Below are 72089 nucleotides of genomic sequence, written 5' to 3' on the forward strand. Positions count from 1 at the left end.
ATGTTTCTTTCCAGTATTCTTGGTTTGGCTTCTCGAGAACTTATTTCATCATTTATTGAACTGATCCATATATCCTCATAATGAATAGTGAATGCTGAGATATTGAATGTCTTAAGGCTCTGAAGCTCTGTTTCAGCTATTATGAGATTTGCCCTTTTCATGTTTAGAGAGCTCTCTTGAAAACACACAGAGAAAAGTTCAAAGGTACTGCAGGCACCTTTTTTATCCCAGGTTTTTTGCTTCCTGTTGACTTGGACACATTTAGTTTGCCTTTGCAGAAGGCCTCTGTGGGGGCACTAGAAGACATCAGATAATATTGAAACTGAAGAAGGGACCTCCTACACCTCAAGGATGAAAGGCTCACTTGGTTAATAGGCTTTATGGAAAGGTAAACTTTCCTGCCTACTGAAATAGATATTTTTGATATAACTAAGATAAAAGAAACAAGTGGGGAGGAGGGGAAGACTAGAGGAAACCTTAGAAAACCTCACAGCTTTAGGATTTCTTTCTTTTAGAAAGGTGCAATATTGAAAAGAATGTTGGTATTGTTATTTATTTATTTATTTCCCTAACTATCAGGGAATTCATTATTAATTTTTGGTTTTTATTTTCTGTAGACAAAAGAAGTCTTGGATACTTCCCAAAAGGTCTGGGTGTTCTCACACCCAATATTAGCAAAATAAGGAAAACAAAAGCTGGCTTCAAGATTTTACTTTATTTCTACAAGTCTGTTATATAAGTGAAAAAAATCTAGGCTCTGTTAATAACTTTCAGAATTACAGAATCACAGAATATTCTGAGTTGGAAGGGACACACAAGGATCATCAAAGCCCAACTCTGGCCCTGCATGAGACAGCCCCAAGAGCCACACCATGTGATGTCACATTTAAACCAACTCATGTTTTGATCTGGAGAGGAATTTGTATTATTTGCAGTGCCATGTATTCTACACAGGGTGAATCCTGGGTTACCTTTTCATGAAGTTTCACCACTGCCATGGTTTGAGTAGAATACCTGAAAATGAGCAAACCTTATTAAGTTTAGAAATTTCATTTGGGAACCAGTAAGAGTTCCCAAAAGCTGAATCTGATTTTAATCTTCATCTGAATTTAGTGAGAACAGAGTTGCATTCTAAGCTTTGGTTTCCAAGTATTTTTGGTGTGGCTAGAAATAGTGCAGCTTATTTTGTATGTATTTCAGCACTACTTATTTCAGCCAATTCTAGCAATAAGCAGCAGTGGAGCAAACAGCTATGGCAAGAAAAAATTTAAAAGTAACCAGTTTCATTTTGCTGTCTCCTTGCTTTGCATTTTGGATTAGTGGATCAAGGTCCCTTGGAGGGTAGCCATTGTCATCAGTTGCAATACTAAATAATTGAGAATGACTTAAAAGCCAGTTTCAAACCATTCTGGATAACCTTATCTGTGTCCTTGACCTTATTCTGGTCCTTATCTGTGAGTCACACCTAGGATCTTTGGGATACATCGTGAAAGACTGAAATGGAAAGAGACAGAGATTTTGATGATGAAAACAGTCTTCTTTAGGGCTCCAATAATTCTTCTTCTTCTCCTGCCCCACGTTGTATGGTCCTACTCCCTTTTTTGGAGCTTGTATGGCAAATTGAGAAGAAGACTGTAAAGCTGCTGAGCATCTGAGCCCGTGAACACGTCGGACTTTCTGAGGATGATGCCAAGCAACACTGCTGGCTCCTGATGGCCAGCACCAGGGTTGTTGCAAAGGAGTGGGTTGGACCATGTGACTCTGGGTGACACCTGCAAAGCACATCCTGTGAAACCTCTGTGCAGGTGCACAATGAATTATTCACATGCTGTTATCAAAGTGGTGGCAGGCTAAGTATGGGTTAGAAACAGTACTTGGATTCATCAAACGGGCATCACATTTGGATACTCAATCAGAGGCCCTAAACACAGCGTTAAGGAACATTGTAAACTCATTCAAAAATTAGGAAAGAGAAGGTGCAACTTGGATTAAGCTTCCTATTGCATTAATATGAAGTGTTACTTAAAATTCTGCATCTGGAGCACTGGAAAAAATAACAGTTCTCTAACACGGAGTTCTATACTAGGTCATACAACCACAGACACATGATCTAGTTCAGGGTTGGGGTTTTTTGCCCCCTTTTTTTTTTTTTTACTCATTTTATTTTGCAACAAACTCTTATTTGCAAAGAAGAAAGGCCTTGTCTTAGGAAAGGCCTTCCCTTGGGCAGTATTTTGAGTAGCACCATTTATTTCTCTTTTAGGGGAAGTTTCAGGTGAATGAAGCACTTTTCAAAGATGGACCCTCAGGCAGCAGCTCCTTATGGTCAGGCACCAGTGTCACACTTTCCTTGGCTCTGTGGCTGACAGGAGGTGGGATGTCTCGGGGGAATATGTGATGATAAGGGACAGCAAGAGGGTGCTTTGCCGTGCACTTTGTGTTTGATGTTTGGAAGGTCCATGGCCAGGGCTATTACACTGCCTGCTGGAGAGCTCAAGTCACTTCATCGTGACTCAGAGGCCAGGGAAGTGAATCTCATTATAGACCTAACCTGCAGATGAATACAAATCTTATCTTTCATTATAAATGACATCCATGAAATGCAGCTTGGCTTCCTAAGAGAAGGAACACTCCAGCTCAATACTAATACAGCAGCTTCATCCTGTCCTGTGACACAGTGATCAATTGCTTGTTCTTCTTCTGCTGTGGATGTAACACATCTTCCTTGAGCAGGGAAGCACTTTAGTCTAATGTGTGGATTTAATTTTCCCATCATTCTTCCTGCTCGGTAGAATATGTGTCTGAGCTATGGGAAAGAAATGTAAATTTTTCCAGGAGGCTGTGGCTGGGAGGAGTGATTGAGAAGCAGAGAGCTGTGAAGAGCTCGTAGCAGTAATTGCTTTGTGTCCTGTTCAAGCTATTCTTTATGATCTTCCGTGACACGTAGGAATTACTTCCATGCTATGAAGTCAGGGGCTGGGTACAACATGTAAACCCCTCTTTCTCCTGATTCAGAATCTACCTCTGGTGGTGCTGGAAGATTTTATGCACTGTCTGGCATTAGTGGGGATTAGATCCACCTGTGACTGCCCCTTTTCCTGCAGAATAGGTGTTTTCTCCCTAACATAGGTTTGGAAGATTATGAGTCACATTCGCTTGTTCCTTTTTCTGCAGAAAATTTTGATTTTTTTTTTTTTTTTTTAAGAGAATGTCAGGCAACAATTTCTTTTCCATGTAAATAAAAAACTGTGATCTTGCTAGATATGACTATTTAAAGGAAAGAGGAAAAATGTAGGTCAGTTAAAAAGCATAGAAAAGCACAGTTCTACAGGTTCTTTTATAAAGACCAGGGAGAGCTGCCTCTAAACTTGTTTCAGTATTACTCACAAGAGTTTGCACAGGCTTGCAGAGGGCAGCTTGACTTTCTGAAAGCCTGTCAAAATTGCCTTACATAGGGTGGTGGTGCCCTTTAAGAGGAAAAAAAGTGTCCTCAGACTTAGCCTCGAAGCGTGCAGGTGGGGTTTCCTTTGTGGCCACATATCTCGTTTTCTTGCTCTAAAAATAACAAGTGACAGCGGATATTTTGTTGTAGTTGCCAGTTTATTCTCGAGTCCAGGTAATTTGCTTCTGCTTCAGAAGTGATGGGACACCTTGAACTGGATCACCTGGCAGCTGTCTTGCAAACACATTCTCCCTCAGGGCTGCAAAGCTAGGCAGAAACTGAAAACAAGGGTTAATTAGGAAAGAAAGGATAATTATCTGGTTTTCCTTTTTTTTTTTCTTATTTTATGCTGCAACCTTCACTGACCTATAGCTGCTGTTAGTTCATTTCCCATTCCGTACTGGTACCTCTGTGCATTTCAAATGGCTTTGCCCACTGCTTCTCAGCTTAAATAAAACCCTGGGGATTCTTCCACCTTTAATGAAAATTACACAAGCCTTTGCATATTGTGCAATTACCTCTCCCTTTGTTTTCCTACAAAATAGATTCAGCAGCTACCGGTGGGACACCAGAATGAGCATGTCAATATCACAACACCTCTCTGCGGAGTCATGTTGGGTTTGTAGCATTCTGATTCAAGGTTATATGTTTTTAGGTGCAAACCACTTTGAAATGAGCTGTTTGCACCGGCACCTTCAGGGGATGTGGAACAATGAGTAGGTTGTTCATTCCTGTCCTGGTTGCAGGGTCTGTCACAGGCATTAACACAATTGCAGTTTAGGATAAGAGTTTTTAGAAGAGTTTGCCTCTCCAACACCCTGCCCACTGCTGCTGCTTCCCAGAGTCCTTTCACATAAGACTCCCTCTACTGTGCCAGTAGCTTTACATGGAAACAAATTTTATTTCTCTTCCAGCTTGGCTTTAAGCAGTGGAGCCCTAGCAGTGACATTCTTATTTTCAACTAATTTTCAGCATATGTATCTTCACTATGCTTTTCCTGACATATATACGGTGTGTAGATAGTGAACATCTTCTAAGAAAAGAAAAAGTACACATATACAGATATGTATGTATGTGTATATATATATAGCTTCAAAAACACAAGCCATTCTGAAAAATTTCCTAGGGCTATGATATGACACTGATATAATGGTGTTTTGAAGGTTAAATGTTCTAATTAAAGTCTGTCTCCGATTCTGAATCATCTGACTTGCACAAGAAGTCAGATATGTGTATTTTTCAGCTTGCATACAAGAAAAAAAAAATCAAAAATACTATTTTTGAAAGCTCTGATCCTGTTTATGCAATCTGCCAAAGTAGATTGTGGTCTTCTGATGAGAGGCAGGTGAAACCAAACAACCCAGAGAACAGCAACACCCAGAATCTGGTGAAAACACAGTTTGCACAAAGCAGTGCTTCATCTCTCAAATCCCCATTGCCAAGCCACAGCTCAGCAGGGAGATCAGGACAAGTTTGGGAATTGCCACGTCCATAGCATTGCTGCAGAATAAAACCACAGACTAAGTGAAAACACCTTACCTCCCATTTCTCCTTGAAATTGTTAGACTAAATATCATAACAAGACTTTCTGTTAGCAGGGTTGTACTCCACCCTGTTCTTAGCAGGTTGTGCTCCACCCCTTTCTCAGCTCATAGAGAAACATTAGCTCTGTGTCTGACCTGACATTTGTATGTAGCAGATCTTATATTTTTTTTTCCTTTCTTAGTGCACTCTGTTGGTTTTGGAAAGCATTTTACCCGTCCCTTCAAACCATAACTTTCAGAAAAGATTAGCAGTATCTGATCACATTGCAGAGTTCGTTGCTGATGAGCCAAGTAAATGAAGTTTGGGTGGTGTGTACTCCTGGACAGCATGAAGCTCTCTTTTTCTGCATGAGAGAATAAAAGCAGCTTGAAAGTGCTTGTAGCTGAATCAGGCTGCATATTTGGCTCGTTCACCTCTCCTCCTTCTGCCTCAGTTTCCTCACTGTAGACTGGGAGTTATGATGCTGACCTCCTCATTACAGTGCCTTAAAGAAAAGAATTCCAGAGAGCTGCTGAGCTCACCAAGGCCTGTCCAAGAAGTGTGGGCACCTACTTCAGAAGTCTGATATGGGAGCAGCAAAAAGTTGACTTTTTGTACTCCAGTTTTCTGGGCCTAGATCTGCATGTCCTCAGAAGATCATTGTACCTTGTTCACTTCAGTTGCTGTTGATCTGCTTGTCTGTTCTTACTCCCTTCCCTGCTAAGAACTTGTGAAGATGAAAGTTCACTTATTCCTAAACATGTTTTCTCTTCTGCTTTGATATTAACAGCTTCAGAGGATCCTCAGCCTCAGCAACCTCCCACTGGATGCTGCTGGACTTGCTGCAGCTAAAGTGCACCAGAACATTCAATGCAACACGTGCACTGACGTGTTACAGCAGCTCCTGGGGGTCACCTGGAGGCAGAGGGATCACAACTTTTGCCAGAAATGGTGCATGAGCAAAATGACAGCCTGGGTGTCCCTGCACCTCAAAGTGTACAGAAAATCAGGCAAACAAAGGCCCATGATGAAAGAACAGCCAGCAGACATCTCCAGCTAGCAGACAATACACAGCAAAATAAAGCGATTTGCCAAGGACGGGGCTGGGCCTTATCTTGCTGTACCTCTTGGGTGAGAGCTGGGTATGTACAGACAGAGGGCGATGTTCTGGATGAACAGACACTTTGGATTTTAAAGTGGTTTTATTCCTTCCCCACCCCTCCCTTTTGGTGTTTTTGCCTCCTTCATTTTTTCTCTTTATTTTTTTCAGGCCTGCTCCACACCATCCCTGGCGTGGGTCTCCATCTCTGTCCATTTCTCCAGCCAGGTGGCCAGGTGAAGTCTGTCATCAGCCAGTTCCCTCATAGAAGTGCTTGCAGGCAGCTGGTGCCAATTCCTCTTTTCTCCAGTAATAATGGATTCCCTGGAACACACTCTGCCTTAGATTATCTTTGGTCTTGAACAGAATAACTTGACCATGCTAGGAGCTGGAAACAACAGATACTTGCTCAGGTCTTTCTGCCTTCTCCCTGTGCCTGTTTACAATTCCACCTGCTCTCCCTGGCCTCCCAGTAATCTGATTGTTCCCTCAGCTTCCTGCCCTGTGTCCCAGGGGCTGCACAATTATGGAGAGCCGTAGACTGGGGAGATAGAGTGTAGGGGTTTGGACAGTGGTATTGAGTAATTCATCAACAGCAGCATCTCTGTGGAAAACAAGTTATCAGCAATATGAAAGGTGTGTAACCTTCCCCTCTGAACACCAGAGCAGCAGTAGGGCCCAGCTTGGAATGCTAATGGCTTCATGTAGGGCTCCTTGTCCTCCATTTGTGCTCTGAAGTACAAAAAGAAATCTGCTTCGATGGGAAAACACTTCCAGCAAGGTCCATGGGGGTATTTGTGCAGCCCCACAAAGTGTCTGTAACTCGTTCAGCAGTTTAGAGCTCCTGAAGGTTTCCACCAGAAGGACTCCTTTTGTGTGCACAGGGCAGCAGTCTCGTGTGCAGTGTGCAGCACTGGGGCAGTCTCGTGGTGCTGTGCAGTGTTATTGCCTGCTCTTGCTGTGGCCAGATGCTCTGTGCTGCTGCAGCACTGGGGACCACAACACTCATGGTTGTGAACCACATGTCCGAGCCAGCATCTGAATCACAGCTGTCCAGGTTTCCATTTTAGTCACAAGAGAAAAAAGAATTTTGTCAAAACTTTGCTCCTGCAAAGGGTGTGGGGGGAAGAGCTTGGTCCTGTGCTTTTTCTAGAAGTGCATTTCTGCAGGATATTGCTGCTGATAAAGTCCCACAACTGTTCTCTTACCCCATGCTCTCCTCTCCCGTAAATCCCATACTTTTGTGTCAGTCCCCCAGTCCAATGAAGCACAGGGTATGTGTGGCACAGATGTCCAGTGACCTTTCCTGTAACATCTGAGTCCTGTGCTTTAAAGGATACATTGGCTTTCCATTCCATGCCACTTGATATTAAAAGTATCTCAATTGATTAAGTCAACTTAACTAGATTTGTGCTGTCTCATAGATTTGCACAGCTTCAATGACCCAAAACAGCCTTGTTAACTAGAAGAAAGGACTTTTTTTTTTTTTGTCCTTCAAAGAGAGAGTTGTCTGGGCTAGAAAGTCTTCAAAGCCTATGGTCTGTGGTCCAAGAGCTAAAAACAGTCACAAACTTCACCACCAGATGGATGAAAACTTAAGGCTCATCTTGCTCTTCTTTCTCCCTCAGCAGTAAAAAAAAAGTCACTTTTAAAAGGGTTTATTGGTTGGAATTTTTCTCTGCCTGTAACTGGGAAGAAGCTAAGAAACCATGGCAAGATCACAGATTTAGACAAGCTATAGGGTTTACAGTCCTGAGAAATGTTCGCAAAACCGAGTGATGTCTCACTCAAATATGTAAATAAGTTTCCCATGGGGAGCTCTCAGACTCTGCCTCAGAGGAAGTGTTTTGCTTAAATAAGCACAGAACAGCTTTGTTGTTGCAACTTTGTGCAGCCAGTCCCTTCAGGCTGCTAGTCCCAAAAGCTGTGCAAGTCCTGGCCAGGCTCACTGAAGAGCAAGCAAATGTGTTCTGCTACTGGCACTGCCTCTCCAGTCCTGCCAGTGCTCCTCTCCCAGCTCTGGTGCAGGCTGCTGCTGCTGCCCTTTACTAATAATAGACCTTTTGTGTTTTTTTCAGGGAAGGAACATAGTACATGTGGGCTGTGCACAGTGAGGGTGATTCTGAAGTGCATTTTTTGTGGGACTAAATTAAAATGATTCAGGTTTTGGCTTGCTTTGCAATTAGTGCAGTAGTGCTATGACAGTTGTGGATCCTTTTCTTACCAAAAATACAGTGCGAGTTGTCCCTTAAAAGGATGGCAATTCCTGCTTATCTGCAGCAGCCTCCTTCCTGACACAGAACACTAGAACTGTTTTGCCATTATTTTTGACAACTCTTCCACACCTATCTCCATGTCTTTAAACCAGGGATTTGGAGATCTTCTGTGCCACCATGAAGAACTAATTTAAAGCATAGAACATAAAGTTTTAGATAAATTATTCTCAGAATAAATTATTTTCAGAATATTTTAGAAGAAGACATAGTTCAAGAGATCCAGAGAAAATAGTCACGAAATGGAATGAAAAGGAGGAGGAGGTGTAGGCATAAGAACAGCAGAAAAGACAGAACCAGGAGAGAGGGAACAGAAACTGGATGAAATCAGGATATAAAAACTTATAAATCTCTTTATTTTAAGGTACAAAAAATACCAAGTCCTAAAATATGATCTTTTCCTGGCAATGACCACACTGTTAAGAAGTTTGCCTTTTGGAATAAAAAGGGTGGGTGTGCTCAGGGGCATCATTCCAGCCTTGTGCTTGAGGCCTCTTTTCTTCTGTGCCCGTTTCAAGCAAATGCTATTACAAGCCCCACATGGGCACACACACAAAAAAACACTTAAGAAAATAGAAGTAGGCTTTATTTGAGACAACAAAAACAGAGCAAGTTTTGTATGCAGATGGCCTTCTCTGGAATCTGACTAGCTTTCAACACGTCAGTGTGGTTGTGTATCTCTCTGAGTTACTGTGACAAGAGCTGAGAATGGATGGCTGGCTGTTTTACTGCAGGTTTTGAAAGCAGTTTTCAGAGATTAGGACTATTTTGGAAAGCCAGGTTTTAGAGTCTGCTTTCAGAAGGTGCTTGAGATTAGCAAGGGACTTCCGCTACTCCGATGTCTTCTTCAAAGATGACAAAGGTTAAAGGAAAATCAGTCATAAAGGAGAACTGAATTTGATTTCTTGTCACACTGTGCTTGTCTAGGGAAGTGTTTTTCAGAGGTTTGTCAGACCCAGCTTCATAGCATGCATTCCAACAGTGAGAAAGGGCTGTGATCAAGGGAATAAACATACTCCGGGGTACAATACATCTACACTGGTTTGGCATGTGGCCTCTTGCATTGGTTGGAAAGAAGTGGGATCAGCAGGCAATAAAACAGGCAAATTGATTTTGCTTGTGTTTTTACTAATTATTTACTTTTTCACTTTTTATTTTCCCTCAAATTTTTTGTCCCCCTTGTTGGCTTTCTAGTGTCCCAGGTTTACTTCCTAGTCTCAGACATTAGACATTTCCCCAGTGGGAAATCATTCAGCCAGCATGGTAAATGTTGTGTGGCTGCTTTCAGAGAAGAATTAAAATGACTGCTGCTAGTATTAATCAGTATTCCTGAATCAGTTTTATAAGGTAATGTTGGGAGAAATGAGATTCAGAATCCTATTTGCGTGACAAACTGCCATAACTCCACTGACACCCAAAAAGAGAAGTTACTTTGCTTAGCACTGACTAGGGTCTCTCCTTTCATTTAAGAGTGCCTTTCCTTCTGACATTTGTGTCTGCTTTCTACTAAGCAAAACTATTCTCTCTGTCTAACATGGGTCACGTCCACTGAATCCAGCGATAGATGAGGGACGAAAACTCTAAAAGATGTGTCCCTTAAACACTGCTAAGAAGCAAAAAGTTAATGTGTTCATCAGCAGTTATTCTCTTTCCCTTGTTCTATTCAGTAGTGGTACAGGAACTTTCCCAGACTTCACTTTTTGTACAATTTAATTGTGTTGTAACTTGTTATAGTAGAAAACTATAGAACAGTATTTCCAGAAATGCAAGATCAGTAGGGAGAGACAACATCTTTTACTAGCCTTGCTGATATATTTGGAAAAATCAGATATTTTGTCAGGTTCTGAGACTCTGCAGGTGACTCTGTGCTTTGAAAATGTTTTATATCTGCTCTGATGAACGAAATGTTTTATATCTGCTCCAAGCTTCACTTTCTGTGGCCACCAAAGCTACAGCAATGCTGCTATCAAAAACCACATGGAGGACCATTCTTTCACCCCAGTCTTCCATAGGCCATTAAAAAATGTTATTATTGTATGTCCCTTAAGATGCTGGGAATGAAGAAGAAATGTTTTTTATATCAATGGGCAACAATTTCTCTCCAGCTCTTGTCTGGTGTTGGCCTTTGATCACTCCTGCTTCACATCAGTTTTGATTATCTCAGTGCTGAAGCCAGGCTGAATCCTCCTACTCACTTCTGGATATTCCCCCTGCTCCCCACTCAACCTGCCATCAAGCCAACAGCTTGTACTCTGTTTAGAAACATATTTCATAACTGTCAGCTTCTGGTATCAGCTTTTAGAGACATGCAAAATAGCTTTCCTTCCCCCCGCATCCATATGCTGAACTACCAGTTTACAAAGATGCCCTTTTTTAAAGTTCTAATTTGTGAAGTCTCATTAAATTGGGAATTAACTGCAAAGTGATATGTAAAAGAGTTGCCTCTCTTAAGTAGTGCTACACGGCTATGAAAACTGTTTTCTTTGACTACCCTAGGTAGTGCCTGGTTGTGAATCTTAGACCTAAAATTTACTTTTTAGTTGCATTTAGTTAAATTCCTAAATGGACTTCCAGGGAAATCTTTCAGCCTAACTTCTGCACCTTGGATCATATGCCTGACATCCTGAAGGGAAACAGAAATGAGGAGAGGAAACAGACGCTGGAGAAAGGCAGCATTTTGGCCAATGTCAAAGGGAAGGTGGAAGCCAAGGCTGAGCTGCACCATGTCATCTCCAGGATGTGCACCAGGTGCTGTTCCTGAGCTCCCTCCCTCACTCATATTTTCTAGCAGCAATTTGTCATGGCTTCACAAGCAGGCTTCCTGGGCTCCTGCAGGCTGATATTTGAACAGCAGAATACAAGATCATGTGTTTTTCTCACTATAAACTGGATGAATAAAATTTGTGCTTGGGTTTGTATTTATGCATGGTCATTTTTCCAGGATGATGTAATATATTAAATGCAAATGTTTACATTAATGCACCTCCATAGTTCCACTTAGGCCAGGAAGGTGAAGCATGTTTAATCAATCTGTTAGCTGCCTATGGCTATTTTCTTGAGGGTTACCACAGTGGACTGTAATGCCCATGTAAATTCCAGCATCTTTCCATCTGAGACAGGCTGGCATTCCAGCTTCACTGGTCTCCTGTTCACACAAAAATCAAGCAGTAGATATAGGCCTGGCTATATTTGCACTTAACCTGGATACAGACCTGCTGCTGGAAGAGAGGTGTGGCACAATTTAGGATGCTTTGGGCCAGTTCTATGCCAGGCTATACCAGCAAGAATACACATAAAGCTTCTAGGTGTTTTGATCAGTATGGTTATAGTGATTGCAGAGCAAAAAAAAAGAGGTACCAAAAAAATCCCATACAAGCACAAAGTTACCAAAGCCAATATCTGTATTGTGGGCCAAACTTGATTGTCTTTCAAATGTGTTGATTAGGAACTGATGAGCTAACACATCTGCTAAATGTTTCGTTTTTATTTAGAGAGCAAGCTCTCAAAAGTCTCCGTGTTGGATATGGTCACATTTCTTGTGCTTCATTAGCCTCATGCATGGACCCCCTGAGATTTACTGTCTGTCACAGTAACAGTAGTGCAAGATGTCTTATTCTTAGAAAAATGAACAGACACTCTTTATTTCTTGGGCTTTCTTCAGTTTAAACATTTAAGTTTGTGCAGGTTTTTGCTGCATTCGTATGTTCTGAAGAAAGAGCAGGTAACATCTGTTAATGACATATTCTTTTGCTGACCTTGTCTTCGTCCCAAGCTGTGGATCCTTTTGACCAATTGACCCCCATACTGTCACATTTGGATTTGGTACATCAGCTTAGGGCAGAGACATGGCCCACATGAAGGCTGTCTCCAGGTAGAGTCATTTGTTTTCAGGCTCTAAGATTTCAAAACTTAAAATGGTTTTATCCTGGAGTGCTCCTTGGATGCCATTTTGTAATAGCCTTACAAAAGTGTGACTCAGAGCCTGTAATTAATCCCTAAAGCATTACATTCTTTGACAAGTTTTGCAACACATGGGACTTCACAATAATGGTGAAATCATTTCCAAAATGCCTGTATGAGTTCAGCTATAACATTTCTGCAGGGAATATAGCAACGTGTTTATTTCTGTGCTCAGAAGAAGAAAAATCCAATAAAGATGGATGTATTCCCCCTTAAAGCATGGAAAAAGATTTTGAGATTCAAAAATACCTGTGCATATATATAAACTTTATAACAGACTTCTGTAGTTAAATTTCCTCATGATTTGTTAAACAGGGAGAAGAGCTGGGAGAACTAAATGATGACTTAATGGGATAAGGCTATCAAATTTTTGGGACATTGTTCACAGAATTATCTATGCTGTTTGAAGGTAACTATCCATATTGCTTTCCAAGACTGATTCATTGAGTGTAATTATTTTGGTGTAGGATTAGAATAAAGATTCATTTAGGTAATTTGCTGTCCAGGGCCAGTAGCATATGCTAAGAAGTGAGCACCAACTTATGATTTCATAATACAGCTTAAGCCAAGATAAAATCTTGCTGCTGCCAAGAGGGAAAGGTCCTGCCCTTCTTTTCAGCTTCTGCAGCCCCAGCTCCTGGCTTCATAAACCCCAGATTGCCTGTGCATTGCTGGTGCTCCTCCAGACACACAGTAAGCCAATTTACTGCAATGGCAGAAAGGTCACTTAAATAATAACAAAAAGAAGTGCTTTTGTCTTTGGTGAGTTGAGCTGGCTTGCCTCATGATCCGTCAGGTCGCAGTGCCAGACGGAGGGGTCACGCACTTGGGATCAGTGGATGTGGGAGGAAAGAGCAGGGAAGGCTGGATAGGAATGAAGGAAAGAACTAAGAAGGGGGGAGTAAGGGGGAATAAGGCTTCCAAGCTGTGTCAGCAACGAGACATTTATTTGGCTAAACCATCTATTTTTGCCTGTTTGACACCTACTGGAAAATCCAGCTGGTCTTCCCAGAGCAGCACATACAGTGGGTGGAAGAGCTCTGTCCTGAATGGAAATATCTCATTTACAATTTATGGAAAAGTCTGTATGGGGGCTCTGGGGGGTGGTTTTAGTCTTTTGCACATGTGCATTACTTTACAGTCGTTGTTGAGTTTTATTGTCCATTTTATTGCTTGGTCAGTCAACATCATGCAATCCTTCTGCAGATGTTCACAGTAGCTAGAGCTGAAGGCCACACATGATCCCAGTATCCAGAAATCAATGCATCACCTGAAGACTCCACTATGTCACTTTTAACCTTTTTCATGTCATTTATTGGTATGCTAAAGAATAAAGATCCCAACACTGAACCTGAGAGGATGGTGATAACTGCCACTGGGAAAACTGTGTTTAGTTCAGTGTTCTCTTTCCTGCTTCTTAAACCATCATCAGTCCTTGAGGGAATCTTTCCTTCCAATCTGAGAGGGCTGAAGATCTTTCAGTAAGGAGCGCTGTTGCCACCATTTTTGGAAGATGGCAAACTTATCACTTGAGCATTGATTGTGTCCATGTGATGGATGACATGGACGTCTTCCCTGGACAAAATGAATGGGGATACATAGATCAAACAGATCATATTTACTATTTGCTCTCTTCTTCGGTGGGGAATTTCTTCTGTGATTTCCACCAGTGGCAGGGAGGTCTTGTTTAAGGTTGGTGCCACACTATCACCTTTCATTCCTCTAGAATTTTGTCGGTGCTAAACTATAGATCACAAGTCATGGCAGCTCCACAGCTGAAGTGCTTTAAGCTCTTGAATAAATATCATCTGATCTGGGTAGTTTTTCACTAGTGCAGTTTCTCAAGTTGCTCCAAGTCATCCACTATTGATTTATTAGGCTGAGGCAGATCTTCCTGGTGAAGAATGCCCCCATTGTAGGAAATTCATGGACACTTCTAGCGCCATTAGATGCTTCTGAAAATCTCTGAGGTTCTTTTGTAGCTTAGCAATATGTCCAATCACAAATATTAAATACATAGTCATTGTCGTAAGCAAAAATAAAAAAAGTCCCTGTGAATTTTTTTTGTGTGTGTGTGTGTGTGTGTGAAGTAAGAACTTGGAAATAGTGGAGATCAACAGGGGCATGTGCTAGGCATGCCCAGAAACCTGGGCTGGTTACACTGCAGCCTGACATCTGCAAGCAGCTGAGCAGCAGGAAGCAGCCTGACTTGCAGCCTGACCTTCCCAAGCCAGGGGGGATCTCCCATCTGGGGAGGGAAGTCAAGAAGACAGTACAAGGAGGGACAGTGGTGGGACAGCACAAGGGCATGAAATAATAAGTTGGTTCTTCAATAGAAGCCACTCTGCAGACCCACTCTGGGGTGTTGTTTGCTCTGTCCCACCCCTGACACTTGACTCAGGTCACTGTGTCTTTTTTCTTTTTTATCATGCATTCTAGAACAAGAAGTTGAGGCTTCATTTTGTCCTCTAATGTGGGGATCTGTTAATCCACTGCTTTTCCTATTTCACATGTTCTCCCTGTTGGGTGCCCTAGCCTTGGCCACTCCCTCGGTTTCTCTCTATTTGTTCTGTACCCCAACCCCACCCAGGGACCGCCCCTGGGCCCCTGACAAAAGCACCCCGCACCCAGATGACTCTGTCTCTCTACTTCTGAACATCGCAGGGACAAGATGTGATTAAAGCCATCTCACACCCTCATGAGAGACCCTTCTCTGCCTCCTTTACCACCACTGCACTGTAACGCTGCTGGCTGCTGGAGCCAGATCGCGGGGCTGTCCCAAATGGGCTCCGGGATGCGCCTGGTTGCACGGCCCTAGGAAACCCTCACTGAGCTCTCAGGGAGCTGCGGCCTGCTAGGCAGAGTCCAGCAGTTACAACACTCTAATGTTCTGAGTCTTGATATACACTTTGATCGTGTTTTCAACTGGTGTTTTTCATGGAACCATCATAGAATCACAGAATGGTGTAGGTTGGAAGGCATCTTCAAGATCATCTGGTTCCAACCTCTCACGTTTTTTTTTTTTTCCTGAACTGCAATATAGACACAATATAGACAGAAGTTTGATATAATGGCCTGGTTTTTTTATTAAAATTTCCCTTTATGGAATGGTTATGAGACAGTTCACAATACGACCATTAGATTACCTACCTAGTAATTTATTTTTTTAAACTAATCTGAAATTTGGACCCTAAATGCCTATTTGGATTTACAGCAAGTCTACATGACATGAAAAGTGATGCACATATACCAGCTTCTGTTGCCTTTCAGCCTTTTTACTGTTACTCAAAGCCCTTTTCTTGTACTCTAACAGACAGATGCTCTTTTGTTTTACCTGTTTCTGAAAGAAGAACAGGAACTATTTCATTACTCCCCCTAGCCTAGGTCAGGTGCTGTGAGTGGTCAGCTATCCAGACATTCAGCATGCCAAGGAAGGTAGGACACATTCCCCAGACAGATAATTTCAGGGCCAGGAGACTTGTACCCCTTGGCTTTGAGCTGCTGTTCCTGAGGCTGGCAGGAACCTTTCTTCTTAGATTGATGGTGGGTACCCAGAATCACAGGCAGCCTCTCAGCATCAGTTATTTTGTTCTGATAAAGCTAAACAGGAATGTCACTTTGATTTGTTAGTTAATCGTCAGCATTTCACTTTTTTTCCTTGGAACTTTTTTGAGCCTTGGCTCCTACTGACTTACAGAAACTGCTTACTCACTCGTTTCTCTCCTAGATGTCTTCCAATCAGGAACATAATGAATATCAGCCAACGTCATTGTGACAGTATTGCAGATAGCTCCAAATATTGCCAAACTGCCACACCATATATTAAGGTTTCATTGTGGAAAGCAGAATTTGATGAGAATAGCACTTTAACAGTGGGAATGATTTATCTGTTGATTTGAGTGGATACCCTGTAAACCAGAAATATTAAAATCAAGGGCACAGAGATTTTTGTAAGGATGTACATGCTTCAGCCTCAACAAAAACTGTTACAGAAGAGAGTGATGGTAGGAATCCGATGATATTATGACATTTTTCTCTTTTTTTTCCTCTTAAAACTATATAAATTCTGTCTCTTGGACTAGAAATCTTCTCTTTCTGAATTATTTACCAGTTTATATTTTTATCATCTTTCTTCACCTCTTCACTACAATAGTAATAGAATAAGTAAACAAAAGTTTTGGGCTTCTATTGCTGGAGGGAGGAAAAAACCCCAGACTTCAAGTCACAGTCAGCATCTCCTCTTTTTTCACCTCCTTGTGGTCACCACTGAGAGCAGATATATTCCTCTGCCTCTTCCTAGGTATGTGCTGAGCTCAGAAATTCCACATCTCATTGCTGTCTCTCGAGAGAATTGTCATATGCCAAAGTCCACAGTGGAAAGGACTGGATTTTCACTGTGTTGGGTATTTTTAGTGTCTGGCAGGATTGGTAGAAAGGGTAGCAAAGTAAACAAAATTAGTATGAACCTCAAGGTGGAAATAGCTCATCCAGCAGACTGAACACCTTTGCTATTAGGGTTTTCTTCCTCTTCAAGTCTGTTTCAGTTGTAGCCAAAGATGCTCAAATTCAAATGCTCAGACAATTTTACAAATTAATCTGTGGCCCGTTCTGTGATGCACTGAAGGAAATGCTAGTTCCAGTTCAATTCCTAGGAAAAAGTACACACTGCCTCACACTGCCTGCTCTCACAGCTGGTTGTCACCCTTATCTCTGATTCCTTCCAACCCACTCAACTCCTGCTGTTCCATGGAAAGCTTTGCTTTCATACTTTGCTTTCATTTCGTGAAGATGATCTTTATAAGTGTTTACTTAAATGAACAAGATACTGCTTTTTCACTTGTTCTGTGTTTCTCATACCGTTAAATAAGTCCTTTTCCGTTAATTCTGTGATTCCAGTGATCAGCTCTTTGCCTCCCAGAGTAACACAGCTCCTGGAAGGCTGCACACAGCATGGCAAATACCAGCTTCATGTATTAGCTTGATCCTAGCTCAAGCAAAGTTCTTACCAGGCTTTTGTACAGAATTGTGGTTTTCACCGTTTGCCATCACTTGATTGCTCTAATTGAGATTATATCCCTAAAACTTTACTGTTTCCACCCAGTTTTCCTGCTCAGAATGCAAGATTTAATCACCATGTTCAGTGTTAAAGAACATGTTGACTCCCTTACCCTTTTAGTCCAGGAAACTAATCATAGGATGCATCAGCCTAAAGTTCCAGCGGCAATGAATGTTTTCTCACATGAATAAAAAATGAGGAAGTGTGTGCTTGCACGTTTTCAACAGCACATTTTCAGGTGGTTTCCAACAGCCTCTGTCTCTAACCAGCTGTTTTCTCTGTTCCCTTCTCATGGCTTCTGCAGCAAACATGTTATTCAGAAGATTAACATTTTGATGAGGGAAAATGGAAAGTCCCCAAACCACTTTTTTCCTGCAGCCTGCATGACTGGCTGGGGAACATAAGATGTGCCTACTCGACAGCTTAGTGGAAAGGGGTAGAGCCAGCCAATTTATTTTCCTCTGACAGCTGAAAACCTCTAGTTTCTCTCCTTTTCCTGCCTTCCTTTCCTCTACTTCTGATTGCAGTGGTCACTGCAGACTAGTTCCACCTGGTTGCAAGCAGCTGTGCTGTTAATTACTTTATTGGCCATCGAAGACCCCAGCAGGTAATATTTTTGCTTGATTTCCCATCTCTTCTTTATGTTCCTCCTTATCTCTGCAGTGGGAACAACTTTCCCAATGCAAGAGGTGGATGCTTAAAATAATAATGTATTTAATTGCAAAGGAATGTTTGAAGGGAAACAAAGTGCACTGTTCTCAGACATGCTTTGGTACTTCCATTTAATTACAGCCTGCAGGAAGGCATTGCTTCATCTACTGCCACTACAAAGCACCATAGTCACAGGATGGGATCACTCTGTCCCCTGGAAATGTCTGTTTTGTGTTGTCTTCCATCTCCTTTTATAGAGCCACATTTTATAGGGTTATACTGTTATAAAGTCAAATATTATAGGCTTGTTATAGGGAGAGGTTCATGAATTATAGAAGATGTATGATATAAAAGCAGATATAAACGAAGATTATTACTTTGAGGCATTCATTCATTTGAATGGTTCTCATAAAGCACGGTAATGTCAGAGATTGCAGTAAACGCACCTTCATTGTGTGGGTAATCCAAGCACCACCTTAATTTTCTCCCCAGTTCTACTATTTAGGTAGAAAAATCTTGTACCAATGAACAAATACATCCTCTCCAGTAAAGCAGGGGGTGGCTACCCTTGGCCTCCTGGTGGAAGATAACCAGAAACCAGTTAGGAGGCAATAAGGACTTAATTCTCCAGTATTGTTCCTGTGGATCCCCTGCATTTATCAGTAAGTAACTGAGACTATTAACTGAGAGTGGCAGCCTACTTCTTCTGGTACTTTTTAAGGCAAATATCTTTTCAAACAAGAAACAAAAGGACCACTGAGGAACCTATTAGAACCTCCTGGTATCCCCATGCCCTGCTGAAATAGAGTTAACATTTTCCAGAAGTGATAAAAGGGAAATGAAATTATGTTTGCTGACAATGAATTGGATTTCTTAACAAGACTGTTTAAATGTAACTTTGATTGCACTGAGAAAGATGGTGATAAAGCTTCTTGCAAAATGCATTGGTAATAAATGTTGCTAAAAGTACAGCAAAACATAGAAATAAATTGTCTGGTTGGTGTGGTGTGCCTGTTACCAATAGCTTTTAATAAGATATTAGAGCTAGATAAACATCTGTCATTTTTGGGGCAGGCCAGTAGATCTTGCCTTGGGGCAGATGAATAAACTGGTTATTAGACTGAGGTCCCTCACAGCCCCAATTTTCTGTAATTGCTCACCATCCCAAGGAAAAGGCTTCTGCTCTTGTCACCCAGGTTATGAATGATCAGGGTACTTGGTGCTGTCTTAGATGCCTGGAGCCTTGTTATGTGCCCACATAATGAGTGAAGCAGTGGGGAGGTGAATGTTCTTTCTGCCTTGCTGGTTATTCTGGCTGACACTATTTTACCCTGACAAAACCATTGCAATCCTGCCCACAGCAGTGGTCTGAGCCTGGCCTGTGGTGTGGAGTGTTTTCAACGAGCAAGGGAGCTGGGAAGGCAGGAATTCTGTGGGACACCTGTAGAAGCAATTTCACAGTGTTTGTTCTGTGGAAGAAAGCCACAAACTCGGGAGAATACATCTGCAGGTGTTGCATCCTGCTGCAATGCTTATTTATCTGGCTGGCAACACAGAAGTGTTCAGAGATTTAAGTTGTGTTTTGAATTCACTTTGAGGGAGATGCCAGAAAGTCAAAGAAAATCTGTTCCTTTCCTGTTTAAAAAAATTCCATAGTCTGTGGAATGTAAAACCACTGGAAATGAAAAAAAAAAATCTTTTAAACAGTTAAAATGTTAAGCAAGTTACATTTTCATAGGATGTTATTTTTTCTTCTATTCTAAAATTACTGATTTTTTTTTTTATTCCCTATACATGCTTGACAGGCCTACTATAAGCTTCTTAAACACATGAAATGTTTTACCTACATATTTCCTGAGGTGAAAAATGGATAGATGCTGTTAGCGGCTGATAAAGAACATCTCACTTAAGGTTCATTTCTATTGTTTGTGTCATCCCAATAAATTGCTTGGCACTTGCTTTAAAGCTTGTACTGGAAGTCAAACTAAGTATAAGTGCAGCAGTAATGGGAAATTATGTTTACTGTTACCTAAAACTTTGCATGACAAGGAATCTACAGCTGGATGGGCTCAAACTAGAAACTTCTTCATTAGATTCTTTTAAATGGAACTTATTTGTGCAAGAAGTGGAATCAAACGAAAATTAATCTTTAAAGTGGTGGGTTTCTTTAGTCTTTAAAATAAAATTGTAGGGTCCAGGATGATTTACCACATAAATAAACTGGATTAGAAAGTATTTTATATTAATTTCTTACATTTACATAGGGCTATTCATCTGGGAAAACAGCATCCTGTGTTGATTTACATCCTACTCTTTTTGCATATGTACCAAACTCCTAAAATAAGTAGCAGACCAAATGCTTTTTACCACTACAGAAAAGGATTAGAAAGGCAAAGAACTGCCAGGAAAAAATTCCTAGTTACATGGAATTATCAATGGAAATGTTTTCTTAGGACTAACTGAGACCAGTAGGTTTTGGAGAGCTGAAAGTTATTTAAAATGACCTCTATCCTGACCGGCTCGCAGGTAAATAAGATTTGTCTATTTCTATACTTTTATTCACAGCTGAGCAGGCTTTGTCATAGTGGGGTAAATCATGAGTGTGAAGAGTTTGTGGAAGTATCTCCTAGGAGCAAATTCCAGGAGAGAACACCTAAGGGTTACTAAAACCGCAGGTACAGCTTCCAGTCCCAGTGGGCCTATTTTTGAGAACAGGAAGACTTTAGAGACAAAACATTCCTCAGCATTGGTTTTGGGTTTACAGTAGAGGAATGTTATCAGACTGTCAGAGAGAGGAGAGTAAGGTATGTTGGCTGATGTGTATTTCCTGCTGCTGTGGGTGAACCAAGTACAACCACAACCTTCTACGCCAGCTTCTTTTCTGCCTTACAGAAACTGCCTCCGAAACCAGCCATTTCTAGACTAGAAAAACAAGGAAATAGTTGAGGTCTGAAGTTTCTCTGTGCTCTGCTTCCCTTTCACTTTGCCATTCTGGTAACTGCACACGTTGAAGAGACCATACAACCCGCCAAAGAAAGCAGGGAATTATCTTGATGGCAGTGCTGAGATAGTATCTCTAGGGGCACCAGTAGAGGAGCAGAATCAACAAAAAATCATGACAGACTGGATAGGCTTTCTCTCTTTAAACCTCATTTTACTAGCAAACATTGAACTTAAATATGAAATATCTCCTTGAAACCAATGTGGAATCCCAAAATGGGACCTTTGTCAACAGAGCTATCCAGGTAAGAAAGCTTTCCAGAGGGTGCAAGTGAGATACCTCATGCAGTGAAACACAGGAGCTGGTAGCTTCTGGCCCTCAGAGGGGAATAACTTTCAACCCGTGCATGAGTCACGGAGACAGGCAGATACAAATACTCTGGTTAGCTCCCTGAGAGATCAGCATTCCCATCAGGCCACCACCCTGCTACATCTTGTACGCATTCTTAGCTCAAAGCAGATAAAGAGGTCATTTGGGAAAAATGGACTCCAAAGAATTACAAAACTTCACTGAAGGAAATGCAGTGTCACACTGTTAATTTTCTGATTGTTTTCAAAGATACTGCTCAAAAGTTTGGGTTTACCTTTAAATATGCTGTGTCTATTTCAAAGTAGAAATTCTAAGGTAATGTAATTGCAATCTTGAGAAGGGTTGTACATCCTTTCACAGACAGCTGAGTGTAGAGAGCCATTCAGGACAAGAACTGCCTGCTCTTTTTCTGTTGTTCTCTGGAAGAAAATCTTTTTGACTTCTCAGAGTGAAGACCGATGTTCCTGCCAAGGTAGACAGCAGAGAGAAGGAACGGGGAAAGACTGATGGAGTATTCTTCTGTGAATTTCTCATTGTTTCTGTAATCTGCATGTACCTTTGACCTTGTGAGCTTCCAAAGATAGAGATTTCTGCAATGCAGTATGAAGCTCTTCTTTTTTTGTGTTACCAAGAGAAAGAAATTCCTTTAAGGCCTAATGGTAATATTCATGCAGCTCTCCTGTTCATGGCTGTTGTTTAATGACAGATGGAATCAGACATTGGGACACGGCCAGTGGTGAACAGTGACTCATTCTACCTGGTTACCTGAGTTATGTGTCTGAACAACTGAATTATAATACACACAGGGAAGAGAAACTGATGTAAAAGTGGAACAGTACAGTCCCAGGCAGGGGAAAAGAGCAAAGAAATTGCTAAAACAAAAGGAATTGTTTCTCCAGAGTTTTAGCTCCTAGAATCTTTTGTCTGAGTCTGGTTTCCAAATTCTCAGAGGTTGTTCTGTTATTCCTGCTTGAGTCCCATCACTTGTGCCTAGAGCTGGTCAAACAGGCTTTGACTGTCAGCAGAAGCAGCTGGATGTTCCCACCTCTGCTCTGTTTGCAGGTTACAAGGAACACAGGGAAATGCTCCAAGCTAAAATCATGACAACACTAACAATAGTCCCAGCACATACCTTCCAGATGATTTTATGGGAACCAGCACTTCATGAATGTGAGTAGCACTCAATATCTTTCCTTCCCTCACCACTGCTGCTTCTGCCTTAGGAGACATGACTACTTTTTCCTGTCTCATGTGAGGGAATCACATCAGCAGCTCTTCTAAGATATGGTGGCTAAATTAGAGCGACCACCATGGTGTCACCAGAGCTGTAGACTTGCTTGGAAGAGGGGTCTATTGCAGGTCATTGAAATATCTATCTCCCATTTAACATCATATGCATAATATTCACTCGCACATGTGAGATATTGCAGCACTTCTAAGATTAAGAATTCCATGAGGAATACTTTGGAGTTTTTCCTGTGGGATTTGTTCTCAGCACTTTACAACTGCGGTAAGTAAAACTGTACAAATAACTAACAAGTTACACATGGAAATTGAGCTAAGATGTTGTCTTGCTCTTTTCAGTTTTCTCTTTTTCTTTTTATGTTCATATTTCTAGAACCTACAGACAGAAAATGAGATCTCTTTCAAGAAAAGCAGAATGCTGCCTCTATTTTCCAATTTCTCTGTTCTTTGGGGGCAATGAACTGACACTGCAATCAGTCAATACCAAACAAAAGTAAGGTACAGTAACGTGACAGCAACAGTCTCTTGTGCTGTGCAATTTGCTATTAAATCCCTTGGGTGTCAGGCAGATTATCTTAGGCTGGCTTCCATTCCCACTCTTCCTGTATGTCATATTTGCCCTAAAAATATTGTTCTGAAATTTACTCTTGTACAACTGATCATGAGAAATGAGCTTGTCTTTTGCAGGCTTAATACTGCTGATATTTCCCCCTCTTCCTCCTTTATAAACTTTATTTCATTAAGGGATCTAGTTGACTTTTCACACTCCTCAAAAAATGTGTGGCTATTTCCTGAATGAAATAACCATGGCTTACCTCCCTGGTAATGGCAAAATCAAACTAAATTTAAGAAAGCCCGCACTTCTAGCTATCCTTAAAGAAGGCTTTCTCTGTACCACGTTCATATGCTATTCATGGAGGGTAGTAGAGAAGCGGCGGTCAAAACCCACAGCATCCTTAAGAATCCTTGACTGCAGTTAAACTCCAGGAAAAGTTTTTCATTTACTTTCTCTGAACCAATAATCTTGCAGTCTCATCAATGTTCATTTGTCTTTGCTGAACTGTCTGTAAAGAGAGGTGATTTTCCAGACTTACCTCAGCCTGAGCCATGTAGAAGTTACTGTCTCTTTGAAATATGTTCTGACAGACATGAATTCTAATCAGGCACAGATGATTTTTCATTCACTGAAGACTTGAACCAAAAAGCAAGAGGTGACAAAGCTCAATCCTGCTAATTTTCTTTCCTCACTTTGCTAAACTTAATCAGCAGTTGCTGGCACTGACCTTTCTTCCCTTGACATCAAGAAAAGGATGGTCCTACTGAATTAATCACTTCCAGCTTGATGAGGAGTCAAGCAGTGCTAGTCAAGTGTGGGATGCAGATAAGGACATGCATTCCCACTAATGATCAAACACAGGTGACCCCATTGACACCACTTGTTTGGTGGACAGAACCCAACAACTGAAATGCTGAAGTAGAAATAAAGGGATTGTTAACACTTGTGCAGATCTTTCCCTTCACCTCAGGGAAAGGGGAAAAAACTTTGCAGATGGATACAGAATGAAATTACTTTCTGGACATTATGGGACTTCATTTCGTCAGGCACTTTTTCAAGCCTAAATGGAATGTGTGGTTTTTTTACAAATTTACAGAACTTGGCTCTATCATGTGTGATGTGATGGATCCAGGAGAGCAGTGTACACTAACATGTCACACATTGGCCACATAAAGCCCTTCTGATCTGCAACCAGGAACTGCTGGTGATAGAAAAAAACACTTGTGCTACACAGTTTGGAGATGTTTTAATGTAACCTTATAATCAGAGTTAGTCTTACTTTCTGAAAAAGATATTTAGAACAACATATAAAACCTGGAATTCTGACATCGTCCTTTATTCATAAGAGATTCATTCTGAAGTTAGCATGAAGATATCTCATTACTCTTGCCCTGGATGTCTGGCAGCTGCCTAAAAGACCACAAGACCTTGTGATTAGGGAAGTAACAAGGGCAGAAAGAGAGCTGAAACACCTTTGAAATACATTTGCAATCAAAAGGGAGCAAAATGTCCCTCAAAGATGGACATGAAGACACCAGGATAATATTTCTTTAAAGTGGTAAACTGGAGAAACAACATTCTTTCATGAAGTTGTATGTGAGTCTTGCACAGATGCTCTCTCCAAATTTGCCCTCCACAAAAGATATAAAACCAAGTTGAATCAGGAGATTTAACTATATTCTGAGTGTTAGTGGGTTTGTTTTTCACCTTAAAATGCGTCTTCAGCTCTGTAAACAAAATGTTGACATTCTGACCTCATAGTGACAGAAGATCTAAATAAAGACTTCTAGCAGGAAGAAAAACGAAGATAGCAAGCCAAGGCACATTAGTATTAGTATTAGTATTAGTATTATTTTAGCAATTAGAAAGCATTGCCCATTAAACTCCTATTTTTTTTTTTTGGTAGGTATTGCTGCCATGATCCAGGAGGAGTCTTTCTGAGAAGTACTCCTTGTAACCATTCCACCTAGAAGCGAGGGAGACAAAGCTACCACTGACTGCAGGAGTGATCCTTATGGATGTGTCATGGTTCTGTCGGGTCCAGACATCTTTTGTGGGATCTCATTTAAGCTGTTTACAGCATAGACACTTATGTCTGGGCTCTTTATCTAACTACCCTGAGAGGTCAAGGGAGACAAAAAGGCACTGACTAATTCACTTAAACTCAAGGAGACACTTAAGGTGATCAAGACTATCTGCTCACTAAAAACATCAAATTCTGTCCAGCAAGCATGAAAAGAGTTCGGGGGGAATACCTGGCAGGCATTTAGATCTAAGCAAAATTAATCTCACCCTTTTCTTCAGCAGGTGTTGCATAAATTAATAGATCACAGACACAGGAATAAGCAGATCATGTCCCCCATATGCCTCCAAATATGCTTGTGTGACAAAACAGTGAAATACTATTCCATCACTCCAGTAGCTCTCTACATTTACACCAAAAGCCCCTATCTGCTGATGCAGCCATAAAACAGCTTACTGCTGCTGCAGAGGGGAGGTCAACATTGCTGGGTGTTTGTTGGCTGCTGTACTCTTTGTTTGTGGCAACAAACCAAATGGAGCACAGAAACCCAACAGGCTTTTTTGGCTTGCAGTCAAACTGTGAAACAGTCCCATCAGCTGGGCTGTAGCCAACGCTGCTTCTCATGTCAGGTATCCAGGGAAGAAATCAGTCAAGCCTGCAATTTCTGTCTGTCCCATTCTCACCTTCTCAGACTAAGCCAGGCATTTTAAATTCATCACTCTCCTTCAGACACCTTTCCTCCCCTGCTTGTGTTTTTTCCCCCTCATATAAATATATATGCATATGTCCTTTGTCAAACATAGCAATCTGAGTATTATTACCCTAGAAATTATATCAAGAACTATATAAAAAATCCATTTCCTTTACCCTCTCCTTGCAATTATGGTCCAACTGCTTTAATAAACAGAAAAATCATTCCTTCCACACATCATTACTATTGAAAAGATTAAAACAGTCTGGCTATCGTAAAGAAAGAAAAATAGCAGCCCACACACAGAGGAGCGACTTCTACGTGTAACCATCCAACCCAAATTCCAGGACATGGCCCCTCCTTGGTAAGAAATGTCTCAGGATGCTGCTTCCTTCCCTCTGCCCAAGCAGCTCTGGAGGTGCTGAAGAAAGAGGAAGGAAAGGCAAAAATATGTAACTAAAAACCAGCCTGCAACCTGTCTGTAGCCCAGGAAAATCAATCAGTCTCTAAACTGATTTCCAAAACAAGAGAAGAGGCTGGGAAGGGCCAGTACTTCAACATCTGAACCATTCTTTGTTCAGCTTTGCCTGTGTTATTGCACATAAGAATGTGTTATGATTTGCACTGAGGAGTGCTAGTTTATTATCCCAAAAAATGTGCTGGACAGCTTCATCACACAGACAAGAGATTAATTTCACTGGTGCCTACTTTGTGTGAGGCAAGTTCTAAGAGAAGCATATTGCTTCCTGTACTTTTGATGAAAGTACATTTAGGCTGTTTTCTCTTAACTTGGGTCTTATTTGATAAGTTCTGTGTCCTTATTGTAGCATTTAACTGCCCATAAAATTGTACTCAGGGAAGAGCTGTTGCAAACATTGCATCGTAACCACCCCTGGATTGTTCAGTGCTTGGTACAGTGTGGTCACTTTCCTGATTGAGGCCTCAGTGCTCTATTGCCATGCAAATTATGTTAGAATGAAAATAGGAAATGGGAGAAGTGTTTCTCATTGATTATGAAGTTGAAGCTGTTTTATAAACAATACAGGATAGTTTACCTTGTGACTCACGCAGCTGTACAATTCAATAACACCTATCTTATCCATAATGCTATAATCAAGTCCCGCTGTTTTTCTTGAGGCTGCTGCATCTTTGTGTGCATCCACATTGCAGTGGAAACACTCATTTGCTAAAATAACCCTAGGTGTGTCATCCAGAGCTATGTCCTTGGCAATCTCATGTTACTGTTGAAAGCTCTGAGTCTCTTCTGGCTGTCTTTGATTTCGCTCTGTGTGTCCCTTAGGACAACTTCCAGGGAGGTTGCTGGCAAACCAGCTCCAGCTGCACTATCCAGACACCCCAGGCTGCACACAGAGGGCTCTTCACGTCTGCACATTGGACCTTTGCTGGCCCAAGTGAAAGCCACACAAGCCCCACTTGTCAGGAACTCTGCGTTGTCCCTTTTTCTCTTCTTCACTTCTTAAAAGCAGCAAGATAGTGTAAAGAGATGGAATTTTTCTTCTGACCTCTTTTGGATATCAAGGCCAGCCCTCATATCCTCAGGGAATAGACAAGCATGTGGGCTGAACATGCTGCTTGACACAATTTGTCTTAACAAAAACACTTGACTTATAAAAGTAAACACTTGCAAGAAACTGTGCCAGCTATAATTCCATCACTCCACTGGCCCTATTAAGCACTTTAATAAAAAAAATTAAGTTGTCTCCCATTACTGCACAGAGCTTTGTTTTTATAGCTTATGCTACTGTCCCAGTGTAGTCACAAAACCTGCCGTGTTAGGAAATCCAGCTCTCACTGCCTTGGGATAGGCGAGGCCAAGTTAGGCTAGGCCAAGTTAGGCTAGGCTGGAAGGGAAGTCGCAAGGCCACTTCATTGAGTTTGTAGCTTCTTTTGACTTGGAGCTTTGAGGGCTTCTCTTTTCAGCATGTTGGTAACTTGACACCTTTTTCTGTATTTAGAATGGTTTTGGGAAATGAAGATGTGCCACAAAGCTTAAGCTGGAGGCTTGGGTCCTCTGATTAAGCATCAGATTTGTTTACTCCCTTTTAATGGCAAAGTCTCTTATTGTGGGTGAGGTTGCCTATGTCAGAAAGGATTTGGTTTAAATTTTATATCCCAGGGTAAATAGCAGTTACTTCAGAGACAATAACTACACAAAGCTGTGTTTTCATCACTCTGCAAGTGTAATTATGCCAGACTGATATGAGAAACAGGCACAAGAATTGGATCATTCAGAATTTAAGCTGGTTGTTCGTCACTGAAATGGTGAAAAGCACCACTGATTATGATAAAAGATGTTCAATATTCATACTTCCAGAGGAGGGAAAAATATTTTCCACTGAGCTATTTCTGGGACAATGGTAATTTTTCCATCAATAATGCTTTGAATAATACTTCTATACAGTTCTTTGTGTTAAAGTTGTTTAAATATCTTACCTTATATTTCTATATGAAAATTTGTTAACTTTTAAAATAGAGCTTACACGCTGAATTTCCTGGGTCTAAGGAGAATGACAACAATAATACAATGATTTATTTCTCAGCTCTTGGGTACCAGCCTACACATTCAGCTCTAAATTAAATGTTCTTCCTTTATTTTTTAAATATAAAATGTTCATATTTTAGCAACCAGAAAAACTCCATTAGGTAAGACTACACGGCATAAAGGAGGTCAAAAGAGTCCATATTCCAGAGAATTCTGTGCTTTAAAAACTTCACTGCTCCTACTGTAGTTCTACCTTATGCAACCAAATACCAGTTACATGAAAAATTGTGATAACGTTGCAAAAGCTGCCAGAGCTCTGAGATGAGCTTTTGTACCAATAACAATGAACAACACTGACAATGAGCAACACTATTTTTTTTTTCTGTTAGAGAAAAAAGAGCAACTCAGCACAGCTAACTTTGGAAAGAACAAGCTGCCACTGTGCTCATCTTGGAGCAATTTAAAGGTGTGTATGAGTTAGATGCCTGAAGTGGCCACCTAAAAACACAGACTAGACAAGAATAAGGGAATAAAGGTAGGTATTTATTTGAAAGGTCCTCAAAGGTACCCCCTGGGGGCCAGAGGCTATTGATAAGATGGACACCAAGATGGACGACAGGTCACGAGTTCTTCACACTTGTATAGGCTTGGTTCATTTGCATATCAGGGTTAATTCTCCAATTAAAGCTTCAGTTAATGATGTAATTTCCCCAAGCTTGCCCCCGCTTTAGAAGCTTTTGGTTTATACTTTTTGGGCCTGGGATGGTCTGGGTGTTCTTGGAGAGCAGGCCCAGAGAGGCTTTGTTATGTCTACCTAGCACGAGAGAGCAGAAATTAACAGGCTACAAGGAACTTCAGAGTTACACACTAGGCAGTACAGGATTTGAAAAATATAAAAGGTAAAACCTAAGGCATCAAGTTCACTCTGCCCTGGTCTAGGAGAAACAGGAAAGAAGTTTATGAGCCTTGTTTCTTAGGGTCTGCCTGAAGTTGTTCCACCTAGAAGACAGAGGGGAGATGTGGTCTGAAAGGTCACCAATAGCAGAGGAATGACCTGTAGAGGGATGGTGAAGTTTTGTTATGGAGAAATCTCGGCATATCAGCGAATGATTCACTACTAAACTGATGCTGTCTTACCTTCAGCCTCTGCAAGAGCTGAGAACAGGGCAGAATGCCTCTGGAAATGGTAACTCATCAGCATGCCTAACACCTGGAATGGTTGCCTGTCACCTGGAAATTTTTCTGTTTAAATCTATGGACTTTGAGTGAAAACTTCCAAGATACTTCCAAGACTCTCCCTCCGAATTTCCCTCCATCAATGTCCATAGGACAGGTTTTCCCTGCCTTTCTGATGTTCCATTGGTCTGACATGCACTTTGTGGGACCCTGAGCCCTGCTAGAAACTTGAGGTGATAAGAAAAAAAAACCAAAACAATAAAAGAAGCATTAAAACAACAGAGTATTGAACTCCTTTTTAAAACTCTTTGACATGCAGAGGCCTCCCATTTTATATCTAACTCACAGGATAACTTCTGCAGAAATCCAGAGGCTTCATCCCAGAGTAGTCCAGAGTAGTCCAGCACAGACTTAGCACAGAACATCACTGCATGCACACAGCTGTATGGATTTTTCTGCAGCTGCTCACTCCAGCAGACTGGGTTTGTTGACTGCAGAGCAGGATGGGCAAATTGCTGGGCTGAAATGTGTGCCTGAGATATGAATTAGCATCTCCTGACTACTCGTCTGCAAGGAGCAGGTATTGTCACTAACAGTGAGATATCACTTCGGTCTTCATGGACTTCACCCTTTGTACTAGAGGGAGTTTGCTCAGGCAGGCTTGGAAATGGCAAGTGCAATAAGGCAGTACTCTTTCACCTCCCAAAAGTAAGAAAGAGAGAAAGAAAGGGTTATGGTTGTGCATTCTTCCCTTCTAATTTAAGCCCATTTTGCGAAATTACCATAACGCCTTGGATATGCTGGGCTGCATCTGCTAATTGTTCTCAATTCTACTGCCTTTAAGCAACTGTGCCTTGGTCTGTGGCTCATCTGTTGTACCTTTGTTAGCAGTCTTTCTGGTTCTGTGGCACAATTCATACCTACATCAGCCTATTCACAATTTTCTCTGTGTTTCTCAGTGCTGCTACTTTCATCTTTTGTTATACTGATACAGTAATGATTGCTGCATTTCAAAGTCCTGTGCACTCTTTCTTTTCTGTCAGTCAGACTATCATTCAATTTTTAGGTAGGACAGTAGCAGAGATTAAAATCCAATTATTTTTAAAGATCACTGACAGAGCCAAGCTGTATCCTATCTCCTTTTGGAAGCAGAAGCATGAAGATTATACAACTAAATACTCCAGAAACACACAGAAGAAAAATCTTTCTTTGCTTTTGTGCTCCTTTTGTATGACTTCTCTCTTTCCCGCAGATTAATAACCTAAGTAGACACCCAAAAAATCTCAGCTCCATGACATAGGAAGATCCTCATCAGCACCAACTGAGACCTCATTGAGGCTATTCATTCTCACTTGGGGCTTTGTAGAGAGACATCGCTCTCAGAGCCAGAATCCTTGTCTTTGTGAACAGCAACATGTCAGGTAACTCACATTTGATTTTCCCACTGTTACTTTGCTGCAGGCCCTAGCCCAGCTTCCTCCTCTGCTGGTGCTTTCCTGGCAGTTCACAGGTTTGTCTCCATCAGCACAGAGCTGTACATTACAGTCAGGCCAAGATGGACAGCTCTGAGTAATTGTTTCACAGCACTCTTAAATAATTTCAAATCATGTGAAATGATGAAAAGTAATTTCAAACCATGACAGACTTTTTTGGTTTTCTGCAAGTAGACTACCTAGCAAATTTTCCTGTAGGAGTGTTTCTAGTCTCAACAGAGGATGTCTCCAGCACCCGAGAGCATCGAGAGCACCTGTCTGTTCTCAATGTCTGGATTTGCAAAAGACTTTCTGGGAAGCAGGTCAGAAACTGCCAAAATAATCTGTGCTTTCCAAAATCATGCACCAAGCTGTTTATGCTAGAGAGCAATCAAGCCATCAGCTGGTGGTAGATGGCCTCCCAAATTCCTGAACTGCTGTTTTAGACAGTGCTCCCAGGCACTGTGTTTGCTTCCCACTCTCTTCCCCTTGTTTTTGCTTCCCTGGAGGCTTCTGCTGACTCCAAAAGAGCAAATGTCTTGTGTGCAGAAACAACATGCTTGTTTCATGGAAACTATGTCCATGCTGAAGATAATACTCAATGATTTTGCCAGATCAAGACCAAAATACTGAACACCTTCAAGATCGTCATTGTCCTTGTATAATCCATATGATTGCTGATTAAATCAAGGGTATATTGCAATTATAACAAAGGTTAAAATCCCTGATTTTTGCACAAGGAAACGTGGGAGCTGAACAAGTATACAATAAGCAATGAGGAGTCAGGAATTTCCCTTGGGACTAAGTGCTCAGTTCTAAGAATATCCTTGAAAATTCTGACTTTCAGTTCCAGATTATACATCTCCAAGAAGTGTAAGTGCTGCCTGTCAACACCACAGAGCCAGCAGAAATCCTGTTTTCCCTCCTATCCTATTACTCAGCACAGGGTTAGTCATAACTGCCCAAAATAAATGTAACTTTATAAGACTTTCACTATGCCTTGCTATCCATCTCTCTGGATTATTTAATTATTTCCTTTTCTACCTTACTTGTTCTTCTTTCTGTTTACTGATTTTAAGGGAGTGTCTAGAGCTACAAGTTCATGTAAATTTAAAAAAAAATAAAACACTTCAGGCTCTTCTCTTATGTTTTTAAGTGAATCAGGAAATGCACAATTATCAAATCTAAAACAATTATCGGAAGCAAAAATCCTTACCAAGACAAAAACCCCCACCCAATTCAAACACTGCATATTATCTCTTGCTAACATCACCATTAATAATCTTTGACCATATTGGCAGAGGAAAGTAAATGGTAAAAACTCTCATCAAAGGACCAGAAGATGAAAAATAAAATCCTGGAGGTTAAACCTTGACTTTTCAGGAAGGATGTCAAAGGCAAACTGCAGTAGCTGGTCTCTTTGCTCTACTGTGTGCTCTGCAAGAGAGCACAATGCCTGACTTCAACTCCATTTCAAAACAAAAAAGACATTGTTATTTCTGTGGAATTTAAAAGACATTTCTTTTACCGTAAGAAATATAAGAATGTATTTCTTTTTATATGCAGTTTTGTATGCTCAAAATTACCATGAAAGAGAAATATGTGGGTTTTTTACCATTGTTAGTAATGAAACTTAAAGGTGTTCATTGGACACAGAACTGACATGAGTTTCACAAATGAGAAATTTGCAGGCAGGACATTGACAGATTTTCATATCCCACCTTACAGCAGCAGAGAGAGATAAATTGCTTCATTATCCTGGATATTTCTAATATTAAAAAGCAGAAAAAGCAATAATTTCAAAGCCTGGAGCAACTTTGCCTTTTTCAGCACCCTTCCATAAGACTTTCACCGTGGTTTCTGTAATATTGCTAAAGTTTCCCCACTGGGACAGCACAAGTCTGGATTAGCATTTGGGCTGAGCTCTAGATTACTACATTAAGGATGTTTCAGTGCAAAGGATTTGTTGCTACACCAACCCCTTTTTTTTTCTTTCTTTTTGACTGGCTTGGTTGTAGAAAGTTAACTTGAAAAAAACCCAACCAGACAAAAACCAACAGCTGGAATATATTCTTGAATATGTAAATTTAATTTAGTTTCACTCCAATCCTAGTCAGAGCAGCTCTCAGAGTGAGGATCTGATGGGAACAATAAGAAGCTGTATGGGAATGCATATTCCTCAGTCTACAGAGGGACAGAGAAATCGGAAATGTGTACTCTTTAAAGGTAAAACCCACAGAGAGGAGCATTACATTTACATTACTGAGGTGCCCTTTAGTTGAGATCCAAATTTATCTTACTGAATTACCACCTTTAGGCAATGTATTCTCTCTGCAGGTTGGAAAGTGCTGTTTTGTATGCCCAATATAATGTTGTTCATTTATTAATATTCATGACAATGTCAAAAAGGGATGGCACTGTTATTTTTTGACACAATTTTAGTCTTCTTCCTGTCATAGTTGGAGTCATACTGGAAAAATTGAGGTGGCACCTGGGTGTGGTTTGTTTTACTCAGTATCCAAATGCCAAATAATAAACTTTGTGTGATATCAACTTTAGGCAGCTCAACTCAGCACAACTGGCTTTTGCAAAAGGTTCTTGAAGCTTCATATCAATGCATTTTCCTTCCAGATAAACATAACATTAATGATATCTAGCAACTATCAGTGATGCAGCGTAGTGCTCTAAACATGGATCAGTATTTCAGTGCTGCAGTGACTTTGGATTTGCCTCTGAGGTGATATTGTGACAGTGTGGAACCAGAGCTCTTCCCAGAGCTCCTGTGCTGTCAAGTGGCTACCCATCCACTGCATCCATTCATCTTTTGCTACAGCATTGCCCAAGTGTGCCTACAAATAATTTGTCTGAGTGAATGGTGCCTGCTCTGGAAAAATCAGATAAAATGAGGTTATCCAGCAAGGTCTTCCCAGTTGTAAAATGAAGTCATTAATTTAGTCACCACATTAGATGATATTTTGCACTCTCTGAAATCAAGTTTCTTACCATTTTCTGTCTCAAATGTATCTAATTTAGTACTCTGGATGCTCTACCAAGTTGACAATGCCAATGCATCATTCATGCTTCATGAGCTTCACTTGGGACTGCTTTATTTCCCCAGCTTAGTTGTTTCACTAAGTGCCTTTCTAGTTGCTTCATTAAGTGACTTTCAGATCTCAGCATGGACCTAATTCTCCACCCTGCAAACTGGCCTGAGGTCAAGAAGCTGATCACTCTTTCATGTTTAAGCATTTTGTCTCTAAAGTTCTATCACAAAGAGATTTCCTCATTCTGTTATTAAAAGCAGCAACCTGATCTGGAGGTTGGCTCCCACCAGCTGCAGGGAAATTACCAGGTCCAAAGTCACAGACTTAAGTGATGGCTGCAAGAACTGAAGCCCCTGTATCCAGCCCCACAGTGTTGGATGAAACCCCACAAACCTCTGCTTGGCATCTCTGAGTTGATATAATGAAGTTTTATTATTTGGCATTTGGATACTGAGTAAAACAAGCAAAAGTGTCTCGTTATCCTTCCCCACCCTGACAATAATAACCTTGCTCAGGAGGAAGCTTGCTTGTGCTTGAGACACAGGAGACAAAATCTTGCAATCCCATTCATTCTTTTATCTCTCCATGACTTGAATACACTAAAATGCCAAGTGATTAAAATGAGGAGTATGAGGGAAAGATTGTTTAAGGTGACTGAAAAATTATCAACCCCCAACAACTTCTCTTAAATTCTGTCTTAGAAATGGCATCTTATCCTCTCCACAGCCGCAGTTCTCCAGAGCTTGCTGGGAAAAATCGTGTAGTAGCAAAAAGGTAACTAAAGCCTTGCAACAGAAGACTGAAACAAAGAGAGACATGGAATTACTCTGATAATTTAGCCATCCAAATACTTAAGACTAAAATACCAACAGGAAAATTCTATAAACCCCTGAGAAAACACAAGTGGTGAGATAGAAGATGACAATTTAGCATGATCAAGGATTAGACTGTTCCCTGGAGCAATCAAAGAAGGCCAGAACTTCCCTGTTCTATTGGCTCCTGCCTTACTGGCAGACTTGTGAGGGTGAGAAAGGGATGTTGCATCACTCTTAGGCTGCTCAATGATTATCATTCACCTCAAAAAAATATTCAGGGGGTTGTAGAGTGGTGGCATATAGGTGCCAGAGACTGAAAACCTGAACTGCCCCCATCATCTTGTCATGTGGCATTGTGCACAATCAGTTGGTGCCTTGGGTGATGCCTTCCAAATTTGTCCTTCAGTAGTGAAGGGCTTGAACAGAAGAGCTCTTCAACATTCCTTCCCTTGGTTTGGCTCAAAAGGTCCTTTTGTATCTCATTCACACACTGCTTTCCGTTGCCTATGGACAGGCTAGACTGGGAATCACTCCTTCCATTCTGGAGGAACTGCTGGTATTTTATCATTTTTTGAAATAATGTCTTGGAAAGCTGACATATTTTGTTTTAACATTTTTTGACTGAAATGAACAATGTTGATGTTCCCAAATTAGAATGTTTGTCTTGCTGAACTCAGTTGAAGTTCCATTTGAAGTCAATTCAAAATGAGCATACCTGTGCCAGTGGTGCAGCAGGCTCCTGGCTTGCCACTCGCTTTGGGATGAAGCTGCAGTGACCTCGGGGAAGTTCAGGGTGGGATAAAGGAGCTTGGCCTGTAATGGAGCATGAGAAATAAGTCATGTGAATTTTGACATAATAAGATTTGAAGGGTTCAAGTAGAACATGTTTCTGAATAGGTGATTATGTCCTGCAGTCATTCTGTCTCACAGAAAGGATGTACTGGCATGACAGGGCACAAGAACGGGACATTCCTACCCAGAGAGGAGCAGTGCTGAGTCTCTAACACTGAAAGTGGTTGTGGCAGGTCAGCATGAGTTTTATTTCAAAAGCAATCCACAGCAAACTTTAAGGAAGAGAACACAAGTTCATGGTGTGCAAGAAAAAAAGAAAAGCACCAATCCTGAGCCTGCTTTTCAGTGTCTGTTATTAGGTGTGAGGGCAAAAAACCAGCTTGCAGACAACAGGAGAGTGGCTGACTAGATATCTGCTTCTCCCAGGTCCTTCTCCTTCAGCTTCTGGACAAATTGACTCAACATACTCAGGCTCTGGGTAGGGTACTAAAATATTAACTCCCTCTTTCTTGCTCCCCTTCCCCTTAAGGTAATTCCTTCTCACTTGATGTAATTTTATCTTTTTCCAGGGAAAATTATTCTTTATTGAGACTAAAGGAGGGGAAAGGTGGAATAAAGTGTTAATGTGACTAGAGGGGTTGGGGGATGTAACAGCTCACTTTCTTGAATACTGATGCTATTGTGGGTTCTGTATTTTCTGTGACAGGGCTGCTCAGCATGCATGACTTTGGTTAATAACTTGTCCAAATCAGTATCAAAGACTCAGTACCCTGAGTACGAAATACTCTATTTTTCTCCCATTCCAAATGCAAAAACAGTGTCTGAGATTTCTTGTAGATATTTTCATGCCACTTGCATGACATTTTGAAAGCGTAATTTTTGAGATTTTGAAAACCAGGTAGCCAGGGATTTCACACTGTGAAATTTCTTCCTTGATCCCAACCCCTAGGACATCTAAGGTGTTTAGCACCCAGTCCAAAAGTTTACCTATAATGATACGTCAAAAATTTTGCTCATGGAGTGGTTCAGAGCATTTACCCAGAGAGAAACAACTCCTATTGGATGCTTCATAAGAGAAACCAAAAGTAATATCAAATCTGTTTTTGCTTAAAGTAGAGAATACCTCAGAAAAAGATTTCCAATTCTGTCACCACACTGTTCATGGATGATTGTTAAAAACCCTGGATTCCAGCACTTTCCTGTACAGATTGTAACTACTTTGTCAGAAAGCCTGAAGTATGTCAAGTGCATCATCACAGATGGGAAATAAGGGATAACTGATGGCACAATTTGCTCCAAAAAAAAAAAATCCCACCCCACCCACCCAAGAAAAAAAACCCCAAAACAACCAAAAAACCCCCCAATAGCAACAACAAACACTAAAAAACCAAACCAACCAGAAAACAGCTTCAAATTTTCTAGACATCTTTTGCTGAGAAACACACTGCTCATTGCTCTCCCTGTGCTCAGCACAGAGCTCAAAGCATTCACCTCATTGAACACCAGAAATGGTTTGTCCTTTACCTTCAAGATGAAGTGGACATCAAGCTAAAAAAGGGCATTTCCCGAAATCAAGAATCACCTAGTGAAGTTCAAGGCTGTGGGAAGCCCACCTTGTCATGGCGTGGACATAGGTCCTCTGAGGACTTGGAAAAGAAGCAATGAGAGGAGGACAAGAAGTTGAGAGAGAAGGCAAAATTCTCCAAGATAACTAGTCAGGGTAAATCAACTAATTCTGAGCAAAATAAAGCACCTGAGCTCTACAGAGTATGTCAATTCCTTGTATTACTGTCAGAGCAGAAAGCATTCCATGTTTCAGCATGCACTGTTCATAAGAAAGTTGTGCCATCTTGTGGGAAAATGTGGAAAATATCAAACCATACCTTCACATGCATTATGCAAAATGAAGGACGGGTGCCTCCATGATCAGATATTTGAGGGAATATTCAAATATTGCCATGCAAAGGTCACTATGCAAGGGGAAGTCTCCAGCCTGAGCACTGAAGGACATAAACCTTCAAAACTTCCTGATCTAAAGACTTATGTGGGCTTTGTACTTCTAAGACTGAGAAGACAAACTCAACCAGATAATTTATTACTGAAAAGTGCCAGTCTGGGAGACTTTTCCCAGCCAGCTGTGAACGTCCACAGCAGGCTAATTCTTACCCAAAATAAATCAGCATAGCCCAGCTAACTCATACCATCCTAATATGGAACCTTTTTAAGAAAAGAATACGCAGGTTGATCAGGAGAGACAGCAATGAAAATTAAGGCAAAAGAAGAATATCAGAACTGGCAGAAGAGAAGTTGTATCATCACAGCATCGGTCTCTGCGATTCTTGGCCAAGAGCAAGCCCACGAGACTTCATATCCCAGAGAATCCTGTCATACTAGGAGTAAAAATGAAACCTAGATAATAGCAACAAATGTCTTGGTCAGAGTTCAAACACTCTACAGCTAATCCTTGGATTATTTATACAGTTTGGAACAGTGATGCTTTTCAAATAGACATTTGGACATGAATATTACTGGACTGCTGCTGCTCAGGAATCCTGCTGCAAGAGGCATCTTGGGAGAGAAAAGAGAGAAAAGGGACTTGAATCTGTGGGGCCAGGGCACAGTGGCAGAGAAGAAAGGTGGGGGAAGCTGCCCACTCTCTTAGAAAAGAACAGGTAGTACAAACCTGTGGCAGAAGAGGGCTGTGCTGTATCCTTTCCCTCTCCAGGAGAGAAAGTGCTTGGAGTGCTTTCCCACTGTTCTAGCCTGCCCCTGGCCCTGATGTTGTGGGGAGAGCTCAAAGCCTCCTCTTAGCCCCTCTGCTCACAGCTGCTTCAATAATTGTAGCACACTGCTTCTAGAGGATGAAGTTAATGAGCTCTGTACAGCCCAGGCTGCTCAAGCTGCTCAAGCTTCACAGCTGGGCTTGCCCTTTGACAGGAAAAAGTGCCAGATGTGTCTTATTAGCTGCACTGCTTTCCCACAGCCATTTCAATAAGGCAAAATAGGAAAGAAAATTCTTGAATGCAAAAGAAGAAAACAAACAAGAACACAGGTCAGGACAAGATGTGTTGCCATAAAATCATATTTGGGACACACATGCTTTAAATCTAAAAGCAACTGAGAGATGCTAGACAGTGGAAGGAGAAAGGATATTAAAAAATAAAAAAAAGACTGTCGGAAGTCTTAATAAGCAACAAAAAAGGATGTCTGAAAACTTATGGGTTTTTGCTGCTTGGAAAGCTTCCCTTTTTCTTAACAGTCCCTTGAGATATAAGTGTTCAATAGCAGGGAGAAAATTTTTAGTCTGGTCTGTTATTTTTACAGTAAGAATAAGGACAGTACAAAATAAGGTCAAACATCAAAACAAACAGAAAGTTCATGTGATATGTCCAGAATGTTGACAGAAGCTATTTTAAGTGAGTGTAGGTCCATGGAGTAGGGCAAGACTCAATGTGCTGAACTTTAAGCTTTAACCTAAGTTGGAGATTCAGTGCATTCTGTTCCCTGGAAGTCAATATAGAGAGAGGGGCTACAAAGAGAGAAGCTAAGGATCTCTCCTCAATGTTTGAATTTTGGCAGATTGAACCAGGACTGCTGTGGTCATATTCACGTTGGGGATGTTTGGTTCAGGATACCAGACTCACATGTGCTGGTTTTGGCTGGAATAAGAGTCAGTGTTCTCCAGAGTAGCTGGTTTGGGGCTGTGTTTTGGATTTGTGCTGGAAACAGTGTCAATAACTCAGGGATGTTTTGGTTATTGCTGAGCAGAATTTACACAAAGACCTTTCTGCCTCTCTCATCACCCCACCAATGAGGGGGCTGGGGGAGCACAAGGAGTTGGGAGGGGACAGAGCTGGGACAGCTGATCCCAGTTGGCCAAAGGGATACCCCAGACCAAATGGTGTCATGAAGTGAGCCTGGACAGAGCGCTGAGTAGCCACAATAATATTGTCCCTAGGCTGGCTCAGGCAGAGATAGCTCTGAAGGTTTTGGGGTTTTTTGCAGAGCATCTCCTTTGCCTGGGGTTGCTAGGAAGCACAGAGAATGACAAACATCACTCACACCATTGTCTCAACTTGACCAAAGCTGTTGTCCAGCACCCTGCCTTGTGGCACGCAGCATTACCCACTGGCACGCAGACTAAGCAGAGCCAGCCTTGGCAACAAGGCTCTTGACACCTGCAGCCTTAATACTCAGGGAAACCACAAAGGCTGCTGGTTTTGCTGGTGCAGGAGAATGTCAGCCTGTACCAGCATCAAGTCCTTCGCAGCAAAGTGCAGCAGGGATTTGTTAAACCAGACAGAAGGGAAAATGAGCCACAAAGGTGGGATCTGGCCCTGATACCAAGAAGAGAGAAAGAGAGAGAGAATTAGCAAGGAGTCAGCTCCAGCACCATGCTGCATAAGGCTTTTTTGCATGTGAAGATGGATTATGTAAAGCTATCCCAAACACATCATGCATTGGTGAGCTTCACTCAGGAAGGCTCAGGCTTTTAGCTTTATTAATTGGGGCTTCCTCTGATGACAACATCAACTCTGCTGAAGGAAGTAGGACTGTATTTGAGGAAAGACCTAATCAGGCCAGTAGCAACTACGTATTCCCACTGCTGAATGGCCTCTTTGTCAATTCAGCACAGATGTTTGATTGTATCCTGGTTGCTTGGCTTCCTTTTTATGTACAGCCTTACTAGTGTGATTTTAAAAAATTGCAATAACTGTCTTCCATATTTGCTTTAAATTCCTCCTTGTTGGTTTTGACTTTTCAAAAAATATAACTACATATGAGTTTTGACTGAGGAACCTTTTTAATTTATATAGTCTCTGACTAAAACAAGATACTGGGATCGTTCACTGTGCTTTGAGAGCCATGATGGGTGCTGGGAAACAGAATGAAAGGTCTTTGAAGGAAAAAGAATATTTACAGGTTGAGAAGCCACAGTTCATCCCACAGCATAAGCTGTCATGGGCCACTAGTTGATGTTCACTGACTACATCATGTATCTCTCATTCTTTGTTTCTCCTGGCAATAGACGTTCTACTGGCCCCTTTCCCAGTCCAAGCTATTCAACTTGAGACAGTGCCAAACCATCAGATTTGATCCAATTTTAAACTCCCAAAGCTTGGGATAAGGTTTTACTCTCATATCTTGTTATAAGGTTGCTTCTCATAACAAAATCACTCCTTTCAAATATTCAGAATATAAAAATTGTTGCTGTCAAATCCACATATTACATTATTTCAATTATTTTCCTTTAGTTTTTCAGTCTAGCTCATGAAGAATTCACACATAAGTCTACTGATACTTGCCTCTTCTGACTTTCAGCTGGATTTATTGTTTCATTTCCTTCAGAGTCTTGGAAACTTCCAGCCATATGATTTTTAACAGGCTCACTTCTAAGGCAGCCCATCTCCTCTCCCTGCCCCATCTCTCTAGGAAAACTACCCTCTACTCTTTCTAGGGATAAGTTCTGCTTGAATATCTGGTTGTTTAAAAAACCCAACCAAACAAAAGAAAACAAACCAAAAAAACTCTAACTGCAGCTATTTTACATGGGCTACACTGTTTTCCCCCTTTCACAGCCATTCACTGCGCTGAAGGAGTGAGGGTAGAGCCTCATAACCCATGGTGACAGTGTGAGGGAGCCAATGAAGGTCCCAGAAAGGTGGGTAAAGGTGTGCTACTCTCCACCTTAGGCTAGTAACACAAGAAGATGAAGGATGAAGTTATCATATGGTTTAAAACCAGTTCATTGAGATTTTAAATCCAAACTCCAAAACCCTGGCTGGCAATTTTTCATAATTTTTACTGTCTTCCAAAAAAGAAAGTATGTGACCTTATTTCAGCTCCTGGAAGTTTTCACCAGTCCCAGCACACTGTGTAAGAGAGCTTCTCCCTGTTCTGCACTGGTGATGGCATCTGTTTTCTGAAGCTGGATCTAGGTGGTGCTAGGCTGTGTTATGGATGAATTGCACAGGCACTTTTCAGTCTGTGTCCATTAAACCACATCATTTTTAAGAAGTAGACCTGTCATGGGTTAGCAGTATTTTTTTTGGCTGAAGTTTCCCAGACTGTCTTGAGAATTTAGTCTTGCCAGATATTGTTATCCTGATCAGTGAAACTTTTCACTGCACTTATTTCCCTCTGCAAAGCAAGCAAGCTCAGGCCAGTGTATTTCCAAAGACTGGATGTTATGTAGGATTTGTGCCGAAAAATCTGTGCTGGATTTATGTGTCATATGAACACTTCCATGATTCCATGTACCCACACTTAAACCTTTGTGCTATTTAGGGCCATTCTGTGCTGTTCCCCAGACATCTTGCAGACACCATAGATTACAGTATTTCCTTTATGTTCTCCTATCAAGAGATACCCTCCATACCAATTTTCTTGTTTGCTGATTAGACTTTTTAAAATCTGGATCCATGTTTCTTCCACATGCTGATTCTTTGAGCCAGATCCATCTACAGACAAGTAGAGGAAAGAAGAAAGGCTGCACAGTAGTGCTGCAGTTTTTCCCCTACAAGGCCCTAGGATGATTAAAGCTGATGGTAGAGCACTCTCCTTCTTTGTCTCAGCACTCAGAGAAAGTCAGTGCTCTCAAGTTTCACTTTTCTCTTTCTATGGCCTTTGTTCCCATTACAAGCCATGATAAAATTTATTTTGCTTATACAGAGATAACATTACATCTTCTCACCCTAAAGCTGGTCTCCTGAACTTATGTTCCTTACTGTTTTCACATGTGCAATCCCCCAATTCCAGTGCAATGCCAGTGCCCTGGGTGTTCAGTCTGTGGGATCAAAGACTAAGAGAGTCACAAGTTGTGTGATAAACAAGAGCATCAAAACTGTTTACACTACTTCAGGCTGAACTTCTTGTGTTGTGTGATATGTAAACATGCAGAGGAAGACCAAAAATAGTTTTTGAAAGGCCTTCTCTTGGTTGAGAAAAAACCACAAGATTTTAAAGGTCCAAGACTGCAAAAGGATGTAGATGTGGAAATTTAGGTAAATATCAAATTTATGGCCTGATAATCTGCTGCTGGTTTGAAGACACTCCAGCACATTTTCTCCCCACAAAGTTGTTAAGGTACGTCCTGCACAGTAGGTGTAGTCAGTTCTTTCTGATACAGGTGTGATTTTGCTTGGACTCTCTGAACCATCCCAGGACTAGAGAAAGGTGGCAAACCTTATTCCCCCTTTGATTTAAAGGGGGAAAAGTGAATCAGCTGAGGAAAAATAAAGGATTTTCTGACTGAATCCTTTGGATTACTTTGTAAAGGAATAACTATCTCATCAAATTTGCCTTAGGACCTGTGTGAAAATATAAGCCTTCAGTTAGAAAAGACAAGTCTCCAGGTCCTAACTCCAGGATTGATTCTTTTTAACAGATTAAAATCCTGATTCCCATCCTTTGGTATTTGGCTGAGAACAAGGTTTTTCTGCCTTTGAGAGGAAGGCCACATGCCATCAATCGCCTGTGTCACTGCACTGCTGTTGTGCCTGGGACAGGATGGGGCTTTTCACCCAGCCCCACAAAAATTGTCCAGCTCTTGTGCAATAAACCCGACTCTTCCCAGAAGTGTTGCTCTTTGACATGCATTCAATAATCAATCAGTCCTCACTTTGAGGGTTTATTTATAACACATTAGCAAGTGTATTTTTATTTGGTTTACAATTAATTATTTATTGGTTTTCTATTTCATTCCTGAGGGGGTGAAGTTTTTTATTTTATCATGGCTTAGTGTCACTGAGCAACTGCTATTGTTGAAAACCTTATTAAAAGTATTTTCATATCTTTCTGCCTTTATTTATAACAATACTAACTGAATACTAACAGTTAATAAGTCAATATCTACTTACTGCTAAGGGCTGCTTTTTATTGTTGCTTTTTGAACTGCAGCCAGGTTAGTAAACCACATTTAATATCCATTCCCTAGTGTCCTGATCTCAGCAGGTAGGGAGAGTGAGAAACACCTGCCTCAGAGAACTCAAATCTTTCACACTATTTGCAGACTAACACAGACTTGGCAACGAGCACTTGTAGCAGTAAGAGGAAGCTGGGGTGGTTTTGGGTGAGAAAGGAGAAAGGGCTTGTTATCAGTGAACAAGGCAAGCTGCTGAGAAATGTGTGTGGGTTGGGGATTTTTTGGTTCTTTGTTTTTAAGAGGAAGCAGATGTAAAGTTCAAATATTAATTTCCAGCCTAATCCGTGCCTGGCAGAGAGGTTTCAGGCTCCTTGCCTGGTTTATTGCCCTGCTCTATGAAACCTTACTGTTGCTGCTGTTCCTGGGAGAAAGGGGAAGAGTCACCCTATGTGCTTCCCTGGCAGGGTGGAGCTGCTGTCCTGCAATGGCGCAGTACCTGGCACCAAGTGTGACACCTTCAGAACAAGGAACTCTTGGCACAGCAATCCATGGAGATGGCACATTAAATCCTGTTAACACTGCTTCTTGAGGAGCAGAGTGAGCTCAGATCTCCTCTGCTGCTGCAGTTTAGACCAGCACTTTTATGCTGCAAGTGGGAGGGATGCTTTTGTGATCATGTGAAGTCCCAGCAGGAGGAAGGGAAAATGTGACAGAGAGTAATCCTCTGCTAAGGAGCTTGCAATTTAAATACAAGCCCATTGTTTCAGGATTTAAAGAGATTAGTTCCATGTAACCTGGACACTGGGCAGGCTAACTCTGGCCTGCCTGGTCACCGTTCCCAGCCATAACCTCACTTAAATGACCTTGTGTGGAGGGGAGGCACCACAGTTGTTTTTTGCTCTCTGACAGGTCTGTGCATTGCAGTCCTTGTACTATCAGCTAAAGTTATCTCAGCAGCTCCAGCTCAGGCTGAAAAATGCTCTTCTCTTCCCTCCAACAGCACTGAGATTTTCCGTAGGCAAATGGCTCTCCAGACTCTGTCCTTAGCTGATACTCCAGGCCCTGCAATTTGCTGCTTTTTTGGAGAGCACAGCTCCTTCAGGCTGCCTTTGGGTCACAACAGGTCACTGCATAAACTGGGCCCTCCTCATCCTCTCAACAAGATTCTCCAGCTTCAGGGCTTCTTTGAGGACTGATCTCAGTACTGGCAGAGCAGATGTCTAGCTGGAGTTTGGTACCTGAAAATAGACTATCAGCCTGCAGTTATCCACACACACTGACGCAGCCAAGTTGCTTCCAGGGAACTTTTCCATAGCACCACATTTTTCCAGCTTATTCCTTTCCTATCCCCCATTAAGGCATATTCCCACTTCTCTCTTTCAGTCTTTTATAACTTTACCAACCAAAACCAATGCACAGTATTAAAAATTGTCACACTCGGGTTATTCCATGTTTATCAAGGTAAAAGTAGATCTATTTCCTTTTATAAATAAAAAACATCACTCTCTTGACTACCACTATTATCCTGTTTAGAGGGTGGCTATGCTTAAGTAAGAGTTTCTGTCAATCATGGTATCCTAGAAACTATTCTTATATAAACCATCAAGTACCATTTCCATATGAAGCTTAGAAGTATTCTTTTCTGTATGTGAAAATTAGAATATTTTTCTGTTCCAGCATTTTTTATCCAGACACTGGGCTTTTAAGGTTTGTTCACTCCCATCTTGGGGTGACTTGATGTTGTATTCCCTATCGCTGCACTATGCCCAGAAATTAGTACATATGGCTTTCTATGCTTTTAAACTGAGCCTGAGCAGAGACAGGAAAAAAACCCTCAAGGACACAGACAGAGATAACACACTCCGGTTCTCTGCATTTTTTTTTTGGCTTCTGCGTTCTGCTGCTGGAGAGAGGAGCGGGGAAGCACCCTGCTTGCTGGTTCAGCCAATTTTTCGGGGGGTTTTTTCCCTCCAGAGAGTTGAACTTTGTTTTTTCTGGGATTTTGGATTTTTTTCCCTTTTTCTGCTGGACTGCTTCAGTATCAGAACACATCAGGAGGACTTTCCACTGAGCACAGAGGGCCTGGCCCTGGGCAAAGCCCCAGCTCCGAGGAGGAGGGAGACCTAAGGGAGGATTCTAATATTTTCCCAGGTTTTTCTCCACAGCGAGAGATTTTATTATTTAGCAGTATTATCTTTTTCCCATGTGTTTTTTAAATAAATAGTTTTTATCTCTTTCACTTTCCTTCAAGGAAAAAGTTTCTTTTTTCCCAAACCTGGTGGGGGAGAGGTAGTTTGTAACCTGCCTTCTCTCAGAGGATGTATTTCTGAATTTGGCCAAACCAGCACAACTCTGTAACAGGTGGAGGCAGTGCTCTGTAGTTACCTTCCCATTAAATTACTCATTTTGAGTTCGGGTAATCAATCAGGAAAACGCAGCAAGCGAAATAACGGCGTTTCAATTAAAAGAGTGGCGAGGTTCCCTGCTTTATGAGGTTTTGTAACATAATTACCAGCATGTATATCAGCAGCGCTTCAATGTTCTAGGTGAATCTGCTTCAACAAGAGGGTTGATGATCCCCAGATGTCTCTTCAACCCCAACCATTAATGATTCTGTGATACGGCAATACAGCAATTCATGTAACAATCAATTCAGTGAATTACTTTTATAAGTATAAAATAAATTACTAAGTACTTCAGTTCTTTCTTGCACAGAATGGAGATGTTATATTTGGTTTTGTGTAAAAGGGTCACATTGGACTTCCCAGTATAAAAGTCCAAAGATAATTGGACCAATTGCATTGTGTTTGGATAATTACTTGAAATCAAGGACCTGTAAAGAACACATTTATTTCCAGCTTTATACCACCTTCATTTTCAGTGCTGTTTGAAGAGGACAGGTACAACAACAAACATTTTGATAGCCACTTCAAGATCACAAGAGGTGGCCAATATTATTATTCCGGTGGGTCTTACAGATGCTTAACAGCACATAGACGATATTAATATCTTCTTTCATTTCATTGCTTCACTTACTGAAGCAAGAGCTTTATGAGAATTTGTTATTGTTGTCACTGACCTTTCCTCCCGAAAACATTTACTACCAGATTCACCATCGCTATTTCTTTCAATGGCATCTATGTTTAAGGAAAAACAAATCTTTTATTTATTCTCTTTATAGCTTAATCTTTTTTTTTTCCCCTCTGTTATTATTTTGACTTAAAAGGCTTTTAAAAATGATTAGTAAACCATGCCTGTGAAATGTACCATCTGGGAGCAGAAACAGACCCAGAATGCAAATGAGTCTTGCAAGAGAAATATTTTCCAAGAAAAGAGGCCCAAAAAGAAGGAGATTTTTAAAATTTTTCATTTATTTCATTCTACCACATCAAATATGGCTTCCACTAAATGACAGAGAGGAAGGAGAACTAGAGAAGGCCCTACACTAGTGAAAGACAAATAGCTTTTTATACTGTGTAATTTATGCTTGGGGTTACAATGCAGGAAATACTTAAGCCTGCTGTGATTCAAGGTTCATATGAAAACAAGCAAGTCCTCTGATTTAAAAGGAAATGAATCACTTCAATCTCAGGTTATCAAGTGTGGCAGTGATGGGACAATTCTCTCCTTGTTTCTGCATTTATGATGTTTCTTTTATATCACTATAAAGGTGTATGTTCCACTATCAACACGAGAGTATGTGGCAGGCAACAATAATAATCTTGGAACACAGATGGGTTATAGGGAAAAAATGGCCTCACATGAAACTGGCTATTACATCCCAAATTTCCATCAAATTCTTCAGCATCTGAGACACCCCTTAAGAGGGCCCACACTTAATGCATTATCATAACCTAGACATATTACAGTCTGAGAGCTCTGAAAATGCTTTTTACCCCTGTGTTCAGCAATTGCTGATATTGCTGAAAAGCAGCCACCCCTGACATGAAGCACCAAGGCCATTTTGTGCTGTAAAACAGCACATCTGTTGAGTGGTTGGAAAGGATAGTGAAGACTTGCTGTCATGGAATAGCTCCACACAGTGCAGTTAGCCTAGGAATGATTGTAATTAAAAGCACTGATTTACCCTGTCGAAAATAATTAAAGTGCTCGGTTTCGGTCTTATGACTGCTGCTGTCATGCACTGTCATGAGAAGAGTGCCTTTAAATAGCTCATGACACTTCCTTGTTAGCACTATTTCCAGAATCCATGCTTCCCATGTTTCAGAAGGATCCTTCTCAGAAACATAGATGTGAATCATTATCTCTTCGAGGTACACAATGATACAAGGGCATTTCCCATGTAGGGAGTATTTATCTAGGAAATGTATTTGTGCTTCTTTGTGCTCATGCAATTCTTCTGGAATACAACGGTGTATTTGTACAATCAAAAGCTTTACCAACTACATCAACAACTAAAAAGTCCAAAAAAAAAGGATGTGGAACCTGACAGTTTAGACAATCTAAGTTGGATCTCTTCACACCATTCTATGAGGTCACAGAATCATGGAAAAATTCAGTCCAGAAGGAACTCTGAGAGGTCATCTGGTCTGTTCTCTTCCTCAAAATAGGGATACTTTCAAAGTTAAGTCCAAGGAATGCAGGAAGCATTAAACATCTCAGATATAACTACTGGAACTAGAACCAAGAAACATCTACTGTTGAAGGTCTTATAAAAAGGAAAACCAAAAGCATCTTGGAAGGAAAGTGAAGTTATCTGGTGGTTTGAAAGGAGCCACTCAGCTACTGGGTGTGCCATTTGATTCAAACCGGGGTTCTCCCCCAGGATGCCAGTCAAGCTGTTCCATGTGGAAATGAGCCTCTGGGTCCTGACACAAATTCCCTTGCTGTTAAACCAAAAAACATAGAAAGTCCCTAGATGTCAAAATTTCTCTTCGCCCATTCTTTGGCCCATAAGTGATGTCTCTTATACTGGGAATTGTGTCAGACAGCCAGTACTCACTCAGAAGAATGAATGAACCGTGGAAAGAGTTATATGAGACTGGGTCTTCAGCCCAGCATGACAAAAGATCTTCTCATGATACAATGTGCCTTTTTCCTAGCTCAAAAGTGAACCATACACAGGTGGGTTAACTGCTTCTTACAAAGGTTTTGTGAGCCTTGAAGGCAGTAATAACACAGCTTCACCATGATTCTTATATAGATATGAAGCATCTTGAGGCATAAAAATCTAAATTACCCATCTTAGTTTGCCAGGAATACATGATCAATTATTTGTCTGCTTCAGTGGTGTTAGTAATTTCAAAGCGGTAAGTAAAAAGAAAATGCTCTTTGTGTGTGTACTGCTCAATTATAAAACGAGTTAATGAACCTGAGAGAATAAACATAAGACATTTACAAATGAAGGTAGAAATCAGAAAAGCACCAAGTGCAATCATTGCTGCCATTTCTCTGCTGAACCATTTTAAGCTTAACTTGCCTGTATTTGAGTCAGCAATCAAAGCAAACATTAAAACACCTGAGAGTTAAATTATCTAATAAATCCACACAAATTCAGCCCTTTGCTTGCCTACAGGAGCTTGTCTTTAAGACAAATCCATAACAGTTTCTTCCTGGAACAGTCCTAGGAGTCTTCATTTAGACATTTTTTTACTAGAAACACTTGGCAACCTTGGGTTAAAGATAATGGGCAAAAACTGAGAATGCTCTTTTTTTTTTTTAATGCTCTTTTTTTAAAAAGGGTGCCATTTTTTTATCATTTTATTCTTTCCTGTGTGGCTTCAGATTAAAACACTGATGTCTTGATAATGAGACACTGTTTTATGAGATACATTAATCTCAGCTGCACCTTCTGAAAGTCCAGCCATGGTGGTTAAAGCCTGGTGTGCTTTGCAACACAGGTGTGAGCTATTATACAAATGCAGTGGCAGAGCCAAAGGCACAGAGTATGAATTCCTGTGAACTCAGCAGGTTTTGTGGTACTGAGTACATTCTTTCATTGGATTACTGTGAAGGGTACCTTACCTGTGCCCATTCGCTCACATAACTGTGCTCTGAGTCTTGGTGATCTCTTTATCTTTTCATTTCAAACACCCATAGGGCTATGTAAGTTCCATTTAAGCTGTGATTTCCATAATTTTCAGAAAGGCTGAAAGCCTTTTCATGGTGACACATGTTTGGCATGTATGAGTTTAGGTATGGCCGGAGATTTTGAGGTAGATGATATGTTCCTGGTATCTTCAGAATCATAGAATCACAGAATGGTTTGATTTGGAAGGGACCTTAAATATAATCCAATTCCTGCCATGGGAATGGACACCTGCCACTAGACCAAGTTTCTCAAAGACCCATCCATCCTGGCCTTCAGCCCTTCCAGGGATGGGGCATCCATAGCTTCTCTGGGCAACTGGTTCCATTGTCTCTCACCACCCTCATTCATGAAGAAATGCTTTAATGCTGTTTCATTTTGTCAAGAACTTCAGGTTACCTGGAGGATGTGTAGAGCAGCTGTAACAATGAGGACAATGAATTTTGGAACAAATGTAGAAAAGACTTGTCAAATTCACCATAAATTTGCATCATTTACCAAGATGGGACAGCCTCCCGAAGGTATAAGTCAGCCACATCATTAAATGCTCATTGGAGCAACCTGGAATTGATTGGATCCAAACCTCTGACTGATGCTTTGCCGTAGATCAGCTTGTACAACTTACACAGCTCCTTTTGATGTTTGATAGGATGGTTAAATTCCAAGCATGAAGATGGCCCCACCCAAAAATGCCACCTCCTGCCACTCAGTAGATTGTCAGGATGTGTGGACAGTTCCTGGGAGCAGTGGGGTACAAAGCAGGGATGTGTGGCTGTGTCGGCAGTGCTCACACACTGATATTTCGTACACCTAATACCTGGTTTCATGGCAGTGTGGAGGGCATCCTAAAATATGGAATGTTCCAGCAATTAGTATGTGTGATCCAACTGCAAAGTACCATGAGCCAGTTGGAAATGTAATATTATTCAATTAAGAATGGAAGCACTTTAGTATTATTTAAAGTTCAGTCTTTTTAATTACTTGCTTTTTAGCTCTTTTTAGATGATTATTATTTCCTTTTATTTCAGAACAGATTTAGGCTTCAAAAGTCTTAACAAATTGCATCTATATCCAAATCTACATTTTTATTTCTGTATTCATCCAACCACAAGGAATGTAAAGTAATTCCCTGTTTCCTTCAAATGTTTATAAAATAAATCATATGAATCTTCTGATTAAGCAGAACAGATTTCTTGTGGTTCAATATCCAGCATATGGATCATGTTTCATGATAGAGAAAATACTTAGTATTAAGCAATTTCACATTTTAATTACGGTATTTTTTAGAAATACTCTTTAAAAAGCTTTTTCATGTTTTGAAAAAGTACATTTATGGTGGTGTTCAAAATAATAATTCAAATAGCATTTCTAATTTTCATTTTTTTCCTCGTGGATTCAAACTCATGCCTTTAAAGTTACTTGAACTTTGAAATAGGAGGAACACAACTTGCTCCTCCTATTTCAACATGAAGTTAGAAAAATCTTGGTACAAAAACTGAAACAAAGTTTAAGGAAGTCCTAAAGTCTGGAGCTATCAGAAAGTGGGAAATGCAGCTTTCAAATTAAATGTGAACCTCTAAATTTGAAGTCCAACTTATTTCTTCAATTTCATCAGAATTTGAAAAGTTAAATTTAAAAAAAAAAAAGAGAAGGATGAAATGTTCATTACTTTTTTTCTCCATTTTTGGGTGATTGTAAAGTAGATCTGGTTCTGTCAGAGCAGAGACTTGGCTCACCGGGCTCAGTTGTGCTGCGTTCCAGGGCTCCCAGCCCCACACTGGGCTGGTGGGGACAGGAGAGGCCACAGCCCCATGGCCACCGGGCAGTCCCCAGGGCCACCAAGGCCCAGTCCCACGCCCTGTGTCATTCCTTTGCCCTCTTTGGGCAGCAGCCACCCATCGTAGTGAGGCATGCAACAGATATAATCCCAGCTCAGGGTTTGCTCACTTGAGTTACAGTATTTCCTTTCCACCTCACAGCCTGAGATTTGTTTCACAAATTTTTCACCATGTACATTAATGTCTTATTTCTCGACCTCTTCCAGTGCTTCTTCAAATACTGATCTGTACTCAACAGGTATTTTCTTTCTTTTGACTATATATGTAGCCCTCACATAGTTACAGATACTGTTAGAAGGGCTTTTACCCTGCAGGCGGTATTTTAGTCTTGAAATCAGTCATATATTGAATTTTCCCCTTCAGGAGGAAAGGAATTCCATGCAATGGTGGGACAAGACATCTTAAATACAAAAATAGGTCCAATCCCAGGCTAGTGGTCATAAAGCTGTAAAGAATATGACATCAATTTTCTCATGACAATTTAAACCAAATGCAACAAGCATTCAACAAACAACAACATACCTTCCTAGCTAGCACAGACACCAAAAATGAATGGTGTCATTTTCTCACCACAAACAGCTTATTAAAAAAAAAAAAGGAAAAAAATCTATATAATGCTTCCTTGTAAAGAACAAACAGTTCATTTAAATAGGATTCATAACTTTCGTGCCAAGTTTGAGAACCTAGAAAATTAATCTCTGTGTGGGTGGAAGAAGAGCACTTTTTTCCTTGACTAAACACAACTTTCCTCATTTTAAAAAAGGTCCCTCCAAACCACAGTGGAATTTCTGCCTGTGGTGTCCCAGGTGGCAGGGGGAACACATCAAATGTGTTTCCTTTCCAGGAGTTACTGAGGCAGCAGAGCACCTGTGCACAGAGAGCTTCTGTTTCTCCTGCAGAGCCTCTTCCTGCCGCTGCAGGGCTCCACCTCTCCTCCCACCATTGTATATCCCAGTGGCACCAGCTGGGATGGGACATGGAGTACCAGGACATAGCAGGCACTGATCAGCTTGGTTTGGCTCCAGGGTGTGCAATTCCGTGTTAGCCTTCTCCAGGTGTCAGCACATCCCAGCTCTGTGTCTCTTACAGGACATGGTCTACAGAGCTTTCCCACCTCAATTCAGGAAAATTATTCTGTAATTGTGGGTATGGGAGTGGAAGAGGAACTGTTGGGAAAGGGCCTGAGGGCCTGGAGATGTCCTTCTGCACTCATATAAGTTGCTCTGTCTCCTCAGAGCAAGGAGACAGGATGCCAGCTGAATCCCAAGATCCCAGGGAACAACATCCAGGTATGGAAATCTGCTAATCCAGGTAAGAGGCTACCCCACATAGTGTCGGGGTCCCTTCTCCCCTGCCATGGGGTCCTGGGAGAGGGGCCCTGAGGGGAGACACGGGGTTTCCCTGCCCCTGGTCAGCCTCGTTCCCCATTGGTTGTTTTGTGTTCCCCTGCGCGGGCAAGGACCCTCGGGTCCCATGATTGAGGAGTTCCTCGGCAGATCCCGGCCATGCGGCTGGAGAAATAAACATCTCTGAAACATCTACCAAGAATCAGCCTATATCTATTTCTTTTCCACGACCGCCTTGTTTGATACGCGTGTTACAGTAATCCCCACTGTAGCAAATGGTAGAGAATGCGGGCAAGACACTGATCCCTAAGGACAGAAAATTCATGAGTAAAAACCACTCTAGATCTCTCTCTTCTCACCTTGGTTTGGATATTCTCTCTGGACTATGGAAGAATTGTGGGAAATGTGGCTCTCTGAACCACAGAAAGAAATGTATCTAGAAGTAAAAGGAATCCTTGAACAACAAAACAAGAAAGTATTGGAACCGGGAGATCTAGAACATTTTTTTAACTGGCTTTTCAAAAATTTCTTCTATATTTCTCGAGACTTACTTTTTGATATTGATCCTCCTGGAACTAGTCTTGAGTGTTTTTGGTACGAGATCTGGGATAAGATAAGGATAAGATAAGGGATCAAACAAAACATGGACTAGTGACAGAAGATCTCCGTGGATTAATTGTAATCACTGAAGCTCTTGAGGAGCATTTGTATGGTCCCATTACCCCTAGAGGATGGCCATAGTCCCGCAGCTGAGGCCGCACGGCCGCTATCCCAGGAGTGCTTGACTGCAGCCGTGCCGGCGGAGGTGCCTGCGCTGGATGCGCCTGGCCCCCTCGGGAGCGCGCGCCTTATCGCGGACCCCATCCCTGTCTCGGGGTCCCCGGCTGCTCGACCATGAGTGAGGGAGCGATGCCACAGGCGCCGTGGTTGCCGTGGGCCACGAGCAGCCAGGAACCGGGCATCGGCGTGGAAGCCCTCTCTGAGCACACGGCTCGGAGAGCCCTGCAGAGGGAGAAGCGGCGGTTTCCACAGCGACACGAGAAGCCACGCAGCGCCGAGCCAAAACAGGGCCGCTCTCAAAGCAGCGTGGAGTTTGCGGAGTGGAACCGCTCACAGGGCACGGAGCCAGCGGCGATGGCAACGCGGGGCTGCGCAGAGCCCAGACACGCGCCGGAGCAGCGCCGCTCGGAGAGCGCGGAGCAGCCACAACGCGGGGGCCCGGCCGAGACGTCAGAGTCGGCGAGGCGGCAGCCACGCGGGACCGGCAGCCACGACGAACACGCAAGCACGGGATAGGAGGAGTTATAGCCACGAAAATCACAGGAACTGTGAAATGGTACAATGTCAAAAACAACCATGGGTTTATAACACGAGATGATACAGGGGAAGATTTATTCATCCATAGAACTACCATTAAAAGGAATAACCCTAAAAATTTCCTGCAAAGTGTAGGAGATGGGGAAGTTGTACAATTTGATATAGTGCAAGGAAAGAAGGGTTTACAAGCAGCAAATGTTACTGGGTCTGGAGGTATTCCAGTCAAAGGCAGACATTATGCACAAAATTATAAACAATATCCATCCCAGCAATTTCCCTACCCACAGCCTACTTCCCCCTTTTACCCTATACCCAATATGAACCCCTTCCTAAGTTTGCCCCATCCCCAGTTTATTCCTAATCCGTTTTTCACCCCATGGCTTCCCTATACAATTCCATTTCCCTACAATTCCTCTCCAATGCCGAGGGGGGGATGAAAAGGGGGAGGGAAGAAATTAAACCCTCTCCTGCCTCAGTTTCCCCACAAAGCATGTCTGGAGAGTTCTGTCTCCCTTCTGTCAGCCTTAAGATGTTCCAGAGAATCTGTTTGGACGTTTAAAGGCTCAGGAGGGTGGCTTGTTTTGTTTTAAAACTGTTCATGTTATGTTTATCCAGTTGTTTTCATTCTCCTTTTATTAAAATAAAACGGGTGAAATGTTGGGTCCCTTCTCCCCTGCCATGGGGTCCTGGGAGAGGGGCCCTGGAGGGAGGCACGGTGTTTCCCTGCCCCTGCTCAGCCTCGTTCCCCATTGGTTGTTTTGTGTTCCCCTGCGCGGGCAAGGACCCTCGGGTCCCATGATTGAGGAGTTCCTTGGCAGATCCCGGCCATGCGGCTGGAGAAATAAACATCTCTGAAACATCTAGCAAGAATCAGCCTATATCTATTTCTTTTCCACGACCGCCTTGTTTGATACGCGTGTTACAGTATCCCCACTGTAGCAACATAGGATCTTGATTTAACCGTGCAGAGAAGATTCAGGCTGACACGGCCACAAGCTATATAAAACTCATTTTTCCTTTCTCTGCCACAGTGGTGACAACTAGTTCTAAAAGTATGAGCTCTTTATGAGCCTGACTAATAGCCCTTTGGGCGTCTTTCTAATTACTTCAATAGCCTTGGGTGGAGTCTTGGATGTTTTAGTTACCTTTTGTGCCAATGGGGTCAGCTGCTTCTCCTCTGCTGGTGTGTGTCCACGTGGGAGAGAGAGAAACATTGGGAAGGTTTTGGCACATATGTCTTCTCTGCTCTCCTGGAATTCAGTAATGCCTCAGCAGACTAATTAACAAGCCACAGGGAGCCACAGAGAGATGGCATTTATTATAATTAGAAGTAAACTAAGAAGAGCATTTGGGCAAAGAGGGAGGCAGAGTAAACCACCACAGGTAAACTGCAAAGCCACAAACTTGGCATGCAGCGCTTGGCTCCCAGCCCACCTGTGCTCCTGCCATTCCCCCAGAGCTGGATACCAGGAGGAAGCAAGACACTGGGTCACAACAAGAGGAGACTGTGGGGCATGGAGGCAGAGAGAGGTAAGGACAACAGGCAGCTGCTGAAAAGTGTAAATCCTCCCTAATTTGCAGCTGCTAGTGGGTCGCTGGGTTACACTGGGAGAAGCAGCCTGTGCTTCACCGTCTGCATGTCCTGTGTCCTTTCTGCCTGTCAAACACCAAAGAGAAAGCTCTGCCCCATTCAGCTATCCATGAGGACCTAACAGCTCTATTGCAAATATTTTTCTGTGATTAAAATGAGGCTCCTGAACTATGTTTGGGCCCCTTGCCTGAAAGAGTGTTTCAGGACCAAGCCCTAGTTTATTAGGGAAAAATTTGAATAATGTCAGAACTATTATCTCCCTAGGACACACGCTTGAGCCCAGTTATCTTCTCAGTTTCTTTCTGCTCTCCAGCTAAAGACATCAGGACATGCACATCCCCAGAGGGAGGGAGTGGAGGAAATAGAAGAGGTTATTGTCACAGAGGCAGTAACCTGTAAAATCTGCAAAGCTGCCTTCATCTTTTCCCTTTGCTGTCCAGTATTTCAACAACTCAGCTCAGCTGTTGGTTTTCCATTAGTGTCAAAATAAAAATAAAAAAGAAAGATAGTGGCTGAAAGAAAGAGGAAAAAGAGAAGGGATCAGCCATCTTCTTTTTAGATTTTGTAAAGGATTATGTTAAATTTCTTTTTTTTTTTCTCTGCTTCCCCAGTTTGTTAACATTTATATTTAATCTCCCTTTGATACTTCCCAGAATCTGTTTCTGCTTAATCTATCTCCTTCCCTTATTCTCCTATTTTGACTAAAATATGGCATAACCATTAGATCCAGCTCTTTAAAGTACAGGGTAAATTTTGCTTTCCCCCATTTCTGCTGTCAACAGCCAGCATCATGTGAGGACAGAGGGACCTTTTAGAAGAGCAGTGCACATCATTTTGAAACCCTCCATTCATCTGGATACATAGTTTAATGATCAAGAAATTTTACAGATCACAGAAGAAGGTTATCTAATACGGACCTTAATAGTGACATAGATCTACATTTAGAGATCACTGGGACATAGAAGTGGTCACAAGAGGACTGTTATCTGAGCAATTTTTCCTACTCTTTTTTCAAGTCTTCCTTGGTTCCTTAACAGCCTGCTAGCCCACACTATGCACAACACTGTTGTTGTCACTCTACTTGGCCCTACCCTCTTTCAGATAAAATTTGCCACACGTGTTTTCTGTACCCAACCAGCCTGGCACCCCCTGTTAACACAAGGCATGAGATCTGACCTGGATGGGCAGCTCCAGGCCAGTGAGGCCAAGCAGTTCCCAGTTGCACCAGCTTGACCAGCAAATTGGCCAAGAGGGCCTCAGAATTGTAATGAGGCCACAGCAGTGAATGAAGCCGTGCTGGCCAGGGAGCCTGTCCTCATCCTCTAACATGAAGCACAGGCTCTCCTGGTGTCCAGGAGGAATAGGGCTCATCATGATGCAGTAAGCACCTTGGTGAATGAGCTTTTGTGGAAACAGCACTTGGAAATGCCCAGTATCCTGAGGCTATAAAGCTCCAGAGTCATGTTGTGACTAAATCCTCAGAATACAGTGCTAAAATGGATTTTCTGTCTTTTTTTCTCATCTCCAGCCATGCTCTGCAGTTTGAGTCAAACCTTTGCTTCTATGCTACAATTGTACACACATTAGATAGCAGGTTTCCTCTTCCACATTTCTTCTCTGTTGTTTTCCTGCTTTTACTGCCTGCCCTGCAGCATTGCCCCAGTGGGATTATTCCTTATCTCCCATTACACCTCTGCATGCTCTCCTGACCACCGTGAGAGCTTTTCAATGTTGGCTGCTTCAGACAATCCCACCGTGCCAGTGGTGCTGCGCAGCTGTCCTCCTGTGGAGTGGGGACATTGTACAAACAGTGGGATTTGTCTGGTGCGGTTCTGCCCAGCTCCCATCACACCCTTCTCTGACTCTGTTGATGCTTTTGTCTTTCCAACACCTGAACAGTGATACTGATGCACCCCCCCTTGATGCTGAGCTCTTTGAGATCCACATTATTAGAGATATGAATTCTGCTTGAGGAAACCTAGTATCTGAAGCTTGGTTAAAAGATAGTATGTCTCAGTCATGTGAACACAGATGTATGAAGGGAGACAGACAGATAGACTTCTTGTTTTGCACTAGGCATTTTCATGTTTCTCCAAATGTCTGTAGATAAAAACCTAGCACAGCTTTCCGTGGAGCCTGGACATCATTTGGCTCCAAGTGAAAACTAACTTCTTCATTTCTTCAACTGTTTGCTTGATTCTTTTGAGCTTTGTAAGCTCAATTAAAAGTACTAAATCCAAGCCATTACTGATTTGAATTTTAGTGCCCAAACCTCACTTAATGGGGTATATGAAGCCTAGTTCTGCTTATCATATCTCCTGTTACAGAGGCATAATTAATGCTGAGTGGAAACCAGGTTTACTGCCCTGCAAAAGATCTTCCCTTGTCAAAAATGTTGAGACAAATCCAACACCTTTCAGAGAAAGAGAGGTTCAACTTCACTCCTTTTGTTAAAGTGGTTTCACTTTGTGTAAGTAAATACTCATTAAGACGAAGAGTGAGGAAGGTGCTCATTAGGTTTATAAAATGCTCATGGGATGAGGAGGGGACAGGTTGGGATCCCTGTCTCTGTTAATACTTAATTTTCCTTGAAGGAAATTAAATGCTTACAATGGAGAAGCCTGAATGATTCTCTCCACATGTAGGCAAGTGACAGGTAAGGTTCCTGTCTCAAATCTAGGAGTTACAAGGACTTGAATCCAAGTTTTCCATGTTTTGTAGCAATTCAACAAAAGATTTCATTTATTCACTGAGGATTGAATGCTCTCCTAAGTTGGACCAATGGTTCCCTCTGGAGTTTAGAAATATTTCCTGCCCCAACTCAGAAAATTTCGGTTTCATTTAATTGACATTTTCCAAGAAGAAATATATAACCATTCAATTCCCCGCCACCTCTAGGTTTAACTGAATCTCATTGATTTTACTGTTTAGAAAAGGGAGATAGTACTTTCTCTCTTGCTTCTGCAGCATGGCTACTGTATTCTGTAAGCACTCCTCTTGTTTTAGGGAAGGAAGGAAGGAAGGAAGGAAGGAAGGAAGGAAAGGAAGGAAAGGAAGGGAAGGAAGGAAAGGAAGGAAAGGAAGGAAAGGAAAGGAAGGAAAGACAAAATATTTAAGAAACAGGGTCAGTTTGGCCTCCATGACAGTTTTTGCTACTGTGTACAACAGAAGGAATCAGGAGCAAAAGTAATGGTTTAAGTCCCACTGAACTGAAGTAACTTAGCAATAGGGAATTGTTCACCTCACGGATAGGATAGAGGCCTCAGTGCTCAGTGGATCATCAGTTCACTGGAGGCTTGGTGCAAGTCAAGCTAATTAGAGTGTTCTCTGGGTGTCTTGGTACTTGATACAGCCCAGGATGCAAGGAGCAACTGATACAACCTCTCACGAGTGACAGCCATCAGACAGGGGAGGTTTCTGTGGTGCAACAGGTTCTGTACTGCTGGGCTTCACAGGCATGAAAGAACACTTTTCCCCTCGCTGAGGGAGCTGCCATCAGCAGTGTACTCTCTCCCTCTGTGTGACTACACACTGACATGTGTACACGCCTGTATGTATAGTTCTTCAAGGGAAAAAAAGGAGGTGAGAATTCCCTGGTTTTTCCATTACATTTGTCCTCAAGCTTTTGGGCCAAGCTGAAGAAGAAAGCAAGAGCACATCAGAGAGGAACCAGCCCACACCCTTCTCAGCAGCAAGGAAGGTATTTGGTTGTGTTTTCAGCCCTGCATCATGATGTACACAATCAAGAAATCTTGGCAGAAAATAAGAATGCTCTGCTATAAATTTGGGTGGTTTGTGGGTGCTAGCACAGCACGGGCAGCCTATTCTGGAAGGGATGAGAGAAACAGAGCAGGCAGCAGCAGCAAAAGCTCGATTTTCCCCCTCCTGAGGCAACATGTCTGACACAATTGGCAGCTCATTTCTCCTGCCCTCGGATGTGAGCAGCCTCTGAATGCCTCCCTTGTGCTAGGGCTGGTACTGAGCTAAATGTGGGCCTGGTGCCAATGATTACAATTCCCATTAGCTGGAATATACATTAATTTCAGAGGTTTCAGACCTCTCCAGCAAGGGAATTGCCTGCTGTATGCATCCATTATTTTTCTGGAAGAGAAAGAACTCTGTTTCATGTCTGTTATTCACTCACACAATCTGTTTGTTTTAGTTTATTCTGGGATTTTTAGGAAGTTGGCACTGTTAAAAATAGTTTTATAAAGGCCCTGAGGCAGTTTTGTCACCACAGTGTAGCATTTTATGCTGTCATGCAACGTGGCACTGGGCTGCAGCTGCTGGGGATGAGGATATGCCCCAGCCACAGACAGCTTCTGGAGCCTGGTGGGATGGCTGGAGGTTTGCATCTACCTCTGCCCCACCACCTATGTGCACACAGGGTGAGAGGGTGCCCTGTGAGCCTGAGCAGGGAGCCAGGGGTCACAACTGGGAAGAGTTCCTGAAAGCTGATTTAAAGCAGTTGTGAGAGCTCTTTTAAAACCAGGGCATTACCTGTGCTTTCCACTCACCTTTGCTTATTTATCCTTGATCAAATCTCCCATCCTGGACAGATTTTAGCTATAAACCTGAGTTGTTAAATCAATGAGCTCTCCCCTCTCCTGAAGCCTAAGATACAGACTAGGGCTTTTGGATGCTATTCACTTTACAGGTGTTTATCAAGAAAAATCCTGGTTCACAAGTCTGAAAAATGTGCTTTGAACAAAAATCCAACACTTAATGTGTTCAGGTTACTGACTGTTACTTTAGTCTGCACAGCCTAGGAGATTTAAGTGGTTCTGACCTCCTTTTCCTCTCCAACCTGTGTGTTATTTTCTGTGCTGTCAGTAGAACTGTGTCTCAACTCTTACCACTATGATATAGTTGCTGTTTCACTAAAGGGAGCCAAAGAAAGTCCTGCACGAAGTGCATAGCTAATACCTGCTGTCAGTCCTGTGTGTCCTCACACTTCCCTAGACCTGAAATAGGGGTCTTGATTTTTAATCTGAAGAATCTGGTCACTTTTTTCATCTCCTAAGCTTTCTCAATGAATCTCTGTGCTAAATATCACTGTTGGTTGTGTCAGCTGGGAATCCTTCAGGATGTGACCTGTTTGAATAAAATAAAGTGAAAATTCCTTTCTCCTTTCCTTCATCTTGGTGGCTCATTGCAATCGTAGGCATGGTATGGGGGATTGATCAGGCACCTAAAGCACCCCAGGGCCTCAGCAGAGGTGAGGGCTTTGTGTGCTTAGTGTGGCACAGACAGGCTCTGGCTGAAGGATTTTAGAGTCTAAAGAGATAAACAGATGAGGAACAAGGGCAGCATTGTCCTTCCTTTTCTGCTCACAGGTAAACAAGGCAGAAAAAAGTCAATGTTTTACTCAAAGTTTGCCTTTTACCTGAAGCAAGTGTTTGCCTGCATCACACAAAGAAACATATGGAAGTGTCCCCGAATTACTCTTGAAGGCCTTTGCCACAAAGTTGTTCTCATATTTGAAAACTTTGCTGCTTTAGGAAACAATGAATTGGTTCCCTGGAGGTGTGACAGCCACATATACTGTTAGCAAGGAAAAGTAACTCTTGCCTCTCTAAAGATCTGCACATTCTCAGTGGATCTGAAGTGTCAGACACACATCAGACCTCCCATTTTTGAGGCGGTTTTGACTTCCTGCATCCTACCTACCTGCAAACTGGTTTAAGGGGCTTATTTAGGAGACTAGAAACTACTGATTTTCGTTTTGAAGGAAAAATGCAGTTGGTTTGTGATTCCTCAGTGTAAAAAAGCTCGGTGGGGCAGGGAATGCTCTCTTTCCAGAGGGCAGTGTTTGGTATCTGAAGGTTCTGTCTTTGCTTTGCAGGCCACCTGTTGCATTTCTCATTGCTTTGTTCACGTGGCTGCACAAGAAGAAGGGAAGAGCTGGACCACCCCTCTGCTTCTGCCTGAAGGGAATAGTTTGAGCTGTCCTTTCACCTCACTCCTGTATTAAGTACCCCACCCTTCCCTGAAGAGTCCTACAGTGCTCCACTGGAGCAAACAAGTGGGAATATCAGCATGTTAGAAGGCAGAAGCAGTAGCTGGAAGTTTTCAGATCAGGAATCAAACTCCCACATGGCGTTTCCCTTTGACTCTGTTCTTATCTCAGGTCTTTTGCACAAGAGCCCAGCTCTGTTCAGCTCCTGTGTCTGTTTGCTGATGTCATAACCTCACCTGCATCTGGCACCCATTCCTAACCCTGCCCCTCTTCCATCATCCTCTTTGCATGATCCAATCTCATCCCACTCCATTCTGAGCCTTCATGCAATGCCACTGCATTACACCCCGCCTCTATCACCACATAATCCATCTTTTTTTGTGTCTCTAATCTCTTAATTTTATAATTATTAGCCAGAGTCTTTGCCTCTCTCTTTACCCCAGAACAATTTCATCTGCAATTTCAATAAACTGATGAATCTTATGCTCTGAACTGAAATGTAAAATCTCTAGAAAGCTCTGGTCTGGATGTTCCTGATAATGAGTGGAAATGCATTTATGTTCAGCATTTGGTGTTTCACTCTGCTCCTGAGATAGCACCAGTTATTCCTGGGTTTGTATTGTCAAGCTCTGGGATTTTTTTGCTTTAGATTCAACATTTCATAACATTTACTGAGGAGACTTTTTTTCTGCAGTTCTGAGGATTTAATCATGAAACTCCCCCTGTGAATATTCACTGCTGTCATTACTGGTTTTGCAGGCTGAAAAGCAGGAAATGCTCTGCATAGCTGACCTTCCCTTATGATATTAGCAGTGATTTGTGACAGATACTTCTTGTCTGCTGCATTTCAGACCCCGTTTTACAGTAGCACTGCTAACAGCATTTTCTGTTGCTTTACTGTAAGTCACGGCCCTGGTGTTTACACTGGCTTTGTGCCACTGGAGCTTACACTGGTGGCCAACAGGTTGCAACAAAGAATGACCAATGGGATCTTTGGAAAGTTAAATTATCCAAAAGGGTTATGCTGCATTACCCAGCAAGGTCTACGTGCTTATAGGCTGGTATAAATCCTCAGAGGGTCTCTCAGGGAGGTGTAGCTGTAGTGATTTACATCAGCAACTGCCCAAGCAGCCTCAAGGAATGTTAACAGTCTGCATTTTATAAGGTGCAGCAAGAGAAATTAGCCTGCCATCCGTGACTTTCTGTGCTAACTCCTGCTCGCTACTGACCCCTCCTTCTGTCTCCATGCTCCTTCCACTGAGGATTGCTGTGGGCAGCAGCACCCTGACTGATGCCTGAGGGACTGAACAAAAAAGGCCCTGGCATATGCATCGTTAGGTGGCATCATTAATTCCCACGAAGTCTAACACACATTTGACCAAAGCTGCCTTACTGACACATCGTTTTTATGAAGTCTTGGTTTAGGGAAGACCCTGGCTCACTGTTGCTGGGCTAGAACTGTGAGCATCACTCTGAGCTGTATTCACTCAGGCTATCTGTACAGTGCCTGGGGAGAAAGCCTGGTTTCTGAGAATGTTTCACATAATCCAGGCTGAAACACAGAGACTATCTAAGCTAGTCAAAAGTAAATACCGAGAAGAAAGGGACGTATTAAGTTTTGTGTCTCTTTGGAGCTTAAAGCTAGTGGGAGTTATTTGTCTCTGCTCAGGTTTTCATTGCAAACATGAGTCCTCTCCCTATTTTTTGTATCTGAAACAGGAGAGAGATCTCTTCTTAGATACTTAACACGGTCAACTAGGAACAGAGAACCTGGATTCAAATACCTCCTCCACTTGAAGCAACTTGAACTTTCATCTTTTATATGAGCCTGGTGAGTAATGCAATATCGATGGAATGTGTCCTGCTTCCAAATAAAAAAGACAGCTAGGCAGTAAGACCTGCATCTTATGTGTGAGTTCTGTGATCGTGGCAAAAAGCACCATCCTTCTTTTCCTTCTCTCCCACAGTAAATATTTAATTACCACCCAGAGATAGCAAGAGATTCTGCAACAGAGTTGAAAAGCTTCATCCCAGAAAATCCTGTTAATTCAGGTCTTAGAATATTTCTTATGGAGTATATCACATCTCCTTGGGCAGAGAATGGGCTGAGCCAGGACACCCTATAAAGCAGCCAGCTTCTCAAACACACAAGTCACAGAGTAAAATATGTTCCCCATCTGCTTCCTGAGTATGTGGAAAAAACTGAAATGTGCAGCATGGGACTTGAGAAGGAGCCTTTGCCGTCATATGTTTCTGTAAGTATTAAGACAAGTCTCAATATTTTGTTTGAAATATGAACTAGGATGTGAGAAGCTCTGTTTTTTAAGGTAGATACAATGACACAAGCATTTAAGAAGCCTCACAGGGGCAGCTCAGGCACACAAGGAATTCAGATGTCTGCAAAGCTGCATGTGCAGAATTTAAATTTCAGTTATTTAAATGTAAATCTGTAAAGTATCAGCTCAGCATCTAAGTGCTCCTGTGAATGCAAGCTCAGGCAGCTAGATGATGGCAGCAAGGGAGCTCTGAGGCACAAGGACAGCTAAAAGATGTCTTAAAATCCCTTCCAGCTTCCAACTCACGGCACCGTGTGGCCATGTAAGGTTCATCCTGGCTGTGGCTGCTCTGAGGCTTGGTGAACTTCTGACATACAAATTGTTGCTGTAAGAAAATGCAAGCTCAGCTGAGGGGCCAGCAGTAGTCATTACGGACTATGGGGTTCAAATGCCAGTAGACTAGTTTCCAAAGACCTTTTCTTCTACTAGGAGCTTGTGCAGAGCTGTTTTTTTCCCCTTTCTTTGTTCTCCTTGTTAAGAGGGTATTTCCTTGCCTCTTGCAAAGGCCAGTTTCATTTTTTGGTGCTGTGTGAGCTCCTACAGAGTCAGATCAGTCCCTTATATTTTGGGCAGAGGAGTGGATCTGCTCTCAGTGTCTGCCCCCAGCTCTACCATCAGTTCATTCAGTGAGTGAGTCACTTCATGCCGATGTCTCCATTTCTCCATCCCTGTGGTGGGCAGGACATCAGTGTCTGTGTCACGCACATTGTTCCACTGTGCTGGCAGGCTGGCAGACTGGCAGGCAGATCCTGCAATGCCTATGGCACAGGGGCAGGGCTCTGGCTACAGAACAGAGTTTCTTGCTCAGAGGAACTTTCCATATACACTCTGTTTTCCTATTGAAACAGGGTAAATCTAAAAAAAACCCAAAAAACAACAACTGTCTGTTTGGCAGAAGATTTGCAAGGGACACTCACAGTGACTGAGGTATCAGGGCAGACTGCAATCCTGCCTTGGGTTTGAGAGAAGCTTATCAGAGCCAGAGCTGAACTGACATCACGAGCTGGTATTCCCCAGTGAAACAGAAATTATTTTCCTTGGAAGAACCACAGGCTCCTGATCACCCATTGCCTTGTTTCCCCTTCCATTCACGTTTTAGATTATGTTATTTCACACAATAAGCTACTAAAAAGAACACAAGGGACACCCTGCTTGACACACTGGTCACTCCAGAGTATCTCCTGGGAAACTCAGGATTTCCATGTATCCAGGCTGAAGCTGTCCTTCCACCATGACTGCATCTGTGATGGGAAGAAAGACAGCTTTGGAGCACCACTGCAAGCCCTGCTCTCACCCATCCTGCGCTGCAAAAGATCAGCTGGCAACTTCCCTGTCGGGTCCTCATGCACTTCTTTCCACCCTGCCCTATTTCCAGGTTCCTCAAAATGACTTGTGGGAATAGCAGTGACAGACAGTCACTGACAGCATCAGGATGGAGGGCTCAAATGGAAAAGTTTCTAGTTAGTATCTAGTCATTGGCGTTGCATAAATGTCCATTTTCACCTCAAACAGCCTGCCAGAGGCAGCGGTCACACCTTTCCTGTGCCTGAAAACTCTCACAGGTACTGGCAGCACTGGAGGACTTGCAGCTCCAACACCTAAATTTGTGAGACTTGGTAAAACATAAATATTCACCTTAACATAGCTGTGACACTTAAGTCTAGCACTACACTGATTTAAGACCTGAATATTGACCAGCCAGCAGCCCTCAGCCTCCTGGCCTCAGCAGCACGGCACCCTTTCCTTCTCGATGCACCTTCAGGATGAATCCTGCATTCTAAAGCTCCCCTGCTATATACTTCCAAAGCAGGGTAGGCATGGTTAATATTTATAAATAGCGAGGATTTCTACCCTGCTTCAGCACTCATTATGGTTGCAGTGATTCAAACCTCCAGCATAGACAGGAACTGCCTTGAGCTGAAATTGAGCAACTATCTAATAAAATATAGTCATGAGACGAATAGGAGTTATACAGTTGAAGTGCCTTGAGCATGCTTGAAAGATTTATTTCCTGGCTTCCTCTGGAGGGCTTTTTAATAGGGAGGATTTGACTCTGTGTATATATATATATCCATATAAGAGAGAAAAAGATTTTACAGTTTTAAGGGGGGAAAGTGACAGCTACACTTCTTGAGGAGATGCTACAGAGAAAGCATTCTTTATTTTCCATGGACCTGTTATATTTACAGCTGCTGCATTTCCTGTAAGAAAACAGATGTGAGTGCATCATTCACAGTGTTAAAGGCAAATTTGCCATACAGTTGTGGTACATGCAGAGAGCCACTCAAAGCTGTAGTGCCTGAAGACTGCGCTGTGGAGTGGGATGTTGAACCACAGATGGGTAGAGATTGTATTTGGGCTCAGATGAGGAAGAGGCTGCTGGAGAGGGTTCCATAGCCAGACTCAGAGTAAGAATAAATAACAATTAAGAAATAGAATATATTATGTAACTTCAGAGCAACATCTCCAGGGTCTGAAAAAGGAGAGCTTAGTAATCATTTCATACTCTCCTATCCTTTTGATGTGTATGCCTGTCTTACCACACATCTCTTCTGTCTCAGATGCAACTCCTCTGTTGTTCCCAGGATACGTGCTCCAGAGGCAGGAAGTAGAGGGGAAATTAGGCAAGGAAATTCCTAGGACTCTTCTCCTCAGCCTTTCTAGGCTGCATATGAAAGCAGTGACAATTAAAAAACAGAGGAAGTGTCCCATTGTTGCCAGCCAGAAGACAGAGCCATTCAGCAGAGCTCTCTCTAGAACATGGTTCTGATTCTGGCTTAGGTGGGGATAGAGCCTCTCTGGCCTCCTTAATCCTCTCTTATCAGCTATTATTACCTTAAATGTAAGAAATTACATGATACAGCACCTCAGAAATTTCCATCCAGGCTCTCCAAATAACACTGTAAAGACGTTCCTTTGTCACCCCACAGGATTTTAAGTTCTCTCATAATTTCCTTCCATTTTTCAAGCCTGAAATGTGCATCCCAGGTAATGCTTCTCCCTTGTTTACATGACTTTAAAACATCTAGTTCACAGACCTTGCTGATGTTAAGATCATCATTCTTGATCCACATGATCTCAGAGTTGGCCAAGCTGATGACTCAATCTACCTGCTTCGAGAACAGTTCATCCTAAGTCACCTGAGCAAAGTAGGAATAATCCTCTCTTTTTCTCCCTCCCTCTCTCTACAGAACATAGAACTCGGTTCCCTCCAGCTCTGTAATTTCTGGGCAGACACACGAGTGAGCCCACACCTAATTCAGCCCTGCATTCAGACCCACCCCTTATATGTTATGGTAGCAAGAGTATATAGAGAAAGAGTTGGTGAGCCACCCTCCCCTTGAATTGCAGCTTTTGTCGTCTCTTCTTGGCATGTAAAGTACTGCCTTGCATTCATGTGCTGCTCATGAGGGAGTAACCTGAGGCAGTCTGAGCGTAGGAAAATCTGTACATGTAGGAAAAGAAGTGGAGCTGCCTTCAGCAAGACAACCTTAGCTGACCCTCCTCCTTCCTTTACAGCTGGTGCTTCAGCTGGGATGGAGAAGAATGAGGGGACTGAGGCTCAGGCCAGATGTTGGCATCAGGCACACAGGAGTTGAACAGGTTTTCTCCATGCCTTCCTGCCAATGCACATTAATCCTGAACCACAGTGCCCTCTGTCATTCCAGCTCTTGATCCTTTCCCTTAATCCTTCTATTTATACCTTCTGAGCTGGAGTCTCCTTTCCTATGTGCCAGTTTTACACCAGTATAAATTCATGGATGTCTCTGGGTTTGTTACTGGCTCACTCTCACCCATAAAAGAAGAGAATTAGACTTATCACTTCTAGATACCAAATGGAATATCCCCTATCCCCTGGTTCTGCAAATACTCCTTTTATTCCTATTTTTCTTCAGTCTGTTCCAACACATAGCAGCCTGCTGTTATTCTGGTTCTGTACTCCCAAAATGTACCCCATGATGCTGCTGCCGAAGCTGTGTCAGGGACAGTGCATACCTGCAACTTCCTCCATGCCAAGTCAGTCTGGGATAAGCTCTTCCAGGGTCGTGTTCCTTGGCACCACCATCAGCCAGGAGATGTCTATCAGGAGCCTTTTATTTTTTTCACTGTCACCCCTCCACAGTCAGCCTGGCTAATGTAGACTGTCCTTAGGATTGTTTAGTGTTCCTCATAGTTCCATTGAGGAGAGCCAGTTAAGGATTTGGACCTTCCTGTTCTCCATACTGGCCAAATGGAGGAAAAGGCCAGGACTTGTCTTGCCTAGAGCTGAAATCTAAAGGCAGCATGATATGTTCTTAATAAAGCAGTGATTATATGAATCACAGTAGCAAAATGTTCTTGCAGAGCACAGGCCCCACTCCCTGACTTAAGCATCCAAGGGCAGCTGTCCATCATTCCAGAGGAGGGATTCGCCTTGGACAGGGGTTAGTGTATAGCCCCCTGTGTTACAGAGGAGTAGCTACAGTTCCAGAGTCTCTTTTAATGAAGATACTTGTGGCTGTTTATTGGACAAAAGTAAATTCCAACTGGCCCATATAACAAACGAAACTCAACTACAAAAATGTAATGATATTTATTCAGCCAGCTGCCAGCAAACTCACATGCACTATGAGTCATTCCAGATGTGGATAAAAACAAAGTCTGTCTGTGAAAGTAAGTTTCCTGATCCCGAGGAGACTTGGTTTGGGAGAAGAGCTGAGCGCTGACTTCAGCTCTACTCAGAAGAATAGACTGGTTCTTCTGCAAAGGGGGAGGGGGAGACCAAAAGCCATTATTTATTCCTGAAAAGAAAGGAGCTGGGAAATAAAAAATCTACTATACAGCTAGACATACGTATTTTAAAGAGAAGGATGCTTTGGAAGACTTTGGTGCTGCTGCTGTTCTATTACAGTGCTCATGCCACTGTGACCCACAGATGGAGCAGAGGTAAGATTTAAACCTGAAAAACTATTAAGAGAAAAAATTTGAGTTGTAGATTTGGTCTGAAATTATGTTGCATTATACATTTATATATATATATATGTATGTATGTATATATATATACATACACAATTATACAATTTTTCCCTGCCTCTGGAATTTTTTTCTCCGTTAAACAGGTCAGCTAAAAATATATAGATAAATAGAAAAATGCACTTGAATAAGTGCAAAAAGGTAAAATTAAATTTGTGTTCTATTATAATAAAAATATATAAAATATCCCAAGAACGAGAATTACATTCTTGCACTTTTTCCTTTCTCTCTTCTTTCTGATTTTTCTCCTGAATTTACAAAAAATATGGTATGAAACCTTAAAGTGAAAGCCTGTGCAGTCACAGCTGGCATAATTTGCTCTAGCAGGATGACACCTGGTAATAGTAAAGAAAAGAATGCCTAGATCGTGCAAGGTGCCTGGGAATGCTGCTACCCTGCCCTGGCAGAGGAGAACAGATAACACAGAGAAAGTGACCTCATGTGTTATCAGGCTTTAGCTGCCAATGTGACAATACACAGCCGTGACATATGTGTATTCAGGTGTGTGACAGCAGCATATGGAATGTTTGGGGACTATTGGATTGCACAGGAGATGCTTGCTTCAAAGCTAGTAATGATGCCCTTTCCCTTTTTTAGTTTTATTCTCTCCTCTGGTATTTGGCATGGGTTCAGTGGCTGCTGGAAGTGGAGGAAGGAAACACCTCCCAGAAGACTTATTTGGTTCTGATATTGAGATTCACAGATGTTTAAAGGAACTGCTAAAAGCTTAAAGGTCTGCTAAAAAAACAGAGCATTCAAATGCCTCCCTCCTTACTCCAGTCTCCCATGTCTTCCTCATCACAGCTGGTACCATTCTAGTCTGCCAGTTGGGTTTGGGCTTTGGTTTGTAGGAGAGGGAATGGTTGAGGGAATTAATGGAGAGCTACACAATCCTGCTCAGGCTGTATGAATGCTTATTTTTTCCTTACAGTGCTTAATTGTTCTTCACAGAAATCCCTGTTAGTGGGAGCTCACTGGCAGGGCATTGACCTGGGACTCACCAAGGCAGGTTCTTTCCACAAGTTTTTCTTCAGACTCTTGGCTGATATTGCATGAGTCATTGTACCTGCACGTGCCTTACTTTTCTCTTCTGGTATGAGACAGGAAACAACACCAATTTTCATCATAAGATCCTGTAATTCTGTAGGTAAGAATTTGTCATTCCAGGGATGACACAAAAATGTGAAAAAATCAGAACTAGATCTGATTTAAAAAAATATATATATATAGATATGATATATTAAAAAAAAAACCCACAAGCCCACCCTTTGGAATAATGATGTCACCTTGCCTAAGAAATGGAAAAAAAAATTAGAAAAGAAAAGGGAGTTCATTTTCATGGAATAATCACTATGCAATTTAAGGATGTTTTTCACTTTTGCTAACACACTTATTTTAATTAAACAACACCTCGACCCTAAAATGAATTAATGCAACTGTTAAAATCCAACTTTAATCAACATGAATATTTAAAGAAAAACATCAGAACTCTATTTTGCCTTTTGGGGAAGCAGGGTTTTTTCAAGCTGGAAGCTCTAGCACTTGTTGTTGGAGACTTCAGAGGGAAGAGAAGATTCATTCCCTGTTGTGATAAGTTCAGTTGTCACAAACAGTGTGTGCAGACATTTTCTGAGGGGGAAACCAGATTTCTTTTCCACATCTGCTGGGACTATTCTGCTCTAAAGATGTTTTAGAGGCATGACTCCTTCAGCAATGACTACTTCAGTGAATCTCCACTCCCCTGAACTATGTGTCAGCCCAGCCAAATCTGCAGTATCTAGAGAGGGCCCAAACACTGTCTTAATTTTTAAATTTCTTAGAAACGTAAGATAAAATTGGAGTACTGAGAAATGACACATTCTTCTGCACACTCAGAGCTCTTCCCTCCCTCCACAATTGACAACTGAGTCTTGTTTAGGTTAAACCTCAGTCATTTAAGTCTTATCCAAGTCCTGATCTGAGTTTTGCAGTGAAAAGGAAAGACAGATCAACATCTGGTCTGGTGGAAATGAAAGACAGATCTGTGTATCATCATGCTGACTTGTCATCCAGATTGTTTACAAAACAGTAGAGCAAAGACCTTGCTTTGATTGCCAGCAGTTGTTGTTTGTGATGGAAATGAGCAGTCAATATTGTATACAACAAGGTCTGGCTTTTACCATTTTTCCACTGGGAAGCACTGTGCAGCCTGGGATCCCCAACCCTTGTAACCAATCATTCAAACTTTGGCTCAAGAAAACCTCAGGCATGAGAAAAGATGAACACACTTGTGCTGACTGGTGAGTGGGATCTCCAGACTGCCACCTCCCTTTTCCCTTTGCTTAGAAGCATCAATGAGTGGGGAAAAAAGAAATGCATTTCTGTCAGGAAAACAGAGTGCTTTATTTTTTCCTTTTTCTTTTTAAACTGCCTCAGCCCTTTGCATTAAAAATCTTACACACACTCCTCAGCCTGCTTTGATTGAGTTGTGAACACTGGTCCAAAAATCACAGGCAAAGCTTGGTCTTTAGGATGGGTGTGTTTAGAATAATAAAGAAAAGATCCTGAGTGATGATGAAATAATTTTCTTGTCATCACCTCAAGTTTCCTAGAGCCTCTTGTAGGCTTAGCTGCATGGAATTACCCTCTCAGATTTTGTGAAGCTCCTGTCTAGGGAAAAAGCATAATGAAAAAAGGTAATTAAAAGTCTCTACTGACTAAGTATTATTCCCTGTGCAATGGCAGAGGTGAGGTCGTATAAATTCTTCTAGTTCCAAAGAAGAATTCCAGTTCCTAAGAAATGTTTCTTCTGAAGAAACCAAGGAAAAAATCCTGGGGTTTGACAACAAAAATAAGCAAAACACCTCCTCCATGAAGCTATGGCAACCAGAGACAGTGTCAGTGCTTGCCAGTTGCTTCCATCAAACTTCTTTGAGAAGTACCAATCCACTGGAGAGCAGAAGCGAGCCTTATGAGTATTACAAGAATTGTCTGTTCCCTGAGGAGAAACCCTAAGGCAATCCTTATTAGCACATCTCAGCTGGCTGGAGTTTATTTGCTGTAAAGGCTGCCTGATTCTAATAAATGGGACACACAAACAGTAGCATTCTTGCTGTGTGGTTACTCAGGGAGGAAAGATGCAGATTTCTTATGGCTGTGGCTTTT

At 41.9% G+C, this 72089-nt stretch overlaps 1 protein-coding gene and 3 long non-coding RNA genes across 4 annotated transcripts in view; 3 read left to right on the forward strand and 1 right to left on the reverse strand.

Annotated features, from left to right (window-relative positions):
- Positions 1–3580: 3580 nt before the first annotated feature.
- On the reverse strand, positions 3581–38462 carry LOC121672871. Its single transcript, XR_006019066.1, has 3 exons — positions 38316–38462; positions 35556–35653; positions 3581–3720 (listed from the first exon to the last, which is right to left on the reverse strand). It is a non-coding gene; the product is annotated as an uncharacterized LOC121672871 (long non-coding RNA).
- Positions 4029–9449, forward strand: LOC121672872. Its single transcript, XR_006019067.1, has 2 exons — positions 4029–6108; positions 6237–9449. It is a non-coding gene; the product is annotated as an uncharacterized LOC121672872 (long non-coding RNA).
- On the forward strand, positions 17510–25297 carry LOC121672870. The gene is made up of 4 exons (XR_006019065.1): positions 17510–17961; positions 22378–22485; positions 22934–23058; positions 25023–25297. It is a non-coding gene; the product is annotated as an uncharacterized LOC121672870 (long non-coding RNA).
- Positions 38463–68569: 30107 nt separating the features above from the next.
- The window catches only part of LOC121672869 (protein FAM180A-like), a 25725-nt gene continuing 22205 nt past the window's right edge, over positions 68570–72089 (forward strand). Inside the window, exon 1 of the mRNA XM_042045773.1 lies at positions 68570–68858. Within this exon, the coding sequence (XP_041901707.1) occupies positions 68783–68858 (76 nt within the window). The 5' untranslated portion in view covers positions 68570–68782. The remainder of the gene's footprint in view (positions 68859–72089) is intronic.

Source organism: Corvus kubaryi, unplaced genomic scaffold (genome assembly GCF_017639235.1).
Source record: "Corvus kubaryi isolate FWS band 111438036 unplaced genomic scaffold, C.kubaryi_AGA036_p1.0 65021, whole genome shotgun sequence".
In the NCBI taxonomy this organism is placed as follows: domain Eukaryota; kingdom Metazoa; phylum Chordata; class Aves; order Passeriformes; family Corvidae; genus Corvus; species Corvus kubaryi.